This window comes from Lottia gigantea, assembly GCF_000327385.1.
Source record: "Lottia gigantea unplaced genomic scaffold LOTGIsca_135, whole genome shotgun sequence".
NCBI classification, from domain to species: Eukaryota; Metazoa; Mollusca; class Gastropoda; family Lottiidae; genus Lottia; species Lottia gigantea.
In genome coordinates this window covers 385,769-451,192 of record NW_008707526.1, presented here as the reverse complement: position 1 = coordinate 451,192, position 65,424 = coordinate 385,769, and the positions used below count along the sequence as shown (strand labels likewise).

Sequence of the window (65,424 nt, the reverse complement as noted above, 5' to 3'; positions counted from 1 at the left end):
TATAGGTTGATATAATATTTATTGTTATTCAATATTAGATGATACAATAGATCTATTATATAGATATAGGTTGATATAATATTTATTGTTATTCAATATTAGATGATACAATAGGTCTATTATATAGATATAGGTTGATATAATATTTATTGTTATACAATATTAGATGATACAATAGATCTATTATATAGATATAGGTTGATATAATATTTATTGTTATTCAATATTAGATGATACAATAGATCTATTATATAGATATAGGTTGATATAATATTTATTGTTATTCAATATTAGATGATACAATAGGTCTATTATATAGATATAGGTTGATATAATATTTATTGTTATACAATATTAGATGATACAATAGATCTATTATATAGATATAGGTTGATATAATATTTATTGTTATACAATATTAGATGATACAATAGATCTATTATATAGATATAGGTTGATATAATATTTATTGTTATACAATATTAGATGATACAATAGATCTATTATATAGATATAGGTTGATATAATATTTATTGTTATTCAATATTAGATGATACAATAGATCTATTATATAGATATAGGTTGATATAATATTTATTGTTATTCAATATTAGATGATACAATAGATCTATTATATAGATATAGGTTGATATAATATTTATTGTTATACAATATTAGATGATACAATAGATCTATTATATAGATATAGGTTGATATAATATTTATTGTTATTCAATATTAGATGATACAATAGGTCTATTATATAGATATAGGTTGATATAATATTTATTGTTATACAATATTAGATGATACAATAGATCTATTATATAGATATAGGTTGATATAATATTTATTGTTATTCAATATTAGTAATTTGTCAAGTTCATAAGTGAAATCAATTGTGAAAGAATATAATACAATTTAGTTAAATCATAAAAAAAATACATCCATGAAAGCTGCCAAAAGGGTGCAATATAAAATGTTTTAAAGGGATTGTTAAGAGGTTTACTAAATTCTTACATGTATTGGGGACACTGATTACATCAATTTGTTCCATTTCAATTTTCATTCAGATATCTGTGGTCCCTGCAATTCCACTTTAACTTTTAATGATTTAACTGATCATTTGATGAAGTCACTAATCGCAAAATATAATGTCACATAAGGACTTCGCAATTAGTGACTTCATAAAATGCTTAGTTTTAGTGAAAATGCCAAAACCACATACAAATTTCAGAAAACCTCTTGACAATTCCTTTAACATTTCTTTATGACCCAATGCTATACATATTGTTGAGAGCAGGGTATTTGGATTCAAAAATTTGAGATTTGGACGAACACTTTTGTTTCAATTATACATGTAGATTGATAGTGAATTGTAAATAATGAAATTAATGTCTGATATACTTATTTATTCATTATTTATTAGATTATTCTGTTATTTATTCTGTTATTTATTAGATTATTCTGTTATTTATTCTACTATTTATGTCAAGGAAACAGCTGTTCAACCTGTTTATTGATTACATAGGACAATAACAATTCTAATCTTAATACTAAAATATTTATAAAACTTTCCGTTTTTATAAATAAATATAAATAAAATGTATATAGCTATTTTCATATTCATTTTACTCATAAAAAGATGAATTCCTTACAGTAAAACTTTTTAAAATTAAATGTTTAGCTATTTTCATACTTATTTTACCGGCTAATTTAATGCATAAAAAGATGAGTTTCTAATAGAACAGTAAACTTTTATTTAATGTACATTGCTCTGAACTGGTAAAAGAGTAAATGCTTTTAAGGCTAATATCATAAACCAGGGCTGTTTATTTGACTGATTTAGTTAAAGTTGGTCATATATCTGTATAAAAATATATGTGGAATCCAGCCTCTAATAAACCTTATTCACACCTCGTTTTTTAAACACCGAAAGCACAAATTATGTCATCCATGGATAGGATGACAACATCATATGAAGGATTAGTCTACGTGACATCACTAAGTACACAATCAACAATGAAAAATGTGTGAAGGTAAAATTCATCTGAAAGTATCATTAAATTATCATTTAATTATGTAAAATATAATTAGTTTTGACTTAGTCGGACTGGAGAAAAAGGCTTTAAAGACATCAAGGTAGTGATTTTACTGCAGTGAATCAATGCTATGTTTATCTCGTATGAGATTTGGATTTTTCTGATAGACAATTTAACAAATACATTATAAGTTTTTCAGTAAGAATCTGTGTTGAAATGATTAATATTGATGATAATGTGTGACAGTAGATGTAGGATGTCAGTCTGCCAATTCTAATACATTTAGATAAGATCACCACATGATCTAACTTAATACTTGACCATACATTATTAATACATAATAGAATTCAATTTTCTCAACTTTTCTTTTATTCATTTCATATTATCATGGTAATTTTAACCTAAATATATGAAATGCCAAGACTTACTTTAGGGCTTCTCAGTTTCTCAGCCATTTTGCTTGAATTATTAATTTTGTCCATGATCCTAATCACTTCCTAGTTACAACTTTTTCTACATTATCACTTCCTTTATAAATATTAATGTAATTCACTCAAAGATTTTGTTATCAGCTTGGTCTGGTACCAATAACAATCTGATGTCAGTATTGAGACCTATCCCACAGCTTGAAAACTAAGGCTTTTGAAGTTTCATGAAAATAATTCACTATAACTAGCAATACCAGTATTTTTGAACACTTTTTTTGATATCCTGAAGACTATAAGCTGGAAATGCCTTAAACACGTTCAATTACACATAACACTTCCTTCAAGGCCAATACTCAACCCCAAATGATGTTTTCTTGTCACATGGAGTTCTTCCTTATAAAATGACAAATTTATAGCTCACTTTAAATAGTAGAAAGTAGGTTAACCTTGATTTCCTTGTAATAATATGATATAGGGTGTAATAAGATTAGAGATTATGGATTTCAGCATTAGAATACAATTATTTGATTAGAAATAACTTACTTCTGGAGAGATTTACAAGATATATGATAATAACCATTAAGCTTATGGACCATTTAATAATAATATAAAATCTAGTTTGATTTAAGTAAGTAAGGAACAACCATTTTTTACAAGGATAACAACTTAGGTTCAGGATGATCCTGTCTACCAGCTGGTCCTTGGCCAAACCACTTTGCAGATGGTAGACTGGAACATTGAGATAAGATGTCTTTTTCAATGTGACCAGACTTTCACACATCTTCCAAGTTAAGAACCCACAATTTGTTTGACAAAACCTAGCAAATCATGTTGTAAGTCTTAATACTCATAATGAACGTGCAACTTTTACCTATTACAGTTTACACATTATTCACCCATCAAGCTATTACAAACTTTGTCTTATACCTTGACTGCACTAACAGCTTTTATTTTGCATTACCGACTGCAGCGATTTGATTGGATTGTACGCCAGCGAATATAGCCAATCCGTTGAGAAATCTGATATTGGCTGTACTCACTAACATACAATCCAAACAAATCGCTGCATTTACAAACTTTCATGATACAGGAAATGTGGCTATTGCAGTCAAGGTATAAGACACAGGTTGTAATAGCTTGACATTGTGAAGATGAGATAAACTGATGAGTTCACCCGAACTGAAAGTGTTCTTTACACAAAGTAATGAATAAAAAGAAAGTCAAATCTTCCGAAGTGGCTGAAATTGAATAGTTAAAAAAATCAATTTCAATGGCTCAGTGTGTGTTATCCTTTTACTACTTGTACAAAAACAAATAACAAATATCGATTTTCTGTGTTTGATTTGAAACTTGAGGGAATTATTATATATTTCAAGCATAGTTGCTAATAAATGATATATGATTAAATATCAAATTAACCAATTTATTCAGGCGAATTTAGTTTCTTTGATCATGAGATGAGATGTAGATCGCAGATTCTATATTGTTTTACAGATTACACAGAATCAACGCCTTTTCTGCATTCAAGATTTAATAATATCAAATAGTATGTGATATGAACTTTCACTGATTGTTAGGAACTTCTCTTTAAACATCGTAAATTATTAGATATCTTATCTAAAAACTTTCCTAAACTTTGATTGGTCATTAGAGTAGGCTTAACTAAAGTAAGATTGAGCAATCAAACCCTATCAATTATTTACTTACAATTATTTCAAGTTATGATGTCTCGACCATACAGGCCTCAGGGCTTCCTCGTAAAACATGATAGAATGATGATAAATTTCTTTATGGTTACTTTGTCAACAGTCTAGACTACCATTATAGATAATCAGTTTCTCAGCTTCTTACAGTTAAACAAGACAACATTATCGTTTTATAAGAGTGGGTTATAATCTATTAATAAGCTTACGTCAATAGCCTGGAAGAGCAATTTACAAAATGACTTACCAGTATCTATTTCAATTTTCCTCAGATTTTTTTTTTTGCCCCTTTATCAGGAGATGGAAAAAGAAGTCAAATGAGCAAATGAGGATATGTGGACTCTAAAGGTTGGAATATCATAAAATATTGAAACAGATGGGTTTATCCCTTGCCTCATCTATTCAAACAGGCTATGAAAGAATCTAAACCTATGGGAAGTGACAAATTTATACCTGAGCATATTAGAACTTGTTTTAAATCATTGACAAGGCTAAAACTGACAAATTGACCTACCCTTAAACTTACACCAAAAATTAAAGACTAATGATTAATATCCTAGTTTCCACTATACAGAAATATTAGCAGAGATATCCTACAAACTGTGATAGGTCACCTGGTTTCAACACTACCTCTAATTAATGTAGAGAGTATCTATCAGTCTAGTTGTAATGAATAGAACATGTAAGGTATAGTACATACCAAAATATAGCTTGCCAGGCAAATAATAATCAGTAATCCCTAGGTCCACCAAATTGAGATAGGAAGAGCAGGCTAGCAGCCCCACCTCTAATCAATGTAATATGTACTAGAGGTAGTGGTAATATAATAGAACTTATAGAAAAGTAAGGTATAGTACATACCAAATAATAACCACTAATATCTTTCGTTCCACCAAACTGAGATAGAAAGAGCAGGCTAGCAGCCCCACCTCTAATCAATGTAATATGTACTAGAGGTAGTGGTAATATAATAGAACTTATAGAAAAATAAGGTATAGTACATACCAAATAATAACCACTAATATCTTTAGTTCCACCAAACTGAGATAGAAAGAGCAGGCAGCCCCACCTCTAAACAAAGTAATATGTATGGGAATACCCACCAGTAAAGTAGTAAAAAATAGAACATGTAGAAAAGTAAGCGTATAGTACATACCAAATAATACCAAATAATACAAATAGAACTAATATCCCAAGTTCCAAACTAGTTCCACCAAACTGAGACAGGAAGAACAGGCTACCTGATATCAGCCCCACCTCTTATCAATGTAATATGTAATAGAGGTAGTAGTAATATAATAGAACATGTACTAGTGTTAAGGTATGGTTCACACTGATAGAGAATATTACTATTAATGATATCGACTGAATCTAACCAAGCCTGGATCAATATCTTTATTATACTATCAGTATTTATTTATCACTTATTTATTTACACTCTAGTCATCCTAGTTTCAAACATTCATCTACTAATTGGTGTAGCTCACATCATAATGTGCTCCTTCCTTCCTCTACAGCCCTGGTTCTAACCTTTTGAGATCATTATAACCATTAACCTTTAAGGCTATCTCCTATGGAGGGGCTTCTAGTAGAGAGCGCTCAAAGTAAAGAATCAAAACATCAAGGCCACATAAATGAAAAGGTGGCACATTTGACTTAAAAGTCTCAAATACGGTATGGTACCTTTTGCTTATTGCTGATCATACAATATGTTATAATAATTGAGGCTTCTCAGGTCCCTTGTATTGCTCACATTTTCTTCTTAAGTATAAACAACACAATATGTATCATAATAACCTACCAAAACTCTATGTACAGTTCACTTTCTTACACTTCCTGTTCACATCTACCTTTTACCATCTCAGTTTTCTTAAAATATAATTAGGCTTTAACTGTGTATGCTAAATCACTTGGTGTCTTTGTTATCAATGATGGATAATCTAAACTCATACATTTAATCCTTTTCAATTAACAAATATATCATCATCATAGTAAATTCATCTATATGCTCGAAGAAATGATCTAGCCTGAAAGAGTATATTATGGCGATCCAAGATAGTTCCAAAACAAATTTATCACCACACCTTCTTAGTGGACATCCTGACTGATTATCATTTGTCTCAGCTTGACCAGTGACATCTGATCATGAATTAATGAATATGACATGTTTATCAGTTTTTATTTAGATATCAATTGATCTGATTATAACATCCTAATATCGTCATATTTTAAACATTGATCAACATAAACCACATCATCATTTCAGTCAATGAACCCAAGTGACCATTTATCAATTATCAACTATAAGCCATTGAAATCCATTAAGTAAGGATGCAGTAAGCGATTTAATCAATTAAGTTGCAAATAAACAGTGTCTGATGTATAGTGATTATCGGAATTTAGAATTTAGAAAAAACTTGGTAGAATTTAGAGCGAATACAGGAGTGTGATTCTACTCGACTCCATTTGACTTTGTCCTGTCTCTTATTAGATGGTTTGTGCAAAAGCCTGAAGTAGATGTAACATTGTGAGAGCTATAGATATCAGTATCACTAGAATGAAACTATAGGACTATATTATTTTAATATGATAATCAAACCATAGTGAACTGTGAAATACTCATTAATGGTATATGAGTTTATTACACTGTAACCTGTAATATAATTATCTGTATATTATATTCTCACAACTCTTACCATACTCAATTAGTCTGAAAGTTAGTAAGTTTATATATTGGAGTGCCACATCTGGAGTTTTACTTTGAGCTTGTTCCGGTACTGTTTCACAACAAAGCGACAAAAAGATTCTACCTTATGCAAATTCACATAAATAATTTTTATCATAAATGGTACGCATTTCCAACAATTAAGCTTAAAGATTTTATGAATAACAATATGGGATTCACTAAAAAAACACTAACATTACATGTAATAGACTTAAATAATTCTATTAAAAATGTGAAAGTGAAACGCATTGGTGTAGTTGAACATCGGCCTATTTTTAGTAACTACAGAAACATACAATTCTTCCACTTCGTTTCTCGGTTGCTACGTTAATTTTATGACAAAACAATGTTTGCAGTGAATCTGACATTGTTAACGGTATATCGCGATAATTAAAATAAACCGGTATATCGCGGTTTAAAAGATATTTCGATATTTTAATCATCAGACGGTATTACTAACGGCATGAATTCCCATACCAGTATTTATCGTCATACTGGTATATCGCCTAGCCCTACATCAAAATCAGTAAGTGGTAACTTCTGAAGTAAGTTTAATCATTGTACCTGGAGGGAGACTATTCATGAAGAGACAGTAATCTTACACGCTACAACTGAGTCATTCCACTTCCCTGTTCTTGGATAGAATTTCCTGTCATAAAAAAATTCAGAATAGTTCATTTAATTTTAATGGTTTACTTGTTCAGCTCGAATTCTCTTATTGTAATTTTAATGTTTGGGGTTGCCTTGATCATATTAAACCATAGAAAAACCTACAAAATATCTGGCTAGGAAAATATGATATAAACATTTGACATCTGAACTATTAAGACAATGGCTATAGAAATATGATATTTTAATAAAGATCTAAGAAGCCGGTAATTAATACATACTACTAATCAACTACGGGTACTGTTTTAGTTTTTAACACTACAGAAGTCTTTTATTAGTCAATTATAGTAGCAATATAACAGTTTGCAAATGTGTCTAGGTCTTCCTTGTTCAGCTCAATATCTAAACAGAATTTTGATCCCTTGATCTGTCTTCGAAAATATGATATAAACTTTCATGAACTATTAAGACAATGGCTATAGAAATATGATATTTTAATAAAGATCTATGTTATTAACACCTCTACTAATCAACTACTGTTATAGTATTTAATACTACTGAAGTCTATTGTTTAAAACAATACAGTATAGTAGTTATATAACAGTTATCAAACACTGACTAATCATCTCTCTATTTCCATTCTTTAGTTTTAACTGTATGTATAATGAATTATTGTTTGGTTCATCATTAAAGAATCATGAATTCCAAAACTGTTTGACACAAGACCAGATGTCAAAGGCTTTATTTCTATGAAAACCTTGAACAAAAATAAATTACATGACAAATATCATGTTATCTAATGTAACATTTCTATGGAAAGAGAAGAGCCTGATTTGTAAAAACTAAAACTGTAATGCTCAATTTGGACCTTTTAATACACAAGTTTTTTCTTGTGTTAATCAAATCAACTGTATCATGTACAAATTTCATTTGAATTAATATGGCTACTGAACTATAACCAAACAGCCAACCATACCATCAAAAGGTTTTGAGGCTTATTTGTCTTAAATTATTTATTTGTGTTCACTCTTCAAATAGAAATTGTGCAAAAACATTACTTATTCTGTTCCTAATATGGGTCTTTAATTAATCAACAAAACGTTTTCTTAACTTAACTTCTCTGAAGTTATTTTTCTATTTGTTATCTAAATTATAGTTTCCTTTACAGATGAGACCAAGAAAAGCTAGTCAGGATTCTGTTTTTCTAGCAAGATAATATTCACATACATCAAAGACAAGTTATCTTTAGAACATGTAATTGGGTATTTAATCAAAATCTTAAGACTGGAATCAATAAGCTAGTCTTCTTCTTGTACCGGTACTATTATATCATTACCGGTATTTATAACAATACCAACTCTGTCTAGCCAGTACTTTTGTTTATGAAACACTTCAGTAACCAGAAGGGCCAGGATTTGATCCTGACATAGGTTTTGATTTTTCAAACTCCTTTCCCTTGTCACTCGTCAGTGTGGGGCTGTGTACAAAGTCATTCATAGAAAATAAACCAACCATGTATAACTTCCATCGAAAGTTGGAAATTAAAAAAACAGTATGCTTATGCCACTGTAATCCCGTCATTGCAGATTACCATACATAAAAAAACAGATTTTACCAAGTGCAAGAAAAAAGGGGGGTTATATTTCATCTCTTTTCATTTTCCATTTCTAAAAGCAGCTGTCCTGAATAGGAATTCATCCATAAGACCTCATCAATGATATCATACCCTATCCAGCATGTAATTATAGCTTGGTGGTAGTATTTAAACTTGATGCATACATGACAAGTCCAGTCTACAGAGGAACCATGCATTCTACACTCTACAGGAGTACAAGTGTGCTGTGCCTCTACAGAGATTATCAACTTGATAAAGCAAATCAGACCATGCTGAGCCTCCAAAATTACACCATGGCTCTCACTCCATCATCCGACATCCAATGCAACCTTATTGAAAATGTCTAATAGTTCAAGACCTGTTGAAGAGATGCAGATGTCACCCCAGTGATAAGAGTAATAAATGTGGTCCAGTCTTTTCTAAGTTCCAGCTGATAGCAATCATATTGATATATTTCCATTACAATAAACTGTAAACTTAAAGGGATGGATGTGCTATTTTTTTCACCAATCATACTTTAGTCTCAGAAATGGGCCAATCATTAATAGTGTTCACAGCTCACCATCAAAATTAGAGCCTTCAGATCCATGTGTGTCCAGAATTATCTGTATTTGAATCTTATAATGATGACTCGTAATTTTTAGACACTCTGTGATAGAAATGGTGAAGAAAATTCCTAGTTTGATGTATTTTTAAAGGAATTATGCGATTTTCTTACATTTCTAGTAATTCTGATGACTATTAACATATATTCAAGACTAAAGTCAAACCCAAACTAAAACACAAAATATCAGATGTCAAGGACATTATTTACCACAAAACAATGTAAGCTCAGTTACAAAAAATAACACTTGCCAGTATTACAAAATATCTTACCAGTCTCTTCTGTTATGATTTACTATCATATTTCACACTACAAAACAGACATTCCTCAGAAGACTGGAGACATTTTTACTTCAAAATAACAAACAAACTTACCAGCACCACAATATCTCACGGTTCACGCTATATAGTAGTTTATTATTTTCTACTCTTAGATTTGGATATTAAAAGCATCAAGTTGATTGTCTAGCCTCCATGATAGATCAATACACAGTTTGAACATACAAGAGTGTTTCTCTTCATCTCAACATTCTCGATCAATTCTAATATTCTCACTGGTTCTGTTTGATTTTAACCAGTCTTGTTACTCTCCATGTTATTTAAACGTTTCCAAGTTCAGCTATAATACAGTCCTAATCTTTGACATATGAATGAATTATTGAATATTCAGCCTTAATTCAATCAACAGCAATCCCTGAGGGTGAATAATTTCAAATTATCAACCAAATAAGACATTGAGCCAGGGAATGAATACAAACTTGACTTTGAAATTCTCTAATTTTCTAGAAACTCTCTCTATTTGAAGATGCCAAAGTGTTAAATGCTTTCAAAAGGCCAGGAAAATCGATTTTTGACATAAGTGTTTTCAAGTACATTTTTGCAGGGAAATTATTTTTTGCCAAATTTGGATCTAAACAATCCAATAAACATTATACAAAATCTTCAAAACATTTTTGAAAAAATTATCAGAATATTGTCAAGATTTGAGAAGTGGGTTTAAGGTCTCTTACCAAGTCCAAAGAATTCAAAGTTTTTTGTTTGAATGGTACTGTTGAAAGTCATCCCTACTTTTGGAGGTCGTGTCATCTCTACATTCCTATGAAAAATCAAAGAAATTCTCTGTGACAGTGTGATGTAGAGCCTCTCACTCTCTGCAAAAAAATGCCTTCTGATGCCTTTGCCAGTGCTTCCGAGAGTCAGCCCAGTGTCAGCTTTATTTATTTACATTTGGTGTTGAGGTCATTAAAAGTTTGAATTTAAAATAGGTTATGTTTATGCATAATTGTTAAGCCCATAAAATATTTTTACATAACATGGACCATGCCATACATAGTAAATAGGCCTACTAATAAAGTAATTGCTGCATAGCCATTTATATGAATATGACATTTAAGCTAGATATATGTTTATCTTTTCTACTGGACCTGTCTATGACTAGTCTTAAGACTGTTAAGTTATCAAATAGGGAAATTACACAACTTTCCAGTCATGAAAGTCTACAAATGTCAAAGTCAAAATGTCAACAACATTCTCAGTAACATTACAACATCCTACTCGGCTCCTCCAGTCTTTTGACTGTGAAGTGTGAAACCGATGCTTTCCAGTTGCTTTTCCGCATCGATCTGAATTGTTACAAAATCTATGAATACTCACGTCAGTTTCAGGAGCAGAATTATCATTTATCCAGGTAGTTTAATGTTTTAAAATAAAGTTAGAAAGTAAAAAAGTGTTTCCACATCACTTCTTGAACTCACAACCGCGTCAATGTAAACCGGAACTGACGTATTGAATCTATTTTTAGTACTAAAACTCGGTGATCACGTTCAGGGTGTAACCTAAAAAATTTAAAGGGACAATGGCCTATAGGCTTGTCCAATATTACTAATTGTCATTGAAATGACAGAAATTATCAAATATTATATAAGTCTACTGTCTGTAGGTTACTCCTTCTTCAGGCTACTTTGAGGCACAAAATAATTTTCACTCTAGCTTTGAGTTGTCAAAAGTGTAGGGTTTTGTAACTGTAGTAAGAGTATTATAGCCTATTGTAAAGTCAAAGTCTTACTGGTTTAATCATGTTTAATAGTATAAAAAATAAGACGACTTACGAAGTAATGAATACTAGAGATTCAGAACATGATATCAATTAGTGGGGGTCAATTTCCCCCCAAAAGAGCATAATTTACAACTCAATGATTGTGGGAATAGTTAATTGTTGTCTTATAGTATTAAGTCTTGAAGAGTTATTTCCCATATGGCGGTCTTCAGGAGATGTATGGAGAATATTATAACCATCAAAATAACCAAAAAAATTGAAATTCAAAAGAGATGCCAACTGTCAACATTATTCTTGGTTGTGAAGGCGGTGAACATTTTGACGTGGTTGTGGGCCGTTCTAAGGAACTAACGTTCTGACAATAATGTTTCCCATAGAGTCGGCTCATGCTCTTGCCCAAATATTGTAACAAGCATACAGTTATATATAACAAAATTACTGGATGATTTAAAACATCAGCCTATAGATATTTCAGATAACTGTTGTACAGAACAACTCACACACAGATGGTAAAGCTTTATTTCCAATCATTAGAATAACTCCATTACATTTAATTTCAGATCATTAAGGAATAAGTCGTCATAACAATAGAACATAATGTTATTTCAGGAACCAAGTTAACAGGAATTATTAGACATAAAAACACTGATGATAATGACAGATACGGCTCCGAGTGGCGTATTTAACTTAATAACAGTCTGTAGCATAACTTCATTCATTAAATGAAGTTACCTCCCTTAGACCACCGGCCGGTTCGGTTCTTTTACTTGCACAAAATATTTATGTTTTTAAGACCTAAATTATTATTCCTGTCATGCCCTGTGACTGTGGCATTTACGATTACGTTGTTTAGTAAAGGAAATAAGGCTACATTTGCCGAAAAGTGGCAAAGTAAAGATTTATTTTAGTTCTTTTGTGAAGTGACAAGTAGAGGAAACTCTCGCGAGAATGAGCGATGAGTCACTGACAGCGCACCCTACATTGTAATTTCCGCCCTGCCTGTGGAAATATTAGGAATAATAATAATGGTCTGTCATGCCAAGAAAACGTAAATTTTTTATGTTCAGGAGGAGATAATGTTGTTTTATCATTCATATATCGAAAAGGGATATAGTACTGTGACCTAACAAAACGGCATCAATGAAAAGAATGGGGAATTCCGAGAGCAGCCACGAATTGCATCGGCCAGAACGAAAGGCCTCGATGCCAATCCGATTACCAATGCCAGAACCATCGGAACTTGAAAGACGCTTCACAAAAGTTTTGGTATGTGTGCTTTGATCTACTTCTTATATCTTGGTTGGGGTTGTACAATGAGGCTTATGATAATACGGGAGCAGTAACTGTCTCCTAGACTGACATGTATTTCTGAAAGTGGTAGTGATTGTAGGCCACCCTACAAACAACTCAACTAAACAAGGCCTTGTTTTGTTGATTGTGAGGTTGTTTACTTAGATTTTGGGTGCTAATAGGTTGTATACTTGCCCACTAAATAGCACAAATATTATTACGTCTGGATATTCTATACATAACCAAATTTAACAGTTTAAGCCAAACCTGTCATAAGCTTCCAGAATGATAGTTGATAATTGAATGATGACAGTCAACTAATGCGAACTTTACAAGTTTGGTATTGAGATCTTTGTTTACTATACTATTTGAATTCAGAGTGAGATAGCCTAATTAATAGAAATGGGTTAGACCTATTTTGTAACACCTATTTATTACTAATTATTAATCATCAATGAAAGGTACAGTCCTCTGTATAATTATTGCTGCAAAATCAATATTTGTTGACCTTATTATTGTTATTCACAAATAGAAAAACTATGGTCAGATTTCACATGAATCATCAAAAAACAATTTGGTGTCTTTTACTTACATTTCAAATTCATAAAAAACACTTCATCATCAAACTGTTTTTTTCACCTGACAGTGTTCAGTGGTGAAATTTTCAAATAAATACAGATCAATCGAAAAAGTTATGGTGCAAAATGATTCCATTTGGTTGGAAGAATATAAGCTTACAGGACAACTCATAAATAATTTGATCAGATGAGGTTGTGTTAAAAGCAACAAGTGTCTTGCTACATAAGATTTAAATAAGTACCGTATGAAGAAGAAAAAGTGACGTTAGATTTTGATTTCATGTGCATCCTAAAGTTGAAGTCAGTTTGCCTAAGAAGTAATCAAGCTTACCACAGACAGATAAACAGTTTAACAGCCTATGTTGCAAAGCTGTGTTCATCAAATCATTTCTGATTAGAGGTCTACAGCAATTGACAGATTATGACTGATATTTCAGAATTTTTAGAAGACTTTATGTAGATTTGGGCTTAACAGGAACATTGGTAGATCTCTATACTCATAAATGTCCCCTATGTATCAATTGTTTTGCTGTTAATTATGTTATTTTTCAAATGACTTTATATATAGAGTTTTCACTTATAATATTATATACCGGTACGAGGGGCTGACATGGAAAAAGCGTCCAGTCCTTCGGATAGGACAATAAACCGAGGCCCTGCACTACAGGCTGTGCATGCTAAAGATCCCTCGACGGTTGGAAATTGAAATAGACCAGGCTAATGCCACTGTCCCGGCTAAATTTCCCTCAATGCACCCTGCATGGCATTGCCCCTCTTCACTAGACAACATGGTGCAGAAAAGTAGGCTGAAAACTCCATTAATTTCATTTGTTTATACCAGTACTCATAAATGTCCTCCTACATAAATTGTTTTGCTGTGTGATTAAAGTATGTTGAACCATGAGGCAGTCGTCCTATTTACACCTCAAGTCATTAATTTACTTGACACTTACAGTAAAGTTGACAGTGAGAGTTGACTGTGACTATATTAATGTAAATACTGGGTAGTAGTTATATTGGAAGTAGTCACCATTCACTAGCTAGTAGGTTACTGAAATGGGTCAAATATAACACCTTCACTTGATCATCTATTTCCTTTTCACATTCAATGAGACTAACGTATCATACATATCATTACTTTCTAAATGACTGAGTGTTTAAGTCAACAAGTACCTGTATTCATGGCTTTTCCGGCCCCTTAGACTTGAAGTTATGTTGGAAAGTTAACCCCTATTTTAAAAATCTGCTCTCTTTATTATATTGAGGGATTACAGCTGAAATGTCTCATCAGCATAAAATGAGATCATGTGAAGCCAACAGTCAAAAACTTTCTGGAATAGTCTCATGTCTTAATAATGGTAAATTTGATCTGGAAAGCTAAGCATGCCCTGTGTTCCTGTTATCTATGTTAAACAATGATTATTGTAGTGGTATCAGTAATATACACAATGACATTGGTGTAACACTAGGTTGATCTAGATGTCAGTGGCAACTGTTAAAACTCCAGAATAATTGTTCATGTCTATATTTCTGTAAAGGCAGTGTTCCAGTACTATCTTGAAGCTGAAGTATGAATTTGCATCAAAATAATTGTTAAAATTTTGTTCAACCAACAAAAGTAACAGAGTCAGTAGCATCAGTGTGAAACTAATTATATATTTTTGTTTCATCAAGTTAATTATCACACAAATAAATTGATGGCTTGCTCATTTACTTCCTTTTAATCATAGTATGAGGTCTGACCTAGTGGTATATCATAATGAAAACAAATTAAAAACATATATTGTGTCTTGTTACTCTTGTATGTTATTGTTTTGTTCTCTTTATTACCAATTGTCAATTTAAAGATGAAATATTGTTGATTTATAAGCTTAGATCATATATTATAAGCTTATGTTAAATTAAAAAAATGTGTGACAAATTTTAAGATTTTATGTGTACCCACATAATATCTAGCCACATGAAATCCAGCTTCGAAAAGCATTGCCTTAAAAAATTTTATAAGAAAACTTCTTTCATTAAGCAAGTAAGGCCAGCTTTTTCATCTATTTGATGTTATATCTTTATAACTAAAAGTCTAGTTTTAAAGTTAGTACCAGTAATGAATTAGAACTATGGTGTTTTTGAATTGAGTACTGGAATGGACTAAGGAGAGATAAAAAGAGTCTTAAAAGATAACATCACCTAACTAGAGTGGTTATCGGTACTTTAAGTCTAACTGTACTGGTACTGTACCCTCAATTAACTAGATCACAGATAATATCATTTAAATTGGTAGAAGGGATGTTGATTAAACTATATTTACCAGTCATGTCTGAATATTAATCTATAAGTCCAACACTACTTGTACTGTACATTTGATTAAGATCATAGATTATATGCAGCATTACAATATTAGATATGATTTCTGTGGTTCCTGCAATTTCAATAAAACTAAATGTTTGATGATGTCACTAATTGCGAAGGGTTGTATGTTATAAAGCATATTTTGCAACTAGTGACGTCATCAAACACTTAGATTTAGTGGAATCGTAGGGACCACAGATGTCTGACTGAAAATTGAAATGATGCAAATTGATGCTATAAGTGTCCCTTATACACATAAAAATTTTAGAAATATTTGTCCTTAATGATAAAGCTATTCTGATACTTAATAACTCATTTTTTTCAGGCGTCTATGGACCTACCACCAGACAAGGCGAAGGTATTAAAAGGATATGATGATGAGAAGAAATGGGATCTCATTTGTGATCAGGTATGTTCCAATTTCCAGGTTTAAAAATTATATATTTGTACAGAAGATTGAGAAAGATCTGAAAGAAGCTTTTATTTTGCTTACAGCAATTCTAATAAATAACAATGTCAGTGACATGGAAAAAGGTTGTTTTAAGTGTACAATAAATCCATGAAATATTATAATTTGTAACTCCAGTACAAATTTAACGAGACAAATATGATTGATTCACAAATTATTCAAATTTGATAAAAAAAAAAATGAAATGATTAATTTGACCTGAAGCTATGTGCATCTCTAATAAAATTAACAAACACATTCTTTATAAGATCTAAATATTCAGCATGACAATCAAATTATACCTTTTGTTGTCATCTACAATTTTACAGCTAAAAATACCTCTTCGATTGTCAAATGTTTTTATAAAGAACTTGAAGATGCATTCCCTAACATCAATACTAAACGTTTAGTAATATTCTAGTCCATGGTAGATTCAATAACTCTCTGAAACAATCGCTTTGCATTTTTAAAATTATTTGTTTACCTTAGAAAAATCTTCAGAAGTAAGTAATTTCTAAGCAGATTGATATATTTTAATGCTGAAATCTACAGTCTCTACTTATGACCTAGGCCAGTGCTTCTCTTTTAAACACCTAATACAAGAATAGAGAGATAAATGTTAGATATGTGCCAACTTTGTGAACATCAGTATTTATAATGTGTGCATTGATTTCACTGTTGATGGCCCGGTAAATGTTAACTTCCCTAATTTAATATTAAACTAGTCCATTTCATACACCCACACAAAAAATATTTGAGAAATGTAAACAAATCTGGCTAAAACTGCTCTCTTAATCTATTTCAATATTTGAAAGTCTTAAAAGGAGAAGTTTTTATTGTTTTCTGGCTCATGTTTTAAACAAAATATTTTTTAAGAAGGTTGTTATTTGTGTACAATTCAATATCTTTACTCAATAACCCTGTAACTTCAGTTCCTACTGTGTCAGAATGAAATCTAATCATTTTGAAAGGGATGCAGTCCTTTAGAATTTTGATCTGATTGTCCTTGAAATTTGGTCAATGCCAATGTTTGGAATTTGATAATTCTTTGTCAGATTTTTTTAGAATGCCATAAACTTTTTTTTTTTAAAAGTCTACACTAATGTCATTTGATATTTTCTTATCTAAAAGTTTTTGTTTTTCTGCATTATATATTTTGACTACCGGAAATTGTTAAAATTTTGTTGTTTCCTAAGATATTTTACATTTTGATTTAAGGAAATTGTTGCCTCGACAAGCACTGTCTGTATCATTAGATTAAGAATTAAGAAATAGTAGAACAGTAGAGAGGGAGAGCAAGAGAAATAGAAATTTAAACCAAAACAAATAACACAAGAGTTTCTTTACTAGCTCATATTACATTATATTATATACCTTGGTCTATACACCCGCCCGCCCGTAAAAACTTTTAAACATTGATATCAGCTGGTTTGTTCATTATAACTGAAACTAAACTAGAAAGTAGATGTTGACATATGTTCAGCTACTAGAATATATTATTATAATATCTATAACTAGCAGTGTTATTGTAAACTTCATTTCATTTGAATAAAACAATCAGATTTAATGATTTAGAATCTTTTTGGTCAGCTGGTGATTAATTAAGTGATTATGAATATGTGCAATCTATGTAGTATGTAACAAGAGGAATATATTTTCATACACCCACATAATATGCACTAGAGATAAAGCCACAACTAATTTCACGTTAGATGCAGTGGATGGTTAAATGTCAACAAATGATTTTACACTTTAGTTAAAGTCCCAAAATATATTGGTACCAAAAAAAACAAAACAAGCCCATTCACAGAATAATATCTATTTACAATAATAGTTTAGCCTCTCTAGCTAAACCAGTGGAACTCAGAGTCATGAGTTGATTTTGTCCTCGAATAATTGCTTGTGAAGTTATTAGAGGCTACTGTTTAGATTTTGATTAATGTTATTAAATCTTTTTCAGGACCGTGTGCATGCTAAAGATCCTCCCCATGTTTATTTAGATAAATTAAGGACTTACCTAGATCCCAAGTCAACACGAAGTTCGCGGGTAAGTGTTGATTCATATTTTTTTAAATTTTGAAGTATCTCGACTCTTATTCTAGGCTGAGAAAGGAGGGGATGACATCTGTAGATTTAAATGATACATTGAGAAAAATATAGTTGATTCAGTAGATTTCTGTAATTAATAGTAGATATTTCCAATCAGATAAAGATGAAAACCTAAAAGTTTTCAGTTGTTTTTCTGAAAATGTTTCCACTTGAAGTCTATGAATGACAAGTGTTGTAACCTGCAGAAAAACAGATCATGCAGACCTTCATTTTTATCAGATTAACGTATATTTCAATACACAATGATTAATGTAAATATTTTATTAAGTGATATCTGTTCAGATATCCAGACAGAGTTAATGTGGTCAACTAATACACATCTCTAGCCTGTTGGTGTATGTTACTGTACTCAACAATCCTTCTCTGTCATTGTGTTCTACAAACTTACCTGTTCTTGTTTAGCTGTTAAAATGACTTACTTTGTGGCCCAAAAAACAGGAAACAACAAAAACTCTTGAAAATCCCAAAACAGAAAACAAGGTCCATGAGTTGGCATGAGATATTCTGATGATTCTGTAAGAAAAGACCTAAGGAGTAAATTGATGGTTACGCCATGGCCACTTGACCTACATTGGGTTGATAAAGAACTTCACATTAGTAAAAGCTTAAAAATGGCATTGACATTAGACTCCGTTTGGCAACATATGAAATTCTTCAAAACACTATTATCTAAATCAGAAGAAACTGAAATGGACAGTATTTGATATAAGGGAAAAAAACTGATATGTCCCAAGAATTATGATAAGATTGAAAACTGTTATTTATATCCTATTTCAGCAAAGAATGTGCCTCACCATTCAAACTGTGGTTCCATTTGCCCAATGCACCAACGGAAGTGTATGTTGATACCCTCTCCACAACTATATTTGGCCTGCCATTTTCTTTGCTTTTGGTCATGCTCATTTCTAAACTAAGTTAGATATTATCACAATTATTTTGGCTATATTTGGAAAAATGTTCATATTATATGTGTATATATATAGTCATCTTAATATTTCCTAATTCACGTGATAGAGCTCAATTTCAGCTTCTGTGACATTTATAATGAATAAAAGCTAAAGGCTGTCCTAAATTAAACAAAGTTTATGGATGTTTGAACACTTCAATGATGAGCTGTGAGAACTTCCAAGTATATAATTGAATTTGAATTGGATTTTACTTGTGAAAAGTGTTGGTACCTGAAGTTAAGCTCTGTCATCTGCTTAAGCAAATGTTAAGAGAACTATATCCAATCAAAGATTGCAAAATTCAAGAAATAAAATAATTGTGAAGCATGCCAAATCAGCATGTCTCAGAATTACAGAACTTCTTCCATCTTTCTAAAACTGATTTGAAGCGAATGTTTAATTGAGCTTTCATCCCCTCTCTGAAACAAGTTGATTTTAGCTTTTCAGTCAGAATGATATTTTTGATTTGCAGATGATTTTGTTTCAATTTTGATAGTTAGTTTTTACTGAGTGATTTTTGTTCAACTGACAATTAAAATATAAATGATAGTACTTAATAGTGCTGTCCTTGCCCTTGTCTGTCTGTCCGTCTTGAAATTCTTATAAAGAACAACATTAATCTAATTTGAAAATGTGACTATTGATGCAATTTATATGTAATTACTGTGAATTGTCTTTAAGCTTTACGTGTGCTAGAATAACATGAAAGGTTACTGCTACTAAACTTTAATTTTGAAGCATCATGCACAGAGATGGGAGCAGTTAACTATGTTGATTGACTCATGTAACTCCACCTTCAGCACATGCTGAGTCTTGTGTATCTCATTTGATGTGTTATGATTTGAAACCCCCAATACATCTCATAAGCCCAATAATGTACTGTACACTAGGATATAAAACTTCATTTCATTTCATTTGTTTAGTAATGTACAAAATAAAAAGGTGTTAAATTCACATTGCATTTGATTTCATTTCATTTTGTTATTAGCTGTATGTAAATATACCTGTGATCGTGCCAACGGTGTTAGTAAGTAAAAACATTCGTATTGCGTAAAATTCTACATTTTATTTCTATAATTTATATTCATTTTGTTATCGTTTATATTTTATGTTGTCTTGCTTGTCTTCCAAAAAAAAAAAAGTATCTCAGCGAAAAGAAAATGTCAAATGCCTTGCTTTTGCTTGACTTAAACCACAAGAGATAAGTAAATTTGAGAAAGAGTAAAATTTGCTTGCTTTGTTGGGTTAAAGTTGTAAAACAACTGACAGTTTTTGAGACATCAAGCATGGGATAAATCAACCAAATATCCAGTTTAGTCTTTGAAAAAGGTATGCAGCAAAATTATGATGCTTTTTAGATGCTGTTTAAATATTTATAGAAATCATAATACTAGTTTATAATCAAAACACAGTATTTGAAGACTATCAATACATTTGTGCTTTGTAGTCGGCAGATGTGAAACTGTCCTTGAACTTTCATTGATGGAATTATAAGGGTCAAGGTCATAAATACAATCTACTACACAAGTTATGAATCAGGCGTATTTGTAATATAATAAAGGTTTTGTCTAACATCTGCTGAAAGCTAGAATATTATAAATATAGTTACAAGTTTATTTTACCAGCTTGCAATGACTTCAGTTCACTAATTATTTTCTTAACTGCACTAGTAAACTGTGTAGAAGCCAGTTTTAAAGGGAATTGCTAGACAAATTCTATTATTTATTATTAGTGTATCGTCTGATAATCTTCTAGTAAAACAAAATCCTTGTAGACAAGGGAAATTGCAAAATTTGGGTGTTTCTTAGATTGTATAATTTTTATGCAAATAAATTGTAGTGTTTTAGTCATTTAATTGGTCAATTACCGTACTGAAATAGATTTTTAATTTAGTTCTATTATCCAATCAATATACTGTGTTTCTTCAACCTGGGTATATGCCTTTAATGAAGAGGACACATTATTTTAATGATTTACAAATCCAGAATCATTGAAACATGATCAATCTAATATAATGTGCAAAAAAAGCCGAAACACTTTTAAGCTATTTTTTTTTCAAGAACACTGACTTGAAAGGAATCACATCTTTAAATTGCTCATTATTTTTAAAAAAATGCAATGAAAGCAAATTAACGAACTTTTTTAGAATATTTGTCTTTAAAAGATTCTACATAGATTTGTTTGATTTCAATTAACAGTTTCTTTGATCTCCTGTTTGTTAAAAACCTTTCTTTTTTTTTTATCTAATTTGTTAATTTGAATTCTGTAAGTCATAGTTTTTGTGCTGTTTTGTCAAATTTAAGTCCAATTGAGTAAGATTTATTGCTTGTCTAAGTTAGTTTTAATGTAAACACATTTATTTCTTTAAAATTACATTTAGCTCAGAGAATGTAAAACTTAAAACTAACTGACATAACCGACATTGGCTTTGATACATTGGCTTTATCCTCTAAATGACTCATCATACTGAAGCTAAGAGCTAATCACTTTGGCTAATACTGCTAAGACTTGGCTTAATGATAAATATCTTTGAGTTGTCATTATCATTTTTAGGTTTTGGTCCATATAAAGAGTTGATACCGAATGATTTATACTGTAAGACCCTAGCACACCTATCCAAGCGGGAAAAATAGGATAGAGTAGGATATAGGTCTTTCTAGATTGGGTATCGGTTTTCGTGGGTAGGATATAGGACTTTCTAGATTGGGTATTGGTTTTAGAGGGTAGGATATAGGTCTTTCTAAATTGGGTATTGGTTTTAGGGGGTAGGATATAGGTCTTTCTAGATTGGGTATTGGTTTTAGAGGGTAGGATATAGGTCTTTCTAAATTGGGTATTGGTTTTAGGGGGTAGGATATAGGTCTTTCTAGATTGGGTATTGGTTTTAGAGGGTAGATATAGGTATTTCTAGATTAGGTATTGGTTTTAGTGGGTAGGATATAGGTCTTTCTAGATTGGGTGTTGGTTTTAGAAGGTAGGATATAGGTCTTTCTAGATTGGGTATTGGTTTTAGTGGGTAGGATATAGGTCTTTCTAGATTGGGTATTGGTTTTAGTGGGTAGATATAGGTCTTTCTAGATTGGGTATTGGTTTTAGGGGGTAGGATATAGGTCTTTCTGGATTGGGTATTGGTTTTAGAGAGTAGGATATAGGTCTTTCTAAATTGGGTATTGGTTTTCGTGGGTAGGATATAGGTCTTTCTAGATTGGGTATTGGTTTTAGAGGGTAGGATATAGGTCTTTCTAGATTGGGTATTGGTATTAGAGGGTAGTATATAGGTCTTTCTAGATTGGGTATTGGTTTTGGTGGGTAGGATATAAGTCTTTCTAGATTGGGTATTGGTTTTAGTGGATAGGATATAGTTTTTCCAAGATTGGGTATTGGTTTTAGGGGGTGGGATATAGGTCTTTCTAGATTGGGTATTGGTTTTAGAGGGTAGGATATAGGTCTTTCTAGATTGGGTATTGGTATTACAGGGTAGGATATAGGTCTTTCTAGATTGGGTATTGGTATTAGAGGGTAGTATATAAGTCTTTCTAGATTGGGTATTGGCTTAAGTGGGTAGGATATAGGTTTTCCAAGATTGGGTATTGGTTTTAGGGGGTAGGATATAGGTCTTTCTAGATTGGGTATTGGTTTTAGAGGGTAGGATATAGGTCTTTCTAGATTGGGTATTGGTTGTAGAGGGTAGGATACAGGTCTTTCTAGATTGGGTATTGGTTTTAAGGGGTAGGATATAAGTCTTTCTAGATTGGGTATTGGTATTTGAGGGAGAAGCATATAGATGTCTAGATCATGGTACATCTCTCTAAGGGAGCAGGATATTGGTTTATCTAGATTGCGTATTGGATTTTTAGAGAGTGGTATATGGGTCTATCAAAATTTGGTATTGTTGATATGATGTAAAGCACATCTCACTATAAGGGGGTAGATTAATGTATATATATATTGGATATTAGATGGTAAGATAGTATAGAAGGGTTAAAGTGTAATATGATGTGAACTTGTTGAAATGTCAGTAGTAATATAGTAACTAGTATAAGACAGCTGTCCAACAGGAAGTTTTATAGACAATTAGTCATTAAACTATAATATATACCACCCTAAACTGTTTACTACTTTTATAACTTGTTAACTAGCTTGTCCTTTACCCTACCCTGGGGCAGTTGGATAGCTCAGCTGGTAGCCAGTTTCATCCTCACGGACTGACTGATAACCGGTCTAGTTCTAATCACTCTAAAACAGAAAGTTTTACATTATGGCTGATGCTAAGCTCTCACAACATTACCACTACAAATCTGTCTACATTGCATGTTTTCAAGTCCTTAGTATAAACTGCTATTTTAAAGCTTTTTGGATTGAAAATGTCCTTCAGGCCAAATAAGTTAAGTTGACAAAAGCCTGTGTGGATTAGTGTAAGAAATTATAATATTAAACAAACTGCCTTGACTCCATTCCTGAGGTTAGTAAAATAAAAATTAGGTTCTTACATGCAGGCAAACGCTGATTGGAATATATCTTGTGTTATTTGGTGCATTAACATGGCATTATTTACCAGTGGTTGATCATGTCAGGTCACCGTAGGTCATTGTGACTAGGAACAGTTGACTTCCATTTGTAACTCATAAATCAGGAAACCTGAGAATAGCATAACATATTATTTATTTTTAGCTTTCTTACTCTTTTAATTTGATATCAAAACTTCTTGTCATAAGAGCCCTTGGGCATTGATTGAATGTCACCATTTTAACTAAAGGTGTATTGTAACAAGGCAATAAGTACAATGCTAAATAAACCATACAGTAAAAAAAGCAAGGAAGGAATTTGGATAGAGAACATGATTTTAGGATTTCCAAAGTATTTGAGAAAAACCCATTAAAGACAATATCATGGTTTTGTTTATTTGTCAGAAAAGAAGAACATAAAATTCAATTTTATGTCATTTGTTAAAGGTCTTCTGGACATCTTTATTGTTATAAATTTCTGGAGAAAATACAACATAAAGTAATTTTATATTTAATATTTTGAGAAATATGAACAAGTTATCTATATATCTATCAGAGAATGTTGTATGAATAATTGCCAATGGTCCTATAATGGTTTTAAATATCAGATTCAGGAAGAAATGTCCTGATATTATTATGTGGAAAGTAAATAAGATTTCTAAAATATAATCTAAGAATTACTGATGACAGATAGTGTAACAATGTATAAATACATCAACAGAAATTGATTGTTGTATAGATCCAGACAAATAGACCTGTTATCTAAGCTTATATAAAAACTGAGAATGTTGTATGGACATTTGAAGCATGTTTATGGATAGTCATTAGGTAGTACTAGACATTTTGCATCCTTGTACCATTATTTTGTTGTTTCTTTTTAAAATATATCAAAATTTGAGTATTTGATCACTCTTGCATGTAGTAGAAATATAAAATTTTGTTGTTGAACATGATTACAAAGTGACATCAGGTGTTTCAGAGATGTAAACATTTCTTATCACATACGATAGCAACAATTACATAGATTTATACTTATGTCTTTTAGTGTTAATATATGAACACTATCATGAACTCGTTTTTTGATGTGTTCGCGATTTTATAAAACAAGTCCCATTATGTTCTTTGTCAAGCCCGGGTGCAAAGTCAGCCATAGTAATGCTGAAATCAAATACCAATTATTATAATATATCCTATTTATGTTAAAGTATACTGATTATAATATGTGTCTTGTCACATATTGATGACAAATTTATTTCAAATTTGATAATAACAAAAAATGCTAAGTACTGACAATACGACTCGCAAAATGAAACCTGAAATCAAACATGATGGTTTGGCAATATATTGATAACAGCAAATAAATCATTGATACGAGGAATTTCACTTGAGGAGGTCTAAAGCAGTAATTGTTGTTTATTTTCAATGAATCTTGTGCTATGTCCGATTTGTAATATTTTAAGTTATGATAGAATGAATTTTTAGTTTTTAATAGAATGGAAAATGAATTAAAAATGAAATGTAATGCTTTTTTCATTAACAGAATGTTTGTGATATTTTTTGTTTAGTTTATTAACATATTTCAAGTTTACATTATTTCCAACATTTTAATTTATAAACTTCATGTTCATTTTCGCTTTCATTTATAAACCATTCATGGTTGTTTATTCTCATGTAAAATTGTTAAAAATTTAGATACAACATAATGTCTTCGTTGATACATATAATACAGGTATCCATTCACAGCACTGTCTTGTCTTTAGCACTTTGAAACTATTAATTAAGATTTTAATGTATTCAGTGTCTGTTTTAAAGGGTTCTATTGAATGGAAAAATGTGAATTAATTGTGTTTTGTTCTTATTTTGTAGAAAAGGAAGATACTTGGAGATTCCACTTCAACTCAAGTTTTACGAGATTTAGAAATTTCATTACGTACCAATCATATAGAGTGAGTTTTTTTAATATCTATCATTATGTTCCTGTGGACCAACATCAAGATGAGGATGTCTTGGTATGGAGAATATTTAACATCCTTACATAATCCTTGCCTCAATATATCTTCTCATTAAAAATAATGCCATTAAAACCATACAAGCAATATAAACCTATGAGAGACATATTGAAAACGTATAAGGAAAATGAGTTTTTGATACAGTCCTTTACCTTTCTCATTGCATAGACTTGATCAGTATAAGGAAAATAAACAGGGGCCCTTAAAATTAACATAATATTCATTGTATTTCAGATGGGTACGAGAATTTTTAAACGAAGAAAATCAAGGTTTAGATGTTTTAGTGGATTATTTATCATTTACACAAGTTGTCATGAGGTATTTTGCTGGAAACTTCTAATATTCTATGCCTTTTTTTGATTTTGTACTGTACTTTTAGTTTCATGCAAGTAGCATTATTGGGATATGAGTTTCTTTTCACATAAAAAGCTAAAAAAAATCAGTCAGTGCAGGTCATTGATCTTGGCTCTCATATTTAAATTTGATTGGGTGTTTGAAATCGGATCATGTTTTATATGAAAACATGAGGAAAGCTGAATGAAAAGCTGTAAAAACGTATTTATTTTTAGACAATGTAAAGAAGGAAGTGTTTTTTTATATTGATTGTATTGGGCCGGAGTTTAACATATTTGACTTTTCAACACAGCATTTCCTCTTTGTTATGAGCCTATATAAAACTTCTGTACATTACACAACAAACTTATTGTTATATTTGGCGTTTAGCCTCCACATCAAGTGCAAGATTTTGACAAATTGTCAAATAGTTTGATGGTAATAAAACTGTAGATAGAAACAAGATAATTTAGATTTAAGCCTGCATGATTTCTCTCCCTTGAAGCCATGATTTTGTTATATCTATAATGATAAAGGATGATAAATGATAAGTCATTCATAAATTCCATTTACAAATTATAACATAAAAAGATAAGTCAAACATAAGCAAATAACCACATGGCTAAAAATTTTACTGTAGTATCTTTTTTTTACCATTATTTTCCTTCTTTTTGACCTCATCAACATTACTTATTTTATTTTTCTTAAATTGTCTCATTGTAGGAAAGAACAGTTATTGAATAAAGATAAAAGTGCTAGCCTGGATTCAGGTTTAACGTTAAGTCCTAAGAGTCCAATATCTCGATTAAAACGCTCCAACACCCTGGGCTCGGCACGTGGTATAAAATACTCCAGTAAATTAAATATGGGGGAAGCTCGAGATGATGTCCATGTCTGCATAATGTGTTTACGGGCTATTATGAACCATCAGGTAAGATACTGGGTAAAACATAACCTTTAGAGCCATATAACATTAAGGCAGGCTAATTAATTTAAAATAGACCTTTTGCTTTATGATGGTCCTAAAATGTCAATCATGATATGCAGTCATGTTAGTCGTTTTTCTTCAGTATTACATGTGGGTAATTGGACATAAGGCGTATTTCAATGTTATTGCTATATTGCAGCTGGTAGGTACTTAATCTTTGCTGTGTATTCTGGAAACGATCTTCGCCCTAAGATGCCCTAGAAACAGTGTTAACAGTTAACATCCTAGGACATCCTAGCGCTAAGATTGTTTGAAGAATATGTTTTGTTATAGGCCAATAATGTAGTTTATTGGCAGATATATTCTCCCATGGCTTCATTTTGTTGTCTTCAATTCAAATTATTTTTATTTTGACAGGATTATTACCGTAGATGAATATTTCTTATTAGTTTTAATTCTTATACCTGTTATTCTGATGGTTCTGATGTTCCTCTTTTACTGTGTGCTCAACCCTTTATATAGTATAACATAGAATCATAGCCTCATGAATATTAAATTATAGTTTTTTATTCTGAATATTTCAGTATGGTTTTAATCTTGTGATTGCCCATAAACATGCCATCAACTGTATTGCTCTTAGTTTGAATCATCGTAGTTTAAGGTAAGTCATTTTTTATTTGGCGACCAGAATTATTGTATTAGGAATGAAATGATTTTGGGTTTTTACTCCTATACCTGCAAGAGATCCCTTTTACCCCTTTTGTTTTTTCAAAGGAATTGATTGATGTGTGGCAATCAGTTCTGCTGCTGTTGTCAAAAGACTCAAACTTAACTTATTGTGCGATGTAATAGTCCAAAACAGAAGATAATATTTGCATGGACCAGTATAAACCTTTTTATTTCAATTATTCAGTATATTGAAATACCAAAAAGAAATTCTTTGGATATGTTTTCAGAACTAAGGCGTTGGTATTAGAGTTGTTAGCAGCTGTATGTCTAGTGAGTGGGGGACATGAAATTATTCTCTCGGCTTTTGATAACTTTAAAGAGGTATGAGCAGTTTGTATATAACTTCTTTGAAAGTTCTGTTATTTTTGTTTGTTAATGTTCAAATTAATAGAAGCACGATACGATTTCTTAAGACATTAAAATATTACGCATTTATTGTAGATTAAAACAGGCTAGTCCTAGTAACCACAATTAAATATCTATAACCCAAAAATATAACCCCTATGATATTGTGGAATTCTTAAAATAAGCCTTATGCCACAGAAATTTTGATTTCATCACAATGTCATTACTATTGATAATATACCTTCTTGTTGCAGGTGTGTGGTGAGCCCCACAGGTTTGAAACTCTGATGGAATATTTTAAAAATTATGAAGAGTTTCATATAGATTTTATGGTGGCTTGTATGCAGTTTATTAATATTGTGGTACATTCTGTTGAAAATATGAATTTCCGTGTTCATTTACAATATGAGTTCACACAGATTGGCTTAGATGACTATTTAGAAGTAAGTTTTCTTCTTGCAAAATCTATGATGCATTTTAGAAATATCAATTTTTTTCAGTATTGTTGCTTTTCACAGCTAGGACATTATAATTTTGAGAACAATAAACTGAGTAATTTTGAACACAATATCCTGAAGACCAAGTTATCAGCACATATTTCACAGCTCTCCTATAACATGACTGGCTAGCAGAGTCAATAGCAGTGATTCCATCTTATAAATAAATCAAAGATATGTCACAATAAATACCAGAGAAATGTTGTTTTCCAAAAGAATATGATTGGCAATTCAGCAGTAGTTCTATTAGATATGATTTATATCCTGTTTGATTCACTGACATTGTGTGCAGAATTTTTTAGAATTATTTTTCATAGAATGTTTTATGTTTGTAGAAATTACGTAATACAGAATCTGACCGTCTGGCTGTTCAAGTCCACGCATATTTAGATAACATGATAGATGTAGCTAATTTATTAGAAGATTCAGAAACCAAAACAGAAGCTTTAGAAAAAGTGGCTGAGTTAGAAGATGAAATATCTCATGTAAGTCATTCTTTTTGAATTTTTAGCTTTAAGTTTAAAATATGCTTTGGAGGTTCACTAAAGGAATAGTTATGTTAGGGATTTTCAAGATAGATATAAATAGAACAAAAATCTATTCTGATCTTGTTGAAAGACATATTTTTAAGGTGGGTAGATCAGTTCATGAGAAATTAGCATTCGCTTCCAGCAGATGTTGATATGGTTTTGATGTAGTTATAGAAATAATAAATATACCAATTATTGTGTAAAGAGAATATAAAGTACATTATGATTATGAAAATCACATTGATGTGGGATAAATACCTTAGGCATTCGGTCTGCTAATAAAAAATTGTAACACATAATTTGAAAACCAAAAATGTATTGAAAAGTTGATTGCTTGGTCAACTAGTGAAAATTGAGTTGAGTATCACAATCTCACTATTTCCTTCAAGGTTAGTGAAATTTCTGAAACACTGTTCATAATTATATAACTGTATATTGTTATTGTCCTATTCTATTTAATAGATCAGTGAAAAATTGCAAGAAGTAGAGGAAGAAGCTATGACTAAAACAGTGGAGTTAGAAAAACAACTATCAGAGGCTAATAGAGAATTAGAAATTTTACAAGTAAGTTTGAAAATGAATTATTAGGACTTAGGACTTTTTGTCACTGTCTATTATGCACACCCCCAGTTTAGCAAGCTCTTTTAGGGAACTGAGCATTATACACATGAACATACTGTATAAGAAGTACTGGTTGGTTCATTAGAGAACAGTCTATCCCTTAAATGAAATACCCTACCAACAATAGAAAGTCACACTGGGCTAAAAAGTCATAAGATCTGATCCATCATGAGAAATATTTGGACTCGAAACATCTTAGCAAGGTGTGTGAAGCCAATGAACAGGAGATTGTCTTCTTATGTTATAAACATAAATCTAGTTGACACTTTTTATTCCATATCTATTTCAGCAAGTTAATGCTCAACAAGAAACTGAAGTCAATACCTTACGGAAAACTTTAAATGAAAAAGATGAAGAAAATTTGAAACGTCAAAGTTTATTGGACTCCAAAATGGTGGAGTTGGAACAAATTAAGCAAGGTGTTATACCAGGTAAGTTTTATCTTTTAACAGAATTACTATCATTGATTATGCACGATTTCATTGCATTGATCTTAAATCTGGAATACCTACTTATCCATGTGGTATATATGGATATAGCTTTATTATGATCTAAAAGCTGAGTTAGAAACTGAATGTTATGGTGAAATGATTTTGAAAATAGGACTTTTTTTTTAAAAAGGTTATAACCAAATGAATTATGAAGCATGGAATACTCCCTTCTATTGATGTTTATTTAAAATTGTAAAACAAAATTCAGACTATTTGTAAAAACTAATGTATTTAAGCCATTGTGAAATAGGACTTGGTCACAGTTCCTGATTATATCAAGCTGAGAAATACTCATTCTTTCATGTCTGTCTATTTTCAGGTGATACTGTAACAGGAAATGGAATATTACCACCACCTCCCCCTCCAATAGCTGCTGCACCTCCACCTCCTCCTCCCCCTCCACCACCATCAGGACCAGCTGCACCCCCACCACCCCCTCCCCCTGGAGCAGCCATTCCAAGTATGTCAGGTAAGTTCGTCTATGTATTTCATGTTTTATTGAAGGGATGTAGGATTGTTCATAGAATGCCAGTCATATTGAGCTATGAATTATTTTTAGCTTTCTTCAGTTTAATCAGTATTGCATCACAGTCTACATGTCAAATTTAAATTTATTAACCAAAAGTAGAAATTGATCTAACCGTGCCTTGCTTGGTTAATTATCTCTTTAGATCAGATGTGAATACATACTTTTGTTTGTTGTATATATATATATATATATATATATATAAAAAGATTTTTTTTTTTTCAGCAATGACGATCAAACGTAAACTAACTAAAATTAAGACATAAATTTTTTTTTTCATTTTTTTATCTTTGACGAAATTTGGTGTTGAATCCTTATATCCACGAAAATAGGTTACACCACTGTATATAAAAAAAAGTTTTTTTTTTTTTCAGCAATGACGATCAAACGTAAAATCCAGACTAAATATAGGCTACCAATATTAAATTGGACACCATTAAAACCTCAACAAGTTAAAGGGACTATATTCTCAGATTTAGACGATGAAAAATTATATTCAGTAAGTTTCAAGTATTGTTTTCATACTATTTTTTTTTGGAATTGAATGGAATTATTGAAAAAAATTAACATTTGTATGTTAAAAAGAATAATACAGTCAGGCCACATTTAACATTAAGCATCTTTGTCCAACCTCCAGACAATAAATAATATGCTGTCTTTGTCAAGTTAAATTTCATTAAAGTCATTTGAAGACAAAAGCAATACAAAGCCACAAAATTTTTCAAACAATTTATTTTAAGAAATGTTGAGAATGTATTTTTCTTTCATTAAGGTGATAGATTTCTTAGAATTTGAAGAAATATTCCGTCTAGGACCAGCAGGACCTATCAGATCATCAGAAAATGGTACACCTAAATTAGGCAAGAAAAACAAAGTTCCACAAACTATATCATTATTAGAACCAAATAGATTACGTAATATTGGTAAGTACATTCTGATTGCAATTTGATCAATTAATCTGCGAAATTATTTGTCATTGCTTGCAATGTATTATTTTCTTTATCGTATCATGTTTAACATGTAGAACATTGTTTTTTCAGCTATCACAAGGAGGAAAATGGATATGCAGAATGACGAGGTTGTAAGAGCTATTCATGGGTAAATACTATTTATTCTTATTCTTATACTGGTATCTGATGATATTGTTATCCTGATTGTTTCTGTGTTACTGAGGATTCAGTTTGTTATCCTTTAGACGAAAATCACTTAACTCACATGTTCATTTGTGTGCTGAATCATTATCATATTATATTATTGTGTGTATTTCTATTTCAGACTAGACCTACAGCGTTTATCACTAGATATGGTGGATATTTTATTAACTATCTTACCCAATGATCAAGAGGTTAGTTGTCATTTCAATCCCTTACACAATACATTGCTTATAGGTATATATTAATTAACCTACACAAAGTATTAATGATTACAAATAGATGAAGGCTTTGTGTTTTTCAACTTTTAAAACATATCACATAAGATCATTTAAATGAACACAATGATCATGAATTATATGTTTATGTATTTGTAGATGAAAGCGTATCGTGAATACGAGAAACAGAGGAAATCAGTTGATATTTTATCAGATGAAGATAAATTCATGTTACAGGTTTGTGGGTTATAATTACCTTTCCTTCGACAGATTTGAAATTCCACTTTGACACATAAGTAAGACACATTTCTGCTTGTTATGAAATGTAATACTAATTACTATGAAATGTTACCAGAGAAAAGGGTCCATGGGGCACAGTGCAAAAAAAATATTAACTTGTTCATTCTAATATGATTGAATTTTCAGTTGGCGAAAGTTGAGAGATTGTCACAGAAGTTAACAATAATGAGTTTTGTTGGTAATTTTTATGATAGTCTGCACCATCTTCAACCGGTAAGTTTTAAATGTTCTTCACACATCATATTCTCCTCTTATATACATATATTAGGAACCTATCATATTTTGCATTGGAAATAATTATTTAAGTTGTCTGTTTTTTTTACATATATTGATCCTTCAACTTTCAGTTTTGAGGGCTGGCCCAGTTTCTACAGAAAAACGTGGAGCATGCAATTGAAAGGAAAATGAATCTGACTGGATGATGACAGTTTGTCTTTGTAGACGATAAAACTATCAAAGACAATTATTAAACTTGATTGATAATATAAATCTTGTCAGGAACACGATAATCAAGACTGTTTGTCTGTCTGCACCTTGAATATCACTCAGCAGGAGCTTCTGAGTACCAACATGTTTCATGTATTATTTTGATAATTTTATCTAGCAATATAATATGTAAACATTATTATTATTATTACAGCAAGTTAATGCTATTATTGCTGCTTCAATGTCTTTAAGAAACTCACAGAAATTACGTAAAATGATGGAGGTCAGTAAAAATTATTTCATTACTTTTCGTTATTTCGTTAATTAAAATCTTAACTAAAATAAACAACTGATAAAGTACACCATATACTGCATTTTGGACTAACTAGTGGTCTGAATTTGCTTGTGGTTCTTTTTGCAGAATTAAGGAATTCCAATTTATGTGGATATGGAACATGTGCAGGTCAAGCTATAAATGTCACTACTGCTACAGAACATGTTTCTAATTTTTCACATAGTTTGTGAAGTCACTTGTTTCCAAATTAATTACATGCTGCTATTTATTTTTAATTGAGGTTGTATTTTTTAGATTATTCTAGCATTTGGTAATTATATGAATAGTTCTAAACGTGGAGCAGCTTATGGTTTTAAACTACAGAGTTTAGATATGGTATGTTGTATATCTCTCCAGCAAATTATTTCTTATCTCATATTGATAATGTTCCGTGGAATCTAAATCAGCTTGGCACATTTCTATTTAATTGTAATTTTAGAAAGTACTATGGATATTTTGGTTATTGTCATTTTGAATCAGCAATGATACAAGATAACTGTGTACTCACTTTCCACTGTGTATATTTTCTTAATTCGAGATTCACGTATCTGTTTATTTAGTTATATATTTATTATTATAGTTAATAGATACCAAATCTGGTGATAAAAAAGTCACGTTGATGCATTTCCTGGTTCAAACAATACAAGATAAATTCCCTGATGTTGTCAACTTTGATAGTGAACTGAGGTTTATAGAGAAAGCTGCTTTAGGTATGTCTGACGAAATTCCAAATATATTTTTTTGGTCCTGTGAAATTTTGGAATTCTTTCAGAGGTATTTATCGAATGTTTAAAAATAATCTGTCAGTCCTATGAATTTTGGAATCCATTTTTATCTCCCTAAGCCTCAGAATTCTGCTGATAAAGTTAAAGACCATTTGAGTGATGTAATTTATAATTTTGCTAGGTCATATATCCTCTATCATTATATGAGAATCGACTGTTGAAGTTTGTCTATCATTGTTATTTCTATATTTATATAATATTTTAACAGTTTCTATGGAGAACATCACCACTGATATTTATGAACTAGAAAAAGGGTTTAGTTTAACCAAGAAAGAATATGCATCTCGCAGCAACTCCAAAGATGCCCCTACTCTTCTTAAAGACTTCCTGGCCAATTCTGAAGATAAATTCCATAAATTACAAGCAGATGTCAAGACAGCACAGGTATATTTGATTATTTAAGAATAATAGGCTCTGTCAACTTTTTGATAAAACTTTTCCATTCATAAGTAAATGGTGAAGATGGTTTTATGATAATATTTTTTAAATTTATAACAGGATACCTTCTGAAATAATATCATTGCCTTCAAAAATGCTGACATTTTTCTTACCTCAGTTTAATAACGTCTGTCAATCCAAGCATGTTTCTAACGACTATGTAATTTTTTACAGGATGCGTATAAAAGAGTAGTGGAATATTACGGAGAGAACATTCGAACCATGTCACCTACTACTTTCTTCTCTCAATTTGTTCGTTTTGTAAATGGTTTTAAGGTAAATTAACCACCAATTATATCTCTTGTTGAAAGACTTTGTTTAAACTAAGGTCATCTTTAAAGCCTGTGATCTGTTCTACATTTTTTCTAAGAAGGATAGTTTGTTGTTGAAACCACTTAGCAATAAAATACCAAAATTAAATCATGGACGGTTGATAAACTCAGTTGGATAGTGACCTTAGGTGAACTGTTTAATTAAAGTTGATAAGTTCTTTTTCTCTTCTCGATTAAAAGATTTTATTTAAATGACTTTATAATTAAACAACCAATTAAATGATTTAGTACTTGACAAATTCTGTCATAAATTGTCATCAGGTATTCTATAATGTTGAATCTAATGTACAATATTGATATATCTTACAGCAAGCTGTTTTAGATAATGAGAGAAGAAAGAAATTAGAATTTACGATTCCCGATATTGATCAACGGGCCAATAAACGCAAAGATAAAAAATTATCACAGGTAAGAATATTTTAATTTCTTTGTTACAGTATAGAACTTAAGCTGTTCTTCACTTTGTGCATTATGTTGTTGTTCTTACAGTAGTCCTATAAGGTGCTGAAAAAATCCATTTTTATACTTAGCTATTTCAGTATTTCCACTCAAGATAAGATGATTTTAAGATCTGACACACTGATTTATGTCCAGTTGAATTATTTGTTATTTTATAACTTTACAGGAGGCGATGGTGTCAGAATTAAAGAATAGGAACAAACAAATAAAAGAAAAGAAATTATTAAATAAAGATGAAGTCTACCATGGTGCTTTAGAGGACATTCTTTTAGGTAAGACAACGTTGTCTTTTTAATCATAGATTAGTGGCCAGTGGCCAGTGGCCAAAAACATGATAGAAATTTGCATGAAGAAGAGAACACTAGTTTGACCCATGCACAGTTGAAAGTTTTCTTCTTTCATTTGTCTACTTTGGATTATGAATCATTTAATTAGCACAATAGAAAAAAGAGACATGAATAACTGAAGGCAGTCAGTTGCAGCATAGTAGAAAACATCTTTCTTTCATTAACCAAGGAAATTCTCTTAACCTCATCTCAACTGTTGTATATTTCAGATTTAAAGAATGAGCCGTACAGACGAGCTGATGCTGTGAGACGTAGTCAGAGAAGACGAGTAGAAAGCTTAGTTCAAGCTCCATCTCGTACTGAAAACTTTTAACTATTCATTCATCTAGATACATCAACTTTTATATAGTGTTAATATCTACTCTACATACAGTTATCAGATGAAAACAAGTCAATGAGATTTCCAGTGTGAGCAAGATTTTCATAATTTCTCTCTAAGTTACCTATGGAGTTCTCCTTTCATTTGACTGAAAAGGTGGAGACCAAAAGAATGTGAAACTCAATTGGATTAATACTGTTAATAATCCATGTTCATCTGATAAATTCTTAGTTCACCATTGCTTAAGAAATAGAGATAAAAAGTGCTAATAGTGTAAAAACAAACAATAAAGAAGAAGTGACCAACATGGAAACAGCAAGGCTGATTGGAGTCTTACTCTTTGTGCTTTTGGTTTTTGATGTTCATCATCATCCATAATCATCATCATCATCATTTCCCAGTTCCAGTTCTACAATTTTTCTAAATGAACCTTTTTTTTTTTTTTTTTTTTTTTTTTACAGAATTCACCTAATGATGTACTTAGTTGCTCAAAATTTAGCCCCCCTTTGTCCTTGTTTGCTCAATGATAAGAAAATGCATAATATGATTTGAAATGTGTCTGACACAATTTCCTTTTAGTTATTTATTTTGTGTTAAAGTCCATGTGAATGTAGCATTCCCCTAATATGGGAACAAAATATTATTAGAGGTCCAAAAGGTCCATTCGGTGATTTTGAAAACTTTAGCTCAATATATTTGGAGACCATCCATAAGGGCATAACTGGATATAGTCTGCCTTAAAATGTACATCATCTTCCTAAGGCAATCATTGTGAATTGTGTACATGTCATACAACATCATTTTTTGCATCATCTTTCACCAAAAGCACATAGATTATTGATGTGGCTGGAACTGAATTCTCTTATCTAGGCTGATATCTTTGATTGTAGTTTTTAGATTTGTTGATTTAAAGTTTCCATAGTTTTCTTTATGATCAGTTTACTCTTTACTACTGTTCCTTTAGGTTGGCATCTTTCTTTTCAAATTGGTAATCAAAGGGATACAATTACTGTTGAAATAAATTTAACAGTTGGTGTGTCTTTAACAAAATAAAAACCTACTTGAAGTCTGTGGACATTCTTTATTTTCATTTCATTTTCATTACTAATACTATGTATTCTTCTTCAGAATGTTTATTTGGAAATATCGCGGGATATCTATTAGATTAGACCAGTAGTTAAAGAGTGAACATGATCAGGGGTCCAATTATAAAAATGTAACTTAAATAAAATCTGAATTTTATGAAATACTGTTATTTGATTGGTCAACAAAACTATAATTTTGAATTATTCACCAATCAAATGAAGAGAATTCTAAAATCAGTTCTAAGTTGAGGTTTTATGAAAAAAAAAAGCCAGCCCCAAAGAAGACGACTAAGATATCATATTAAACGTATATTTTATTAGATTGTTAAGTTAATATTTTAATGTATATAGCCTCCCCTACCCCCCTTCTCCCATTGTAGATAATTGTGAATAGTTTTATTTCCAGTTTGACCCTAGCTTTATTATTATTATTATTATTATTGTCTTTTCTGATAGCATTTTCATCTCTGTCATGTTTTTAATTAGATTTTTATTAAATATCGATATAAGATAATCCAGGATATTTCAGTTTAGTCACTGGTTATTTTTATGAAATTTTTTGGATAGTGAATTTGAGTGGTATGACTGTTACAAAAAATAATGATTTTTATTTCTTTCAAAAAATCTAAATAGTAAAATTCTGGATAAATTGAGGTAAGCTTACTTGATCAATATACAAATAATGGAGGACACCAACTATTGTACAATCACTGATATTATTACATTTCAGAAAGACCTTATATTACTTAAACATATATGGAAATCCCGACTTTTTGAAATTTCTGATTGCCAAAGCATATTTTCTAAGGGTACCCCATCAATGACACAAGATAAGAAATTGACTGAAGTAACGATACAAGTGACTACAGAAAGACTGGATATTTTATATAGATAATCTCAGAACATTTATAGTCAAGTTTAATTGACAGTTATTTCAATATTTAATATCATGTTTTATGTAAATATAATCAGATATTAACTCATTTATTTGATTATTTTTTTTTATTTTACTAGTTGCTCTGATTCTGATCCTTGCTGACTCTGTTCTAGCCTCTGATGATATTTTTTGACAGTCTTTTATGCCAAAGAGTGTGTCAATAAGATATCTTGAACAGATAATAATGGTTTGCTCTCTAGAGGCAAAGTGAACATTGAAAACTTCCAACTACAGTACATGTATTGTCTAGAAGGGCTAACACAGAGTCAGCATGGACTGCTTCAAAAACAAAATAAAATACAATTAATTAAAAAAAACTTCATTTTATATCTGCTGTTAATAAGCTTGTGATCTCATTATCAATATGCCATAAAAGTTCGAATCGAAATTATGCAGCTTTTCTCACTATTTTTTTCAATTTATTTTTTAATTTAAGCAATGAACATAAATTGATTTTCGTGTCCATCAATTAAACCTACAAAACTAGTACACAAATATAATACCAATATTTTCAGTTTCATTTGTGACATATATTAATATTTAAAAGTTCAGTTCAATATATTAGAAATGAGATATTTTGTGCAATAAGATGAATTATAATTATATTCTAGAAAACAACTTGGGTAAGATTGTGCCTTCATAATGTTATAACTGCTTCCAAAACTTTTAATGTTCAAATATTTATTCACTTAGAGATAAGATTTTAGTCTAGAAAAGCACTGGCATGGGCCAGAAATCTTTTATACTATTGCATGCACTTTAGAGTAAGAAATTAAATGACTTAAACAGTATTTTTTATTTTCAGGCATATTTGTTTTGAGTTTTAATGATCTCTGAATTTCATATATACCAAGACATCTTAGTTTACATCAGATTTGCATTTAACTTGAAATAGGGCTTTTAGGCAAGATCTTATTAAGAAATAGGATTATAGACTTTGTTCAGTGTCATTGACAGTAGACTTTTTAATTTGAGTTAAGAAAATATTCCATAGAAATTTATTGTACTCCATCATGTAAGAATTTCTAGAACATCCTAATTGATTAGTTTAACATCACTAATGACAGTTTTACTTCTGAAGTTATAAGACTCTTCTATTAATATTAGTTATTTATTGAGCCTTTAGATGAAATAAAATATTTATGAATGTTATTATAATGATATCTATTACACAATGTTATTATTTAAATATCATAATGCTGAGTACATGTAATAGAATTGGTCAATTTATGAAATGAAAATTTGAAATAAATTCAAGACCTCACCTTCAAATGAACCTTGAACCTTAGTTCTAGTACTGGGCTACCGGCACTTTATTTTTTTATCACTAAATTTTTTTCACTTCAACCATTTTTTAACATAATTTTTATTTATCCTGCTTCCACTGACCGCTTATGTTTTTCAATTTTCTTCGTGGTATATGTATGGTTTTTATGTTTTTGTATAATTCTATATTTTTAGTGTGTTGTCAGTAGAATTTTTTTTTATTTACATCATCATTTTCCATTAAAATTCACATTAAACAAGTCAGAAATTTGATAATTGATTTTCTGTTCAAAAATTAACATGTAAAGCTTTGTCATCCATCTTAGTTTTAAGTTTTTTTTTTAAAACTGAATTTGACATCCCATCCATAATTACTTAAACTATACTAAAAAATGTCCAAACATCATGCAACTGATAATAAAGTTTTAAATGATTATTTAATTAGTGTATTCTATGTCCTCTGTTTTCATATACTGTATAAGTTTGAATGAATTGTTGGTAATTTAAGATGGTACTGGGCCCATGAGAATCTCCAGTAGTTTCTGGAGCTTTATCAGCTGGTTACACAGTGAACCCTGAACCTTTATTAAAAAATCACCTTCAATATGTCCCTTCTACGACTTTTCAATACAGTTTACGACTGATAAGCAACCACCTTCATTACGCGAACAGCATCCATGTCATATACTACAAAGCTGACCAAAAACCACAAGCTACCTTCATTAAGAGGAAAACCCTTGATTGGACTCTTATAAAGTTTCTACTCTACTTGCGAGATTCCTTTAATTCTATACAGAAGTAACAAAGAAAATATAAACTTATTATATTTTACTTTATTTCAGTTTGTTATGAAATTTACAATCATATTATTAACACAGGTACATTAATATCATAAAATCATTCATTACAACATCAGAACAATCATTCTTTTATACAACAAGATCATTCTTTAATACAACAAAATCATTCCTTAATACAACAAAATCATTCTCTAATATAACAAAGCCATTCTTTAATACAACAAGATCATTCTTTAATACAACAAAATCATTCTTTAATACAACAAAATCATTCTTTAATGCAACAAAGTATTCTTTTATACAAGATCATTCTTTAATACAACAAAATCATTCTATAATAGAACAAAGTATTCTTTTAATACAACAAAATAATTCTATAATACAACAAAATCATTCTTTTAATACAACAAAATATTCTTTAATACAACAAAATCATTCTTTAATACATCAAAGTATTCTTTAATACAACAAAATTATTCTTTAATACAACAAAGTCATTCTTTAATACAACAAAATAATTCTTTAATACAACAAAGTCATTCTTTAATACAACAAAGTATTCTTTTATATGACAAAATCATTCTGTAATACAAAAAAAGAGAAAAAATCTTTTTTTATACCACAAATTCAAAATCATTTTTCAAAACAATTTAAAACAATCATTCTTAAATGAAACAAAATCAAATGAAATGAAACAAAATCATTTTTATTGTTCTACCAACCCATTCTACCATAAAATCATTCTTTGATACAATTTTTTAACAATCATTCCTAAAACAACAACATTATTCAGTGAGAAGTGAATTGATTAGACATCAAGAGTCAGTATAATCATGGATATTGATATAAAAAGCACTGATCCTTATACGAAAATCAATCAATTGCACAATATTGAATGTAGGTATTTTATGAGGACCACCTTGAATATCAATAATCTGAATAAACCTTTTCCCCTTGTTATAGATAATGAAACTAAAATACAGAAATTAATTTCATGGTATACTATTCCTAAATTTCATTGTACAATAAGTCTACAGTACCATTACAATAAATCTAATGAGTTGTAAACAGTTAATTTGTGTTCGTTATTTAATGTGATCTCTACCCTAGATGTTGCTTAAGGATTAGAATTTAATATGGACAATCTACATCATTCATTTCAACATAAACAGATTTGATTTGAGAATAGTAGTCTAGTGTATCTTTCCCATTCTCTCTTCCTAGTCCAGATTTCTTGTATCCACCAAACGGTACTCCAACAGGATAAATATTATAATTATTAACATATAGTGATCCTGTTTCCATTTTTCTTACTACACGATGAGCTCTACTTAGATCTCTGAAAAATATAACAAACATTTTGTTATACAAACCAGTTGGTATATGTCATTGTGTACACACAATCCCCATCAAAACAACTGATTTTATTAATTAAGGTCATCTTATGGAAACATTTTCAAGTATATTGCTGATATTTGGCATACCGTTTGTGAGAGGCAAGACTCAGCTAGTGCTCAACCCTGTTCCCCTGTTTAACCCTATTCATGGCTGAAAATATCTTAACTTTTACGTGTTATAGTTTGACTCTTACTTTGTAAATACACCACCAGCTAAACCAAACTCAGAGTTATTCGCCCTTGATACAACTTCATCTTCACAATCAAAGGTTAAAACAGACATGACAGCACCAAATATTTCTTCCTGTACAACTCTCATGGTATCCTGACAGTCTGTTAATATACAGGGTTTTAGATAATACCCATTCTGTAGACTAGAATCAGATGGCTTTACTCTTTCTCCACCATAGTATATCTTAGCTCCCTGCAAAATCAAATGATCCAATAAATTGTCATATAACATCATTTAATTACACAAGGTTTTATCAGCAGGTTTTTTACAAAAGCACCTTACAGATATCCCTGAACATGAAAAAGATGACCACCATCCATAAATTGTTTGGTAAGGTGATAATCAATTACCTTTGATTACTATTAAAATATCAACAATAAGCACAGCTACAAAACTTGATATTCAGTAAAACAGTCTTGCCTAACAGTCCAACCAACTAAGAGAAAACATTGTTTAGAGGGGGTTGGCAGATTTGGTTTGTATATTATGTATATACTTTAATTGTATTTTGACCTACCTCTGACTGACCTATTTGAATATATTTCAATACACATTCAGCCTGTTCTTGACTTATAGTAGCTCCTACTGTTGTATCTTCATTATTAGGATTGCCTATAACCATAGCTTTAGTTCTTTCTACCAGCTTCTCTAGAAATGGTTTTACTATTGATTTCTCTACAAATACTCGAGTACCATTCGAACAAACCTGCAATTTTAATTACATACTATCATTTATATTAATGACAACCAATTGCAACAGTTATCACATGATGCCACTCAGTGATTGGATTTGTCAACTCAGCATCCACTTGGAGAATTCAAATGACCTTACAGTTAAAAAATAAGCGATTATGTTTTGATTGAGTATAAATAAGTTGTTAGACTATAATTTTATATCCTTTTTTTATCATGAAGTTCATTTTCAAGATTTACCTGCCCCTGATTGCTGAAATTAGCCAACATAGCCCCTTTAACAGCATTATCTAGATTACTATCAGCAAATATTATTAAAGGAGACTTCCCTCCTAATTCTAATGTTACATGTTTTATATCCTGAAATATATAATATATAGTAAACAAAGATATTTGTGAATGAATGGATCTGATTAAATACATAAAACAAACAAACAGTTCACTGATAGAATGTTAATTTACATAACCAACGATGTTCTTCAATATATCCAAACATTACTTAAAAGTGTTAGTCCATGAACTATATTTTATTTCGCCTACAGGCTTGTTAATTTAATTTCCTACCTTAGCACAAGCAGCCATTATATTACTACCAGTAGGGACACTACCAGTAAATGTTATTTTATCAATATCAGGATGAGATGATAATATTTCACCAGTTTCTCTTTCACCCTGTAACAAATAACATGTTAATTGTTAATAGAAAAGAAAACAATAACTTTAAATATTTTACCAAACAGATGGAAGAAATACTAACATAATCTGAGGAATTCTTGACAGCAAGAAAAGGAGACAAAGAGAGAATTGGGTGAATTTGAGTCCTTTGGAATGAAAATGTATAACCTATTTTCTGCTTGGTTTTGTTAAAGTTGGAATTTGTACATCCTATAGACATGAATAAAGACACCAAAATTCTGCATAAACATATTCAAAATTTTATTAAATATATCTGATTACCTGTATAACATTATAACAACCATCAGGTAATCCAGCTTCTTGATATATTTCACCTAACATTACAGCTGTCAGTGGTGTTAGAGGTGATGGTTTAAATACCATAGTATTACCACAAGCTAGCGCTGGCGCCGACTTCCAGGATGCCATTTGGAAAGGGTAATTCCAGGCTCCTATTCCACCAACTACCCCTAAAGGTTCTCGTATTGTGTAAGCAAAACTTCCTCCCTCTACTTGTATAAAATCTCCTATAATTAAGATTTTAAAAAGTTGAATCATTTTCATTTTGGGTTACAGTGAATGTAAATTGTCAGTTACAGAGCTTGGATTGCTGACAGAAAAAATCCTTGGGAAGTTTTTAAATATACTTATAATTTCTTTCTCTCTCAAATGTTAATTATAATATTTGCTGTAGAACGTCCTTACCATTATGATTGGCAATAATTCCACCATAATATTCTATAGTATCAGCACAACCTTCTATATCATACCTAGCTTCCCATATTGGTTTACCTGTATCTAATACTTCTGTTCTAGCTAGTTCTTCAGATCGTGACTTAATATATAATATATACAATAGTTAACATATATAGTAACTTACATAGCATGTTATTGATGATAAAATTTATTACAGAGTTCTGAAACAGAGCTTTTAGATATTTAATATAGGCCTACTATAGTGATAACAATAATTTAGAAAAATAATATAATAAACAGATCCTTTAAACAAACAATGATATGGAAAAGTAAACACATGGGGAGTCAGAGTCCTTTAAGACTGATGTCTATTGTCATTTCTGTATCTGGTGAAAAGTAGCAATCAAGCGATTGACAAAACTAAGAGCTTAAAGCATACCTACCCTAATTATATCTGCTGCTTTCTTTAAGATTTTTCCTCTGTTAAAAGGGGATTCTCTAGACCAAGAATGAAAAGCTTCTCGTGCCTTATCTACAACATTCTGGATATCTTTCTCATTTGATGCTGGAACATCTCTCAACTTCTCCCCTGTAGACACAAAACAAATATACAAGTATTGTTATTATAACTAGCTGAGTAGTGGCATCGAACTCATTGGTACTGATTTACAAGTGACATGTTTTGTGTATTGAAAAAGATATCAGGCTAACTTCATGTTTGAGTTCCAACCGTTGAGCAGCCTTTATAGATAGGTAGTCTCAGTTTGTCACAAATATGAATTTCTGAATACCGGTAATAAGTTACCAAGCTCCATTACTGGTGAAAACTTTCATGAAAAATTAAGCAAGGGCAGAATTTAAACAATTTCTGACAGGCACAAATGTAGAACGACATAAGATATTTAACAAGAAATTGAGAGGAAGTTTGACCAACCTGTTGCAGGAGAGAATAAATTAAAACTATCTGAACAGCTAGGTGTTAAACGCTGACCACCAACATAATTCAGTGGAGTCTGAACTTGTTTTGAAGTTCCTGCTATACCAGTTGACATCATTCGCTTGCTGAGTAGTGAGGCTAGGCATTTTGTCTTCATTTCTAATTAAAACACCTGAAAACTAATAGATTAATCAATTCAAAAATAGGCATTAATTCACTACACTACGCATTAACATGCATACATGATGTGACTCTCTATTTAGAGCTGCTTGCATTAGGCTTAACCAGTACATGAATCTTCGATTGGTATCTCTGTCAACCTGTTCAAGACTGTTAGTGTTGAAAGTCTGGAGTCTTCAGTTTTGTACCTAAAACTCTGTCAATAGTGTCAGTGTGTGATGACTGGAGCAGTAGCTGTTGAGTGTCTAGTAGGCTAGTACTTAGAGGCAATAGAGTCAAGATAGTGGCCTCTGTGTGGTGTCATGGAGGTATTTTGTATGAAGCAGTCTTAGAGGTATTTGCTTGATTTCATAATATTTCATCTTAATTATTTACCTTAGATCTACTTACAAATATTTTTTTTTTTCAAGTTATCAGCTGTCTTTGCTCACCTGTAACTAAGAATTTACACTGTGATAATCGTGTCTATTATTTAAGGGACATAACTCCGCATTTTTTTGCGACTTGGACCACAAACGTTTTTTCAAATTAGTGTATACATTTCTTTTCTGTCGGCATTCGAACCGGTGCATTACTTCAATATTCTTTCCAATGTATTACAACTGATTCTCTTTGTCTCATAAAATTATCAAAATAAAGAAAAACTCTGCCTATAGTCTATTTTAAATTTAATATATATATATGTATGATACAGTTTTTATATATTTGCGATTGTAATGCGCAAGTGTATAACACGCACGTTTATGTTGACTCCTAAAACTCTGGAAAATATTTCCCATGAATATATCATTAAAAGAGGGGATATGTATATTTTCCAATCCCCTAATACCAGAAAACTTTAAGAGAAGGGAATGGAATCATGAAATACAGCTCTATTATTGGTCACAGAGGGTTATGATCTATTGAGAAATAAGAATATTTGCATTTTGGTTGTTTATGTGGACTGCGACCCAAATCAACTGTCCTGTTGCTAATCAAAATCCAAAGGAATTATTCATGAAATATAAAAGTCCTTTTTGCAGCGTCCAAGAAGGGGAGGTTCGACATTTTCCTCAAATCTTTAAGTACAGCAAAGTATGCTACCACTTCTCACGCATTTGTTGCCAATCTTCATCAGGGTATTACACTGTGCAAACATTCTAGACAGTTCACAATGGTTGTGGCATTAATATTGATTAGATATAAAAACTACAAACAATTTACTTTTAGAATTTTTTTATTTCTTATTCAAATGAGTTACACAAAAGCACTTCTAATTGATGAATGATACAAATCTGTTATCAAGAAATCTGACAAATAATATGGCCTTTCTTGCCATGTTTACCCTTTTTTATTTAAAATAATGTGATGAAATTTAACACAAACAGATATATAATTCAAAGAATATCATTAACTTAACAAGTGAATTGAACTTAATGTGGTTTCAATATAAAACCAACATTATTTGTAAAACATTTCATTGCAATCAAGGGCAGTAACTCTGTTTTATCACTTGATGTTAGTTTAACAATGATGATGATGATTTTATAGCTATTCAGGTCAAAATTTATCATAAACAAAAGGCTGGCACAAAAGTCTGTAACTGGATGCTTTATAATTTGTAAATACCACTCATAAAACATCACTTGCAAGTTCTGCATATGTTTCCAGCCATTAATATTTTTCCTTAAAAAAAGAATCATTTGAATATACTATTTCTAAATTCATAACACAATAGATTCACAAGTTCATAAAATCGGCAACATAAAAAAACCACAGATAGAAGATGTACTATACTATTTCTTGATTCATGAATACAGACTGCATTAATATATGAAAGTACAAGATGAAAGAACTAATACAACATTTACTATGCTCATAAAGCTAGTGATATGGTAGCACAAGATGTATGGTTATACTTTTTTCTAAAAATATTTACAAAACATTTCATATGCTCATACAGCCAGCGTAATAAGTCTCTATGTACAATTTGTTCACCTTGTATATAAGTACTTAATGTAAATTTGTATAAAAATATCTGCTGATAATAAATAACAAAATGAAATGTATTTGATGTTGGAAGACAAAGGAATGTTAATTTAAATATATATCAAAAATATTAACAAATAAAACTTTGAAAAAAATACCTAAAACTTGAGTAGGGAATGTGTTTGATTCTTTTGCACTTTGATCATATAAAAAATAATCTAATTGGTGGTAAAACAAAATATTTAAACAGATATTATCACATAGTTTTGAACATTCATCTTGGAAAAAAATATAGCTGAAATTGAATAACGGAACACAATTTTATGGTATACTACTCCTTAGTTTTATTACACACGACGTTTCAACAATCTACATTGTCATCTTCAGGTGAAGTGAGGAAATATAGTACAAGACGTTATATATATACACAAAAATATAACAATATTTTTGTGAATGTAGATTGTTTAAACGTAGTGTGTAATAAAACTAAGGAGTAGTATACCATAAAATTATGTTCCGTTATTTTATGTGATCTCTACCTCTAAATGTTGCTAAAGGATTAGCTGAAATTGAGTTTCACAAAACCTCAAAACATTTTAAAGTTTAAGATATTTCTGAATATTTAGGCACAGATAAACTTAACAAGCCTGTTACAGGGATAAAGGTTTATGTGATTTTAACAGAAGATAGAATTAAATTTTAGCTATAAACTGTAATGAAGAGAAGGCATTTGAAGGATAAAGATTTCTAAATACTCACTTTACTAGTAGACAGAGCTCAAAATTACCTCATCATTAGACAACCAAATCTCTATCACTTCACACAAAAAAAATCAAGTGTGCTTTTTGTACATCTGTGTGTAATTAAATGATGATTGATATAAACTTTACCATATTTTCTTAATTATTCAAGTTTAAATAATATTTCATGATATAAAAAAAATCATCATAAAATAACAATTTGTCTAAGAAATTTCCAAATTAAATTTGCACCTTAATCACTCAAAAACTTAATTTTGAGTATTTTCCATAACAAATTTTAATTTTGCATACATTTGTTTTTTTTTTCGTGAGATTCTAGTTTTCCTATAAAGGCCATTATTTGAGTCGAAAGTGAATAAAGTTGATGAAAATAATCTCAAAATTCTCTATATTATATTATTCAAGTTTTTACAGAGATGGAAGAGAGTATGAAATTTAATTAAAAGAAATGTTAAAAAATAAGCAACAACTCTATATGTAAATAAAGGCACTCTGTGTATGATTATTTACATTCTTATTTACAATATTTACAGTATTTTAATAGGAGGGATGATCTGCCCACTGTTTAACACCTTACTTCTTCACACATTCTTTACCAATAAGCATGCTCTTTTTGCTTTTATATTTTTACATACATTCTTGAGTTGTTAAAATCAAGATTGGTCCAGTTAACTGTATAGGAGTCATATTCTCTCCTGTAAAAGGTCCTATAACACTCTGAAAGGTGTAATTTGCTCTTATATCTCCTATTACTTAATACTCAGTTCCATTTTAATAACAAATACGAATTAATATACAATATTTGCTAATAAATTTGATTTTCGATGTGCGTATTTTTTCCCAGTCATTAGTGCAAACAAGCACAAATTCTTTCAAGGAATTTTTCTATACTTCTTCATGTACCTGATTTCAGGAATGTAGGAGTTAGTTTTAAAACAAAAAGAGGGCAGATCCATCCAATATTTTGAGACATTTGGCAGTTAAAAAGTACATCAATTAATATAACAATAGAATCAACAAGATAACTATAGGTGCCCTCCCAACATAGCAATTACCAGTTGCGTATGGTTGCGAATAACGAAAATGGCCATGAAAGTTGACCGTTATCCTCATTCACAACTATATGCAACTGATGATGACTATGGTGTGGCGACCACAAGTACTTGCTATGCATGAGTCATGCACAATTACCTCCCTTTCAAATCTAATCAACAATGGAACAAAGTTGAGAGTTAATGATGGTTCAATCAAAGACAAGAGTGAATGATATTTTAACCAAACCATGATATGTAACAAAGAAGTCTAATGATACTTTTCATACTTGTGATGAATTATTGTTTCCATGATTTTGATTGGCTACTTCTGCAGGCACATCACCAGCAACATCTGGTGTATCTTGACTTAATCCTGGCTTGTCATTAGTTTGATTTCCAGGCATTTCATTGGTTACACTGGCATCACGCAAAACCTGGAAATACATTTATTATGAGTATGTTGGAAAAAAATTTCACACAGTATAGTAGCATCATATTTTTGAAAAATTAACCCCATTTTTATCAACAGCTGTGCTGATGAGGATGTTATATCCAGAGCAAGTGTCAATAGCAAGAGATGAACTCCTGGGAACTATAACTTACAAGTTGATGATGCTTGAACAATGAATTACAAGTTGGTGACTTTGATGGTATTACATTTGTTTGACTTTGCAATTTAAGTACAATAAGAACTTTAATGACCTACCCTTAAATGATCTTCAACATCAGCAAGAGACTGGTCAATCCAATCTAAAACACCAGATAAACGACAGGCATTCTTGGTGACTAAAACTAGATGATGTACTGACAATGCTAGAGCTGTACATCTGAAATATAAATATATAAAATTAAATTACCATTTTCTGAAAATAGATAGCCAGATGCAGTATGCAATGGAAGAATCTTAGCTCTTTTACTGACACTAATTCTTCACCCTGTTTTTATTTGCATTTCTTGAGGGATCTTTAACTTACATAGCCAGTAGTATAAGGATTTAGATTTCAGTATTGCTTTCAGTCTTCATAGCCTTTGGAATATATCTCTACATTCTGAGTCCACAAAGCTAATTAATTACATGTACCCGGCCTCTTGAGTGAGTCCACATAGTTTACAAACTATACTAACCTGGCCTCCAATAATCTTGGGTCTAAAGGTGGATACATAGATTTCACAACTTCATCTACTCTAGGACTGATACGTTTAGCCACAGCTATTATATCTGTCAGAGTTTCTTGTGTACGAATCATCTGAGCATTGCCCATAGTCATACCAACTAGTTTCTCTGTTAGATCATGACATGTTTTTAATATTGATATACAGTGAGGAATCAGGCCACTGAAAATAAAAATAGATATATGAAGAAAATCAATGCAATCAGACAGTGATATCACAAAATCAAATAAGGTATTAGAGATTGGTTTAAACTTTGTCTCATAATATTCAATTATTGGAAGGCTGTCAGTAATACTTTTATAAATAGAAAGTAAAGACATCAGATTTAATTAACAAATTATGTAGATTTGAATACAAAAGTTATGCAGATGCTGATGAAATGTCAAGAAGGTGTGACATATTGGCCTTTTCACTATGTTTCAACAAATCAAGAAAGAAAGAAAGATAACTCACGTGGCATCATCAACCCACTGTTCATTTTTTAATATTTCTTCAATCCTAGGATTAGTGAGTTGTACATGTTCTAGTTCTACATCAGTAGATGGTGGTTGAGAGGAGGTGGTATGTGTTTCTATATCACTAGATTCTGTTATTAACTGTACATCAGGTCTACAAAAAGGATAAGGATCTGATAAGGATCATCAAACTTAATCTGGTAGAGAATCATTACAAATGTCAAATTACTGCATCTTGACTGCAATAGGCACCTTTCTTAAATCAGTTGCTTGTAAATAAAGTAATTTGGTTGGATTGAATGCTAGCTATTATCTTACTAAATTACTCTTGTATTATGACATTGGTAATAAAGTCAACAAATTTTTCCTCCAGTCATCATTACTGAAAATGGAGAGATAGGCTGGAAAGGTACTATTTGGATCACCAAGAGTAACTAACTGAAAAAAAGATGTCTACCTAGAATCTTTATGTTGAGCTGTTATGAGATCTATTTTACGGCAATATTTCTGACGACAGAGAAAGAGAACAACGACCAGAGAAATTAAAAATATACTGGCCAATACACCAATAGCTACAGCTACTACTGTCTCCATGGTAACCAATAAATTATTATATAACCTGAAAAATAGGCATAGAAATGAATAAGGACTGATTTTTTTAAATCGAAGCCTTGGCATGGCCAACACTTCTCAATTTTTTGCATGATAAATTCATAGTTTTTAGAAATGGAGCTTTAAAATTCATTTAAACTTAATGGGTGCACATCAAAAAGGACAAAATATTTGAAGTAAGACTGATGTAAAATAAGATAATAAGAGATCCTGTTTAACAAATTGTTCATTGAATTTTTACGAACATGTTGACTATTGCAATTCCTTCAGCTATTATCAACATTCACAATAATATCCCATTAAAAGTAAAATTTCATCAAAAATGATTTTGAATAAAAAAAAAACTTACAATGCAATATGTGACTACTTCATTCTAAATTCTTGGTAAAACATCAACCAAGAAACCTTCCTCCATTCCTACCCTAACTAAAAATAGAACAGTAAGATTTACTAGTGGGTTTTAGTATTAACATGTATAACAAAACAATATCAGGTCTATCCAAGTTCAAATGTCTGGTGTTATAGTTCCAACTAAATTATTCGAGTCAACCCAGTTGTAAATGGGCAGATAATCCAGTAAACACTTTTTAATCCAAATTCATTTTTCCACTTCCCAAAACCAGTGAGCACCTATTTGACCCACCAAAGAAAATAATTGGTATACTTTTGAATTTCAATCAAAATGCACTTGTAACTTCTTTTAAATGTAAGTTCATGTGAATGAGAATACAAATAAATCTGTTAATAAATTTGTTTTTCAGCTAATTTTTTTCCCTGTTAAACGAGTAGGCTGATAATGTTATAACTTGCCATGTCCTTTTAAAAAAAAAACAACCAGGAGTTGTAAGATAATGATTTATGAGAAAACAAGTCAAAGAGGATATAACATTTGTCAATTGTCATCTGAATACTATTAACGTCATTATTTGATGTCATCAAAATGTTAAAAGTTGTGGTATAAACTTAAGATTCATTGCCCAAGTTGGGCTAAATTCTTTTTTTTTACTTTTATGTTTCAGTGACGACAAAAAAAAAAGCTACATGCACCACCCTAACTTCTCTAAAAGAAGTTTTTTTTCAACTTAGTCATTTTTCCACATATAAATTCATTTACAATTTTTAGAGCTAATATGTGGAAATACCTAAAAAATAAATGGTTATCGACAACTATAATAGGCTTTCCCATAGTGTGAAAGCCAAGTCAACAAGCACAATAGTCAATGTTTCAGAAGCCAATTTTAAAACATTAAAAAAACATTACAAAATTATCGACATATATGCATATTTACATCAAAGAATAGTGACTTAACTGACTTCATTAACAGTGTTTAATAACTTGGCCTAGTTTTTTCAAATTCCATTTTCTTTTTTATGAGATGTGACATTTGCTCAAGCCAAACAGTCAAGGTGTCATGTAGGCACACTTCACTGTAAAGATCTTATCCTTTGTTTGTTCTTGTTTGTTTACTTTTGTGTATTTTTAAACGAGTTGTTAGTTAAACTAACACCTTAACAGAGTCGACTATAAGTCAATTTTACATTGACCTTTTACACTTATCAAACTGCATGTATAGTCAGCATTACAGTAGAGATCAGTAGTTTTGATTTAACTGCATTTTTTTATTTGACCTATGCTCCTACTATAATGTGAATAACTTTCAGTAACGCCATCTTTCAAATTATTCTACACAGAGGCAAAAAGACATTGGTCCAGAAAGCAAAGCCTACATAGCAGTTATTTTGATAGAGATATTTGCCATCACACCAAACATCTGAAACATGGCTGTAATTTGTTAATAAAATAAAATATCATTTTTCACAACTCTAACCAAATTGGCAATTCTAAGAAGTCTATAGACTTGAAAATCAACCAGCCTTAAACAAAGTTATTTTTTAAACATAATGGCCTTGCAATTAACCTTGTTTATAAGTCTCATAATTAATTCATATGCTTTGTTCAAATTGTGAGTCCTTTTTTCTTTATTCCCACTTTCCAATGACAGCTTTGCTTCATGTAAGTCAATCGACAGATCAACCTGTTATGTTTGCAAAATAAACATTATTTTTGGAGCACATATAACCTTGTGCATAATATATTTCATAACTTTTTAAACATATATAAATCATTCTTGAGTGAGCATGAACAAATCCATTTTCACAATATCTGTCAAAAAATGATTGAGTTAAAAGTCAAGTATTTAACTCTTGTTAAATATTTATTTTACAGGTTCATTAATTGAATATTATTAAATAATTTCCAAGTTTCGATAAATGCTTATTTATTGGTATAGAATTATGGTTTGTGAATAATTGAACTACGAATACAATAAATCATGTTCAATAACTGATGATAATGACATTTTCTTACATAATTTCCATTCATGTTATGTGATAATTTCACCAAGAGTCATCAAAAATTCATAATTCAAAAAAGAATCGAGACAAAATTTTTAAGACTTTGAAAAAAAATCAGTTTATAAGAGCATAGAAACCAATGAACGCCACAGAAGTCACTAAATTGAATCCAATTCGATTGTTGAATTCGTTGAAGTGACAACAGAGTAGCAGTAGTATCCTAGCTGTTACATGTATCCTATAAGGCAGTACGAATGTGTGTGTGCACATGTGCAACAGCACGCTCATTTCTTGCTTTCACCAAAGGAAAAGTAGTGTCGATTTACTATGGAAAAGGATATAATATAAACGGTTTACTACATTGACAGTTATCCATTAATAATTTTAAATGTTGTCGAAATCAACTTTGTTCAGTATATCATGAGACTGACAAATGTAAATGCAGTAAACCATTTGTATTAGATCCCTTACATAGACTGCCACCTTTTGTTTATATAGAGACCAAAAAGGGAATGAGTTTGTTCAATTGTTGTGATGTGCATGCACATGAATAGCCGAACTGGCTCATTGACATTGTTCACTCTGCTCAGTTTCCCCTTGTTATTTAAATGGCTAATGAACAAGAACATTGAAATGCAGATCAAACTAACCTTGGCTTGAAATTAGTCATTTACAATGCCAGGAAAACTCTTTAATATGGAATTTTAGTATTTGATTGTAGATGAATCTGGAGTCATACTCTGGTGACTTTGAAAAGTGTCACTTAGCTTTGCCTAGTATCAGGATGGTGATAGGCTACTACTAAACACTATAACTATCATACAAATTAGGCAGGTAGCTGAAATCATGCTAAATAAATTTGTAAAGCATTCCGTTTAGGCCCAGTCAGTGTGAGTAAAAAAAAGTTTCGACTTTCGTTTTGACAGGTTCTCCGAGTATTGTACCGTTATAACCGCCCGACTATATAAATTATCTATTCGAAATAAGATGTCATACCTACATGCAATGAACACACTCCACTGTCAACAATATCTTAACGTTTTTAGCAGAATTGAAAACTATTTTCATAAAGTAAACAAAAGTTTCTAAACTTTACTCCTAAACATGGCGGACTGTTAGCCTCTAAACTAAAAGGTTTTGTGCCAAACTTGTCAAAATTTTTCTTTTTCCAATGATATTCTACTTTGTGAGAATTATTTCAAGTAAATAATGCAACAAGTAACTTTAAAATGCAAAATCCTCTGAATTGTAGATTTCCCCAAAATAAGTAACGAATACGTCACGTGATACTTTTTCTGGATGAATTAGGTCAAATAGGACCAATGACAACTCGGACCACTTTGAAAGTCAACTCGGACAACTTTTTATATTACTGCAACCACTTTTATAAGATAATTTAGACCACTTTTAAAAATAATTTGGCAACATTTTTGGCCAAAACTTTAAGTTACAATTGTACGGCTTGACGTCCTATCAGTGATTGTAAGTAAGCAATCAGCCAATGCAGTGAAATGGTTTAAAAATGTAAATATTTTCCACGTCAGTGGATTGACTTAGTTATCTAATAAAAGGCATCTAGGACACAAGCAAAGGGTTTTTGGGTCGATCACTGCAGCCGAAAAGAAAATTGGAATTCTTTTGAGCCAATATTTTCTACGCCTATCTTCTGAAATTTCAATAGATGAATAATTTTAGATAACACACATTTTTATTTCAAATAATGTTTATTACCTTAAATGTAATATCTAGGCTACTGACCAAATATAAAAACAAAAAACAAGGCAGTACTTTAAAAATGAATAATGATAAGAAATGTATGAAGAAAAGGGTACGCTAAAATATATCACTTCATGTTAAATGGTTTTGAATCATGTTAATAAATGGCTAAAAAAAAAAGGATCATGTGTGAAATATTCCATTTAAATTATAATAATAACTTGAAACATGAATTTTTTGTTCAATGGTTTCATTATGTTGGACAGATAAGTTGAAGAATTGATCATGTCAATTGAAATATTGCATTGGCTATTCAGTATTTATTTTAAATTTATACCAACGACAGATGCAGGGGAATATAAAGGGGGAATATCTAAATGGATAGACAAAGAATCAAAGATCCAAAGAAATAGTAATACATACTATAATAATATAATAATAAGATATATATGTTATATTTGTAGGGAATATATCATATAACTTGGTACATTCAGTAACACAAATAAATCTAAACTATGACTATTTCAAAGAAACTACATCATGGCAATGAATAAATTAATTCAATTTAATTAAACTGAAAATCTAATAATGTCATCTCTATCCTGACCAAAGAATTTAATCCACTAAAAATACTAAGTATAAAATATAGGTAATGATTGAAATTGAAACAAAAGCCTTTTAATGAAATAAAAATCTATGATACTTAAATGCAAATTTATGAGATGAATAAAAGTAAATAGTATTTTGATAAAGTGAACTAAAAAAATACGGTCGGCCCTAAATATGAATGTAATTCTATACATAGCTGACAAACAATGTAATGGTGAAAATGAAACTAGTACAAAATAAATGCAGTCATAAAGTGATCAGAAATATGCGATGAAATTCCAGCAATTCAGTGACAAATTTGACATGGAGAATAATAGGAAATATGATATAAATGCTGTAATTAAAACAATAATATGATCAAAAAATAGGGTATGTGTTATAGGCCCTTAAAACATAAAGATAGGTAATGGATAAATAATATAATGTACAAATATACAGTTAGCCTAATATGACAAAACTTTTCTAATTTCCTCCCCCTGTTTTCAAAGTCTGAATTGCATCCAGAGGTTCATGACTTTCTTTGATTGACTGTAGTCATGTATGTATCTCAGATTAAACTAACAAGAATTGTAAATGATGAAAATATACAAATATGATGAACTACAAATTGTGAAAATATAAAATAAAGAAATATATGATAAATATGTAGATATTATTTACAAATATTATATAAGTACTAAATAGTCTATATATTATGAAGTTTGCTGCCCAAATAATCCTGTAAACAGATGGTTTGGATTGGATGGTCTATTTGCTATAAAACTATTGCTGATGTGTAAATCTGCAGATAAGTTTGCATCAACAATTTGCAGTACAACACGTATAGATATATTGGACTTTCTTCACAGGCAGTGATCAACATTGACATATTTAAAAATTTCTATTGTTATATATAATGTATGATTTAAAAAAGTATCTAAAAGCTTTAAACATAGCACTAAAATATGCATTAAAAAATATACTATGAGATAAAAATAAATTTCTTGGATGGGTATAGTCATCTTGATATCCATCTATAACAATTAATAATTTCGTTCATAATAAGTTCTAAGAAGTAGAAGACTATATTCCTTCAATATTAGAACTATTTGAATTTGTATTTCTATCAAATATACAGTGGATTATATATATATATATATATACATAGCATAATAAATATAAACATAAAAGATTTGTATTTACAAATGTGAAGGGGAAAAAAGTTAAATTGGAAACGAGAAAGAAAAGTATGCATGAAGATAGATATGAAAAGATTGAAACACATTATGAGTAAAATTAAAGAAATATGATTAGAGCAAGACTGAAAAAGACACAGTTAAGAACAACCGAAATAACAGAAGATATCAGAACAAGAACAAAATAACATAACAATAAGATACATATCAATAATCTTGATATTTTACAATTTATATTGAAAAACTGTATGAATATGGGTGTAGAGAGGGGCAAAGATATTTGTATACATCCTTGGGTGATTCAAAACATAAACACAAGAGGTCCATTTTATTTTGAATAGAATAAATAGTAAGAGACACTATACAGACTAGACTTATATTGTGTAATTGTGTTGATTACTAATTAAACTACATGAAAATAAACCACACTGTATGTGTATCAGTGTTTATAACTTGAATCGCCTTTGCACATACATCTTTGCTCTCCTTTAAACACAATACATTACACCACAACAAAATAGTAATATCAGTTTTTAAGGCAAGAAAACTACCTGCCACCCTTGAATAATGGTTTTACAATATGGACATGGTTTGCCTTTAAAGTTTGGTAGACATTGTTCACAACAACAGATATGTCTACATGGTTTAAACATGATGTTTCTATCTTTACTAACACAGAATACACACACATTACTAGACTCAGATTCTAATGGATTACCTCCCTTACCTGAAATTACAATTGAAAATATAATAGTTAAAAATATTACATCCTACTTTTCCTTGAGTTATTGATGACACACAATGCTAAGCAGGAGATAAACCTTATAAAATGCTATATATTCAAATGGTAAGATAAATTCAGACAAAATTGTTTTGGTTATCTTCAGTTACTAAGACAGAGTATCTAAGCCAAAGCAAGAAAAATTTTGCTAGGACAGCAGTCTTTTTTATATGATATCAAACTGTCAAGGACTTTTTAATGACAGAATGTGTGTTGGTGACGTTGGTGTTCATGTTATTCATATCTGGTGCAATTTGATATAAAAATAGTTAGCTTACCTTTTTTCTTCAATCTTGAGTATTCATTTAACAAGACAGACAACTCTTTTTCATATCGTTTAATATCATCCTCTACTTCTCGTTTCTGTCGTTCAATTTCATGTGACAGAATCAGATATTCATTTCTTTCTTCAATTAGAGTAGCTTCCCTTTGTTGGTGTTGCAAAACCTCATTTTGTAGTCTTAAATTTAAGTCATGCTGTTGATTGATGATCGAGTCACGCTCTTCCAGTTCACTGTGTTTTTCATGTAACTGATTACGTAGTTGTTGTTTAGTGCAATACAGAAGAAGATTTTGACGATTTTGCTTACACAATTGCTGGGCTTTATGATTAAGTTCCTGTTTGTGCTGATGATCTTTGAGATGGAGTTGCTCCTCTTTCTGATGGAGTTGCTCCTCTTTCTGATGGAGTTGCTGCCCTTGTTGATGGAGTTGCTGCCCTTGTTGATGGAGTTGCTGTCCTTGTTGATGGAGTTGCTGCCCTTGTTGATGGAGTTGCTGCCCTTGTTGATGGAGTTGCTCCTCCTTCTGATGGAGTTGATGCCCTTGTTGATGGAGTTGTTGATCTTTCTGCTGTACTATTTGTTCACATTGTTGTTCTTTCTCCAGTATTTCCATATCTTTATCATTTAACTGTAGACAATGTCTCTGGTTAATCTCACATACAGTAGACTTGAACTGTAGATTGCTAGTAGTCAAGACTTTTTCTATCTGACCTAACTGTTTATCTTTCTTGTCAATAATATCAATATGATGATCATTAATATCAACCTGTTTCTTCAACTGTCCGTCTGCCAGAACTGCAGCCTCTAACATTGGAACATCAGGATATTGACCACCTGAAATATATGAAATATTACATTAAAATAGTGCTCAATACATCAATTGCTTAATAATATAAATACAAGAACAATTGATATTTGTTAAACTTCAGTAAGGACACAACCTGAAATATCTTGTTTGGAGATCTCTATTTGTCAAACTTAGTAGGAACATAGTATGAAATAGATGAACTAAAGATCTCTACTTCAAGCTTCTATAGATATAATCAAAGGCTTATATATATCTGTTGTTTGAAGATCTATACTTGTCAAACCTAAGTTATTACAAGACAAGGTTTACCAAAGAAATTTTTAGCTGTTTTGCTATTGAAAATATAAGTAATTTGCCGTTCATTATCTCATGAAATGAACTCATAGATTGAAAACATAGTGGAAGTTCATCTAAAGAGAATCAACAGTTCCTCATTCTATCATTAAAGCTAGTCACTGAACACTGTGTGGTAATGAAATAAAAAAATAAGATAACATAAGGAGTATGATGTTGACGTTGTGTGGCCTCACTTGGTAACAGCCGCTTTTTCTGACGCTCAGTTAAATATTGTGTAATTATGAGGCCATTAGACTACTAGTGTTGAAAGGGCTAATGTTCTGCAGTGCTAAGTAAAGTGAGTTATAGGTACTCACAAGTTTGATAAAAGAATTTTTCAACAAGACGAAATAACAGTTGTGTTGAATACCCACATGATGTATAGGCTGTCAGTAAATCTCGCGTTAAAGTTGGAGGGTAGGGATCAGGTACCACTAAGTTACCAATCTTTCTTACTGGCTCTGAAATATAATATTTGACATTAGAAACATGAAAACTGAACCAGAAATATGTTGTTTTTTTTTAATTTAAATTTAATTCTCTCATTAATACTATTACACAATATCAAGGATGGGGCCTTGACTAATTGTTTTACAACCACAATAGTCATTAATAAAATTATACAATTATAATAATTATAATAATTCATTGTAATAATAAATAAATAATATTTCAAACAACAGCAGGTAACAAATACAGATATATAAAATATATGTAGGCTCATACTATTTATAGATTATACTTTTAGGGTTCCGCACATGTTAATAAATTCAATTGCATGCATAGTTTGACTTAATTTAAACCCTGTCTGTAATAGTAAACTATAGTATGTACATAGGTATTAAGATGCTTAAAGTAGGGTACATTGTCATTTTTTGCACATTTACAGATAAAATATTTAAATAGTAAAATCAGATATTTAGAGGAATTTGATGGGCATTATTATTTATCGCAAATAAAATATTAGTGGTTGTAAATTCAAAAAAGATGTTATTCTTTTCAAGAAGGTTTGATAAATCCTTCCACAGTGAGGAAACATATGAACAAGAAAAAAAAAGATGTAAATAATTTTCTACATGTATTTTACAAAAGTTGCAAGTGTTTGTTTCAGAAATTTTGATTAATTTTAGATACGATGTTGTGGGTAGAATCATAATATGTAATAATCTGAACTGAAACCATTGTAAATCATAATCTGGAATTAAATTGAAGTGATTACCAAAAGTAAATTTCAAGTCAATATCATGATTACTCAAAATTTTGCTCCAATTAGTCATTGAAGTTGTATGTACTTCTGATTTTGTTAATAGATTATACATATCTTTACTTCCAGAGGTGTTTTTCAAAATTTGTTCAAATAAAAAGACGTATTAATGGTGATGTGCTTATTGTATTTTGGATATTTTTTGTTTTAAGATACAATTTATCAGACCTTGATATTTCAAAAATGATTTTATTTTCAAATTAAATTTATATTCTACTTCTTGTTTTGACAAGAATTCACATTGATTATTTAATAGATCCCGACAAAAGTCACCCCATTTTTATGCCAAGATTGATAAAATAATGTGAGAACTGTTAATTTTCAATGAGCTATTGTACCATAAAGGTGTTTTTAAAATAACATTTGAAATATCAAGTTTCTCTATTAGTATTTGGTATGAATTTAATACGTCTTTCCAAAAATTAATTTTGCACTCAGTTTTAATTTTATTGATAAAGTCATCCCCAAAATCAGCTAGATTATAAATGCAAACTATCTGTACCAATATAAGCATTTAATATGAAGTTGTGAGATAGATTGGGAAGGGAGATAAATAAATGTGTTAATTTTGGTATAATAATAGATTTTAGAACGGTTACTTTTCCAATAGGGGTTAAATGTCTTCTTTTCCATTGGGAAAGAGTTTTTTTTATTTTCATTAATTGATTATTAAAATTAAAATCTATCATATCATTCAGATTAACGGAAAAATCAAGACATAGAAGATTGAAAGTGGTATGTCCCCTATCTAGTTTCCAACTATCATGATGATATACCTGGTTACTATATTTCTTACTGCCAATCCATACTATTTTAATTTTGGAACTATTGATTTTTAAACCTGATAATTTTCCAAAAAATTCAAAGCAGTTTAAAGCTGAAAGAAGGATTGTTTAGAACCATCCAAGAAAAGGGTGTTATCGTCTGTAAATGGGGAAATTTTATGTTCTGTATTTTGGATTATAACACCTTTTATATCTTTGTTATTTTTTATCAAAATTGCCAAAATCTCTACCACAAGAATAAAAATATATGGAGAAATAGGGTCTCCCTTGCGACATCCTCTTGAAAACTTATATGTTGTTACTTAGTCTTTTATACCGTGTGATCTCTGTAACGCTCTACAAGCACTATTTAACAGTGAAAATTTTGTTTTTATAATACATGTATATAACTAACATCAATTAAATTAAGATACAGGAGGATAACCTTTTCTTAATATATTACAACATTGATATAAATCAACAGTAATATCAACAGATCTAAAAGAAAAGAGTTCATCTCATGCTGCCAAATTGTGTAATATCCTCATAATGACTGCAAGCTCTGTAAATGGAGTAATATCTGTAATATGATGTTTGTAGTAAATCTATAGTAAGAACCTAATTAAATATGATGTTTATAGTAAATCTATAGCAAGAACCTTACTCAATATGATGTTTGAAGTAAATCTATAGTCAGAATATAAGAACTTAACTAACTGTGATGTTTGTAGCAAATAGTAAGAACGTAACTTAATATGATGTTTGTAGTAAATCTATAGTAAGAAACTAACTAAATATGATGTTTATAGTAAATCTATAGTAAGAAACTAACTAAATATGATGTTTATATTAACTTTATAGTAAGAAACTAACTAAATATGATGTTTATATTAACTTTATAGTAAGAACCTAACTAAATATGATGTTTGTAGTAAATTTATACTAAAAAACCTAACTTAATGTGATGTTTGTAGTAAATCTATAGTAAGAACCTAACTAAATATGATGTTTGTAGTGAATCTAGTCAGAATCTAACTAAAACGATGTTTGTAGTAGATCTACAGTCAGAACCTAACTAGATATGATGTTTGTTGATATGATGTGATAAAGGATATTCGCGAATAGTGATTTTATCAAACAATTTTAATGGAATGGAAGGAACCACAGATGTCTGACTGAAACTTGGAATGATGCACCAATACACATAGAATGCTCTTTTACAACCCCTTTACTATGATGTAGTAAATGTATACACTAACCTTTAACTGTCTGATCCAAATCTACTAGTTTCTGTAATAAAAAATAAAACAAATATTAGAAATATTATTGCAAATATTCTGCGATTCCATAAAAAAGAATCGATTCCATAAAAAAGAATAGCTATTTTAAACAGGAGATAAACAATGTAAGTGCATTTCTATTTTAAAGATATATCTGCACTTTTGAGTAAAAAAGGCCTTGTACATTTGCTATATATTCCTTTCTTATAATGTTTTGCAAACAGACTCTGAAGGAAAGTGCTTACTGTTTCTATTCTTTGTCATTCATTTTCATCTTCAATGATCCAAGATGACTATTGGATACATATCATGTGTACCGTACTTCTTTGATTTTCTTGATATAGAGCAATAAAGATATATACATGTCAGCTCTCTGATTATGACCATATATAAAAAGATGATCACAGAAATATCTACCCATGAAAAATCTATTGATAAAGTTTTGTCAACTCATACCTGAATAGCTGCCATTTCTCTGATGAATTCGGATCCTTTTTCATGAAGGATGAAGAGGCACTGGGGTGACACTAGAGCATGTTGCTCCCATGAATTGGCTGATGGTGCCCAGTTAAATATGGCTACACCACAACAAAAACAGATAACTTTATCACCTAATCCTGAAAAAAAAAAGTTGCTGGCATTTAGCCTCAATACAATTCATGTGCCTCTTTAAATTCAATATTTCTGTGTTCTTTGAGTTTCTACCCATAAAAAAAGAAAGGACAGAAACATAAAGTTTTAAATGGATGAGTACGCCATTTTTTTACCAATCATAGTTTAGTCTCAGAAACAGGAATTAGCTAAGCCAATCAGTAATAGCGTTCACAGCTCATTGTCAAAATTCTAGCCTTCAAATCCATGTGTGTCCAGTTTTATGAGACACTGCCATATATAGAAAAGACATATAGAAAAAGGAAAAGAAATTCCAAGCTTCAGATATTTTTGAAGGAATTATAGATTTTCGTACACTTATAGTAAGCTTACTGAAGATAATTACTATTTAGAAGTTAAGACCTAGGATATCCTAGAAACAGTGTTTGAGATTAAGACCCTAGGATATCCTACAAACAGTGTTAAAAGTTAAGGTCCTAAGATGTCCTAGAAACAGTGTTAAAAGTTAAGACCCTAGTATATCCTAGAAACAGTGTCAAGAGTTAAGCCTTAAGATCGTTTGGGAATAGATATCCATGACTCAAATGAACACCCTAAATTGGAATCGCTTATATATTCTTTAAGTTTAGGCCTATCAAAAGAAATATCCAATTATTATTACCTGTATAAAAAAATCCTGAATCAGCCAGATGCGTTTTAGTGTGTTGAAAGTGTTTAGGCCAGTATTTAAATGATTTCAAACGTATGTTTACAGTTATAAATTGAGGATGATACATTGGATATAAATTACGCTGGTCATGTGACACTTCACTATTGCTCTGACACAGTTTCTTATGGACCAGTTCTTCTAATTCACGAGTTACATCCCCAACATCAATTCCACTGATCAGAGGACACCGGTATCGTCCCTTAGGTGAGATTCTTTGATGAATATTCCTGATATTATTTTCATGAAATGAGGCCTGACCTCCACAATAGACACATTTAACATGATCTTCCTCATCTGCTAGATGTCTAAATCCATTTCTTGCCCATTCCTCTGATTTTTCATCAGTTGGATCAGGAAAAGTCAACAGTCTTAGAGATTCTCGTACCATAGATTTCTTCTCCCCAATTTTAGGATGGATGATTTTCCCTGTGAACTCAGCACTGTGGTCCATGCAACTTCTTGGCACAATTTGAAGGTTTTGGTTACGTACCGGTATTTCTATTTTCAAAGTTATCTACTCTTTCTGCCGTTTCAGCATCCTCTGCTCCAAAAAATAAATTGCGTCTGACATTTTGGGCTTCTGCGTTATCAAGAACATGTGCTGTTGTGTGAGTTGGTGGTGTTTCGTTAGGTCTAAATAAGATAGTACTGGTATTCGAGTTGACATTGGCTGAACTGGTTGGTGTTTTCGGTAGAGTTTGTGAACTAGGCCTATTTTTTGGTGTGGATTCATCATCAGATGGTTGTTGAGATGGACTGCAAAAATGATTTGATGTCCCTTCATCTGTTGATGATGGAGTCGGTGGTTCTTGAAACAGTTTTTCAGCTGAAATATCCTGATTATTTGGATCAAGAAAAGGACAGTTCATTTTCAGTATTCTGTGGACTGCCACTGGAGATACCTTACCCCAGGCATAATATTCAACACCACAACAGAAACACTTCACTTCTTTTTTATCTGAATAATAAAATCCAGCTCTAGCAACACTCAGAAACGATGCTGATTTCAAATCCACACGTGAAACTTCACGATTTTGACAGTTGTCAACATGGTCACGCCGAACTTGGTCACGCTTTATCAACAAATTGAAGGATGCAATCCTCGAACTGAGGCTTGACATTTCACTATTCACTTCCGACATCGTCAAAAGCAATGATATTTTACCAAATTTAATCCTTAAACACTACAAAACTAACAAAAATTTCCAAAAACTGATAACCCTATAACAACAAAGCCGCCATTTTGGCTATTTTGAAACTCTTCAATCAGTAAGGTAAAATTATTCAAAAGCATGTATGGTGGCCAATGAGCACACTTGTGCATTTTTTCTGATAAATGATATTATTTTGGAACGCTTCAGTTTGGCATTATATAATAATTATATATATGATATGAACCATAGCTTCAGGAAATGCTTCCTAATAAAAATGGAAAGCTCACCTGAAAACATTCTGTCAATAGAAAAATTCCATTAAAATACAAATACTATACACTTTTGTCTCTAAGACACCTTCCGGATTCATGGAAACAGAAACCACTCTTCGCTTATTTGTCAAAAACAATTTAAAAGTTTAAAATGTACCAATCGTACAATTTTGGGAAAGAATCTCTAATAGAAACTAATAGTTTCGTTTTTCAGCTGACAAGGGATTTTAAAAAGTACATAATATAATTATATTATATAGTCATGACAGGGACAACCGGTAA

General features: G+C 30.7%; 4 protein-coding genes across 4 annotated transcripts; 1 reads left to right on the top strand and 3 right to left on the bottom strand.

Moving 5' to 3' along the window:
• Positions 1-12,984: 12,984 nt before the first annotated feature.
• On the top strand, positions 12,985-36,116 carry LOTGIDRAFT_139357 (hypothetical protein; the record flags this gene model as incomplete). The annotated part of the gene is made up of 28 exons (XM_009049411.1): positions 12,985-13,047; positions 16,321-16,404; positions 18,404-18,494; positions 21,208-21,230; positions 25,871-25,950; positions 26,248-26,331; positions 27,070-27,277; positions 27,859-27,935; positions 28,231-28,324; positions 28,603-28,791; positions 29,181-29,334; positions 29,857-29,939; positions 30,286-30,427; positions 30,768-30,995; positions 31,388-31,512; positions 31,786-31,936; positions 32,054-32,111; positions 32,289-32,358; positions 32,542-32,619; positions 32,809-32,895; positions 33,323-33,391; positions 33,698-33,778; positions 34,023-34,152; positions 34,436-34,611; positions 34,840-34,941; positions 35,307-35,405; positions 35,623-35,728; positions 36,013-36,116. The coding sequence occupies 28 exons, from the start codon at positions 12,985-12,987 to the stop codon at positions 36,114-36,116; spliced, it is 3,036 nt and encodes a 1,011-aa protein (XP_009047659.1).
• Positions 36,117-41,341: 5,225 nt separating this feature from the next.
• LOTGIDRAFT_139335 (hypothetical protein) lies at positions 41,342-44,955 on the bottom strand (the record flags this gene model as incomplete). The annotated part of the gene is made up of 9 exons (XM_009049410.1): positions 41,342-41,549; positions 41,802-42,031; positions 42,357-42,545; positions 42,773-42,892; positions 43,097-43,204; positions 43,490-43,734; positions 43,913-44,042; positions 44,347-44,492; positions 44,838-44,955. 9 exons carry the CDS (start codon positions 44,953-44,955, stop codon positions 41,342-41,344), a joined length of 1,494 nt encoding a protein of 497 aa, XP_009047658.1.
• Positions 44,956-48,675: 3,720 nt separating this feature from the next.
• On the bottom strand, positions 48,676-51,795 carry LOTGIDRAFT_200161 (hypothetical protein). The gene is made up of 6 exons (XM_009049409.1): positions 51,373-51,795; positions 50,869-51,030; positions 50,410-50,565; positions 49,909-50,118; positions 49,490-49,610; positions 48,676-49,217 (listed from the first exon to the last, which is right to left on the bottom strand). Exons 2-6 carry the CDS (start codon positions 51,003-51,005, stop codon positions 49,065-49,067), a joined length of 777 nt encoding a protein of 258 aa, XP_009047657.1. The 5' UTR covers positions 51,006-51,030; positions 51,373-51,795; the 3' UTR covers positions 48,676-49,064.
• Positions 51,796-62,845: 11,050 nt separating this feature from the next.
• On the bottom strand, positions 62,846-63,043 carry LOTGIDRAFT_139361 (hypothetical protein; the record flags this gene model as incomplete). Its single annotated transcript, XM_009049408.1, has 1 exon — positions 62,846-63,043. A coding segment is annotated over one exon (198 nt), but the record flags the coding sequence as incomplete, so codon positions are not given.
• Positions 63,044-65,424: the final 2,381 nt, after the last annotated feature.

What these genes read in the sequence shown, in the direction of transcription:
- LOTGIDRAFT_200161 (XM_009049409.1), bottom strand. Translation starts at nt 51,005, where the DNA reads ATGGAGACAGTAGTAGCTGTAGCTATTGGTGTATTGGCCAGTATATTT. An exon ending in CAGTGGGTTGATGATGCCAC is followed by an intron (nt 50,119 to 50,409) that starts GTGAGTTATCTT and finishes TTTTATTTTCAG; the next exon opens with TGGCCTGATTCCTCACTGTA. An exon ending in CCAAGATTATTGGAGGCCAG is followed by an intron (nt 49,611 to 49,908) that starts GTTAGTATAGTT and finishes TTTATATTTCAG; the next exon opens with ATGTACAGCTCTAGCATTGT.